Consider the following 71,538-nt stretch of genomic DNA (forward strand, 5'->3'; position numbering starts at 1 on the left):
GGGAAAAAAACCAAACCTACACATATTATTCTTCTTAAATACTTGTAAAACAAATTGGATCTCTAAGCCTCAGTTTCCTTTACCTGATAAAGAAGCTGGGGGTGGGGGTGTACTTCCCTGGTGGCCCAGTGGTTGAAAAGCCACCTGTCAGTGCAGGGGACGTGGGCTTAATCCCTGGTCCAGGAAGCTCCCACATGCTGTGGGGCAACTAAACTTGGGGGCCACAGCTACTGAGCCTGTGCTCTAGGGCCTGTGCTCCACAGCAGGAAAAGCCACTGCAATAAGTCCACTTGCTACCAAAATTTGTTTAAAAAAGGCATTAAAATAAAAGGGAGGATTATAAGCCTGCCTATCTCCTTGGGTCATTGTGAGGGTGAAGCAAGCCAATGGCAGAAAAGTTTGAGCAGAATACCTGGTATGTAGTATACGCTCAGTAAAGTCTGGCTTTGATTTTTATTATGTATTTGTGAATTATGTAATCTGATTTGTTTGTTCAGGCTTCAACCTGCTGGAGAGCCATTTCATTTCCGACAACCTGGTTCATACGGGATGCATTGGAAAGTGTCCCACAGGGGGACTTAGTTAGTAGATTTAAGTTCCATCCCACACCTTGCAGATTTACATGCCAGGTTCAGAAAATCAGAGAACATAGAACTACAAGGTTTTTATGAAAGGTAGATGTTGTCCAGAGAAGCCAGGACTCCAGAATTGGCCTATGGTTCCTTTCCCTTGGACTCTTTCTTTAAATTGAAATAAACAAAAACTACCACCACCACCAGCAACTGCAATTAGCCTCTTGAACCTTAGTCTCCCAACCTGCAATTAAGATAATCACATTTGCCCTAACTCATATAATTACTATGAGGATCAGATTGGATAATATAAGTGAAATCATGAAATGACAGTTTTCATCGAAGCTTGCTAAGTACCTTGAGCCTTCCATGCATTGTGTCATGTAATTCACCCAGTACATAGTTGTGGAACAGACTGTTGGTGGCCCCAATGCCTGTTCTCCCTCTTTCTCCTTAAAGACCCCTGATTCTTATCTGGGCTAAAGTATATAGAGTATACTTCCCAGCCTTCTTTTCTAAGTGGGACCAGAGGTCTATGTTTTGGCAAATGAGATAGAAGCAGAATTTTAGTGAGTTACTTCCAGGTGGTCTTAAGAGGAGGACATGCAGTTATTCCTCCCATCATCTGCCCTACTGGGTGCCAGCAATGCTTATTTGATGGCTGGAATTTGAAAAGCTATATTATTAATATAATACATCCTGTGGTAGCATAAGGATTGCAGGGCATCAAAGTAGAAGAAAATAATCCATTCCTTGAAAGTTTTCTGATAACATGGAAGAGTCATAGTAACATTATGAATGAAAAATGCAAGCCTCAGGAAGATTATAGATACAAATTAGTATAAAGTTACAAAACAAGGGAAACTAAAATAATATACTTTAAAGGGATATATGTGCATGTACATGAGTGCACCCATGTACACATATATTAAGGAATTTTTAAAAATCCACTTTTATATATATTTTCCCCAAACTTCATGACAGGGACTTTAAAATTCCTTAAAAAAATTTTTTTAAGTTCTCTAAACAAGGGATAGCTAAACATCAGATTCAGGATAGTAGCTATCTATGAGGGTAGGCAATGGATAAGGGAGGAACATTTAGGTAGATATAAAATACTGGTAACTATTTCTTGGACTGAGTGATAGGTTCATGGGTATGTACTGTTTTGATAAGTAAATTCCATGAGTGGACCACTAATGATTATGTCTCAGGAACTGAGGATTATGATAAATCCAATTCTAAAGTTCAAAGAGAAAATATACTAGTTAACAGCAACGCATGCTTACTGTGTGCCAGGCACTCTTCTAAGCTCTTTATACAGTCAGATGAGCCACGGTTGGCTGAATCCAAGGACACAAAACCTGTGGATACTGAGGGTCAAACTGTATGTTTTAACCCATTTAATCCTCCTGGTAAAGAGGTTTTACGATTATTCTCATCTTATAGATGAGAAAATAAAGGCCCAGAGACATTGATAGTAATTCTTTTGAGACCTACAGCAGAGCTGGCATTTAATCCAGGCTGGCTGTTTCCAAAGTTCATGCTCTTAGCCACTGCCCTATAAAATGTCTAAATAAATGAAAGAGATAATTATATTAGGGCTTAGTCATGTAGAAAAAATTATAGCAGTCTTTCTGTAACACTGTTAAAGGGTGAACCACATGCATAGCTTAAGTATACTAAAACCCACTGAATTGTATGTTTTAAATGGGTGAACTTTATGGTATGTAAATTATATCTTAATAAAGCTATTTTTAAAAAACCATACAAACCACAAACAAGTGACTTTATAGTGCAAACTGTGTCCTAAATGATTGTTTGCTATTTTAGGGATTTCATATATGTCTATGGGTAAAACACACACTTTTTCTGGAGAGCAAACAAAACAAATCTGTCAAGGCCACTCATTTTATGAAAGAAAATGAAACAGAAAAATTTAATTCAAGACTGTGAGTGGGAAATTTAAAAAAAATTTTCCAGCTTCAGGCCTCTTTGCATCTGCCAGGAAATCAAAGGGCTCTCAGCTCCCAAGGTAAATTTCATATTGCAGTCATAATTGTCTCTGTGTGTATTGAGGATACACAAACAATAAAACCTAGGAAGGAAGAGGGTAGAAAGAACACATTTGACAGGAAACATACTGATATCTTTTCATTGCACAGCTTTCTTCCTTGAATGTAACTTTCATTTTTGCTTTTCCTTTTTAATCTAAAACTGATTCTAAAGGAGATGGAGAAAGCACTTTATTTAGACAGCTAGGGGCTTTGAGTTGTACAGCTCCAAGGGGTCAACATTGAAGCCACAATGGGCAATGGCAGCTTTTCCTCAACACTATTTTTTGGTCTTTGACAAGGCACTAAAAGGAGAGATCATCTTGCTGCTATGATGTTCAGGGAATCTGTTGGTAGCTTAACTCTGTTTTCATGACCGCTGAAAGATCCTCTTCACCCAGGTCAGTTATCCTCACAAATCTGGCCATAGACCACAAGGAGAGCAGATGAAAGCCTGGACTGGACCTCAACAACTCCATCACCAGCAGTAGAAAAAGTGTTCAAAGTCTTGCCCCTCTAAACCGTGGGTCACTTTTATCCTCTCTCAGCCCTCTCAAAAGCACATGTGTGAATACAGGCTGATATAACCTCACTAAGCCACTTCATACTTTAAAGAACACAAAGGAAATGAAAACAAAATAAATCACTTAACTACAGCTTGGATCAACGTCATGTCATTCATTATTCAGTTCTGTCTCACACACACACACACACACACACACACACACAGGCGCGCGCGCGCACACACACACAACATTTTGGCTCTGTTACTGATAATAGAATCCAGGCCTTTTCATACCTATCCATTAAACTTACCAGTCCTCTTGATATCAGATAGGCTATTACCTCCCCTCTGGCGCCCCCTACCCCCACCCCAGATAAGCATTCCTACCATAGCCACTTGCAGGCAATATCTTCCATCAAGTTCCTTGATGTTTCAAATAGCAAGCCACTAAGCCTCCCACAGAGGGAGGAGCCTGGTAGGCTGCAGTCCATGGGGTCGCTAGGAGTCGGACAGGACTGAGTAGCTTCACTTTCACTTTTCACTTTCATCCATTGGAGAAGGAAATGGAAACCCACTCCAGTATTCTTGCCTGGAGAATCCCAGGGACGGGGGAGCCTGGTGGGCTGTCGTCTGTAGGGTTGCACAGAGTTGGACACGACTGAAGCGACTCAGCAACAGCAACAGCAAAGCCTCGCAGAGCCTCAGGCATGGCAGTATCATCCTCTGAATTCTCTCCCTCAATTCTTGTGCTCCTTCAGTCCCTACGAGACTTGGGATACTATACTTATTTGGTCATTATTTTTACTTAAAAAAAAAAAAATCAGTGAGTCACCTAAGCAGGTCAATTTAGGCCAAAAACAGTCGCCCTGGACACTGATTTATTTAGGTTAGCTATTGCTGTTGTTGTTCAGTCGGTTGCTCAGTCGTGTCCCACATGTGAACCCATGGACTGCAGCACACCAGGCTTCGCTGTCCTTCACCAACTCCCAGAGTTTACTCAAACTCATGTCCATTGAGTCGATGATGCCCTTCAACTATCTCATCCTGTGGACCCCTTCCCCTCCTGCCTTTAATCTTTCCTAGGTTAGCTATAAAAGATAATGGTTAACCAGATAATGGCTTAGCTTCAATTCTGTGTTGTGTTCTATTAATATAACCTTGAAACAGATGAAAATCCCCTATGTAAAGTCTTTTTTCTTTTGAATAATTTTTTTTAATTGGCCTAAATTAAAAAAAAAATTCTATCTTTAAGTATCATTTCCCACTAAAAGAACCAGAATTACTTGGAGAAATGGTTTATTTCATTTCCGAGGCCAATAAGCTTGGAACAAAATAATGAAGAGGGGGAAGAATAAGAGGACAACGCAGATGAAATAAGATTGACATGATCTGAAAATGGCTGAAATGTTGGGTACAAGGCAGCATTGTACTTTTGTACATTTTTTAGTTTTTCCATAAAAAGTTTTTTAAGGAAAGCTAAAAATAATTGCTATTTTGAAAAACATGAGTAGCAATATCATGCACATAGTAAAACAAGTATTAATAACGCATAAAGCTATATAATGAAAATTTGAGTCCTTCTCCCACCCAGACCCTCAACTCCCCTCTCAGCATGATCTCAGTAATTTCCTAAGTAGTCTCAATTGTTTCTATGAATATATATATATAAAATGTACAAACACATGAACAGGCATATCATTTTTTAAGACTACAAATGGTACCATAATATACACACCATACCACGCCTTATGAAGTTATTTTAACAGTTTTAATACAATGACTATGTCTGCACATTATAATATCATATAAATGCTTTTGCATATTTGGTTTCTTTTAAGCTTTTATGGTCTACTCCAGATAAAAGGCTCACATCTTCACTTTCTCCAAATTTCTTAAAAATGCAAGGCTAAACAGTTTTCTGACCTGCCTCTTGAGAAATTTGTATGCAGGTCAGGAAGCAACAGTTAGAACTGGACATGGAACAACAGACTGGTTCCAAATAGGAAAAGGAGTACGTCAATGCTGAATATTGTCACCCTGCTTATTTAACTTCTATGCAGAATACGTCGTGAGAAATGCTGGGCTGGAAGAAGCACAAGCTGGAATCAAGATTTCCTGGAGAAATATCAATAACTTCAGATACGCAGATGACACCACCCTTATGGCAGAAAGTGGAGAGGAACTAAAAAGCCTCTTGATGAAAGAGAAAGTAGAGAGTGAAAAAGTTGGCTTAAAGCTCAACATTCAGAAAACGAAGATCATGGCATCTGGTCCCATCACTTCATGGCAAATAGATGGGGAAACAGTGTCAGATTTTATTTTGGGGGGCTCCAAAATCACTGCAGATGGTGACTGCAGCCATGATATTAAAAGACGCTTACTCCTTGGAAGAAAAGTCATGATCAACCTAGATAGCATATTGAAAAGCAGAGACATTTCTTTGCCAACAAAGATCCGTCTAATCAAGGCTATGGTTTTTCCAGTGGTCATGTATGGCTGTGAGAGTTGGACTGTGAAGAAAGCTGAGCGCCGAAGAATTGATGCTTTTGAACTGTGGTGTTGGAGAAGACTCTTGAGAGTCCCTTGGACTGCAAGGAGATCCAACCAGTCCATTCTGAAGGAGATCAGCCCTGGGATTTCTTTGGAAGGAATGATGCTAAAGCTGAAACTCCAGTACTTTGGCCACCTCATGCGAAGAGTTGACTCAATGGAAAAGACTGATGCTGGGAGAGATTGGGGGCAGAAGGGGATGACAGAGGATGAGATGGCTGGATGGCATCACTGACTTGATGGACATGAGTTTGGGTAAATTCAGGGAGTTGGTGATGGACAGGGAGGCCCGGCATGCTGCGATTTATGGGGTCGCAAAGAGTCGGACATGACTGAGCGACTGAACTGAACTGAGTTTTCAGTCTCTAAAAGTTTCAAAGTTTAGGTTTCAGTTTGGGGGACCTAGTTACCTCAAAAGATGTCATGTTTAAAAACATGTCACACTGTCTCCTACAGATAGAATCTTGAGAGATGCAGTTGAAGAAAGGATCTATACAAGAATCCCCTTTCCTCTGCCCAGAGGACTTGAGGAGGAATGCATAAAAGCTTAGCCCTGTGATGAACTCAGCACTACCTCCCTTCATCGGATAGAAACTGTACCTTTTCTCAACTCGGTATCACCAGCACCCCACACAAGAGCTTTACTGTCTGACACAATGAAGGTCTATGGAAAGAAATTTGGGTTAAAACGGCGAATGATTTTCAGAGTCAAAAGAGATGGACTTAGATAGCAAGGTGGCTGTTCTACCCTGTTCTGAAGGTGAGGGCACGTACAAGAAACCACAGGAAAAAACGCGACACATCTGCAGGCAGCAAAGTACATTCATTTCATTCGATTATTTACCAGGGAAGGTTGTTAACATATAAAAATCTAACGCAGCTATATTATCGGACAAAACCCGAAATCTACGTGAATTTGCAACATAAATCAGGAAGCCCAGACTCGTCCGTCGTGGCCCGAGTCCCCACCCTGCCTATAGGAGTCGAAACTGGAAGCTTCAGTCTCTCTTTTTCCTAGGTTACCCCAGGACACTCGGGCGGGAACGAATCGCACCGAGCAGTGCCGACTTCCAGCCTGGGCTAAGCACCAGCTCCAGAGCTGCGGGACCCCAAAGGCCTGAGCTCAGCTTACGACCCGCCCCGCCCCCGGGCGTTAGTGTGACCCGGCCCTTCCTGAACTGTGAACCTGGCCCTACCGGCGCCGCGGGCCCCAGTGCGCTTTCTTGCGTACGGTGGGTGGGGCTTTTAAAGGCCGTTCACGCAAAGGCCAACGGCGCTAAGATGGTGTCCGCTGGGCGCCCCGGGACGGTTTCCTGAAGGATTCGCGGGCCCAGCGGTGGGAGGGAAGAGGCAGAAGCCCAGCGCCTGGTCCCACACAGGTAGGAGGTAGGAAGCCTAGAAGTTCTGAGATCCGAGGGCCAAACCCCAACCAAGTACGCCGTGGGAGCGAACAAATGTTGGAAAGGAAAACGCCGAACGCAGAAAGGCGGAACGGTCTCATGGTCACCATTTCGCGACGTCTAAGTGACGTCGCACAGCAAGCGCGTATTCTACTCTTTCACCTTCAGACAGCCTCCTCATTGTAAGAGCCTACGCCTTTAAGCGAGTGATGGACAGTTATTTCGGCCTATCAACTTCATCGTCAACATCCAATCAGATTTAAACTTCTTTCAGCCGCCGGAGGAGTTGGAAGAAAGGCATCGAAAGAGGGAGCTTTCTCTCTCTCGCGAGATCGCTGTGAGCCGGCCTCTCAGACAAAAAAAAAATGCTAGAACATATGGCCTGACTTCCCAAATAGTAGGTTAAAGGACGGGGTCATAAACCAATGAAAGTTATGAGGAGGCGGGATCACTGCTTTCGCCCCGCAAGAAGTACCGTTAGAGGGCGGACTTTTTGTCCAATCAACGCCTCCAGACTTTGGGTCAGGTGACCATCGAGTGCAAGGGGCGGAGCTACAGTCTGGCGCGAGGAACCGTTAAGATGGACAACGAATATAACCAATGAGGTACTCTGACTAGGGCGTTGAGAACCCAATAACAGTGGTTGGGCGGGCGCCTTCCCGGAGCGCGGGGAGATGTAAAGACAGACAAATAGTTTTCCCAATGAGACTGTAGAAGAGCGGAGCTAATTGACCAATGAAGACTGCGGGGCGGGACCCTCTGCCGCGGCACAGTCCAAGATGGCGGCGTGCGGTTCCGCTGTGTGAAACCAGCGCGGGGCGGCGGGTTAGTCAGTTCCGCGGAGAAGATCTCCGACGCCCCGCTACCATGAAGGGAAAAGAGCGCTCTCCGGTCAAGCCGAAACGCTCCCGTGGTGGTGAGGATTCGACTTCCCGCGGGGAGCGGAGCAAGAAGTTAGGGGGCTCTGGTGGCAGCAATGGGAGCAGCAGCGGAAAGACCGACGGCGGCGGCGGGTCGCGGCGCAGCCTTCATCTGGACAAGTCTAGCAGCCGAGGTGGTAGCCGCGAGTACGACACCGGAGGGGGCAGCTCCAGTAGCCGCTTGCATAGTTACAGCTCCCCAAGCACCAAAAATTCCTCGGGCGGGGGCGAGTCGCGCAGCAGCTCCCGGGGTGGAGGCGGGGAGTCACGTTCCTCTGGGGCCGCCTCTTCGGCTCCTGGCGGCGGCGATGGCGGGGAATACAAGACACTGAAGATAAGCGAGTTGGGGTCCCAGCTGAGTGACGAAGCAGTGGAGGACGGATTGTTTCACGAGTTTAAACGCTTCGGTGATGTAAGTGTCAAAATCAGTCATCTCTCGGGTTCTGGCAGCGGGGATGAGCGAGTAGCCTTTGTGAACTTCCGGCGGCCAGAGGACGCGCGGGCGGCCAAGCATGCCAGAGGCCGCCTAGTGCTCTATGACCGGCCTCTGAAGATAGAAGCTGTGTATGTGAGCCGGCGCCGTAGCCGCTCCCCTTTAGACAAAGATTCCTATCCTCCTTCAGCCAGTGTGGTCGGGTCCTCTGTAGGTGGTCACCGGCACCCCCCTGGAGGAGGTGGTGGAGGCCAGAGATCACTTTCCCCTGGTGGTGCAGCCTTGGGATACAGAGACTACCGGTTGCAGCAGTTGGCCCTTGGCCGCCTGCCCCCTCCACCTCCGCCACCACTGCCCCGAGATCTGGAGAGAGAGCGAGACTACTCGTTCTATGAGAGAGTGCGCCCAGCCTACAGTCTTGAGCCAAGGGTGGGAACTGGAGCAGGTGCCGCTCCTTTCAGAGAAGTAGATGAGATCTCACCCGAGGATGACCAGCGAGCTAACCGGACGCTTTTCTTGGGCAACCTAGACATCACTGTGACAGAGAGTGATCTAAGAAGGGCTTTTGACCGTTTCGGAGTCATCACAGAGGTAGACATCAAGAGGCCTTCTCGGGGCCAGACCAGTACCTATGGCTTTCTCAAATTTGAAAATCTAGATATGTCTCACCGGGCCAAACTAGCGATGTCTGGCAAAATTATCATTCGGAATCCTATCAAAATTGGCTATGGCAAAGCTACACCGACCACCCGCCTTTGGGTAGGTGGCCTGGGTCCTTGGGTGCCTCTTGCTGCCCTGGCACGGGAGTTTGACCGGTTTGGCACCATACGCACCATTGACTACCGCAAAGGTGATAGTTGGGCATATATCCAGTACGAAAGCCTGGATGCAGCTCATGCTGCCTGGACCCATATGAGGGGCTTCCCACTTGGTGGCCCAGATCGTCGCCTTAGAGTAGACTTTGCAGACACAGAACATCGTTACCAGCAGCAATATCTGCAGCCTCTGCCGTTAACTCATTATGAACTGGTGACAGATGCTTTTGGACACCGGGCACCAGACCCTTTGAGGGGTGCTCGGGATAGGACACCACCCTTACTGTACAGAGATCGTGATAGGGACCTTTATCCTGACTCTGATTGGGTTCCACCCCCACCCCCAGTCCGTGAACGCAGCACTCGGACTGCAGCTACGGCTGTGCCTGCTTATGAGCCACTGGATAGCCTGGATCGCAGGCGGGATGGCTGGTCGTTGGACCGGGACAGAGGTGACCGAGATCTGCCCAGCAGCAGAGACCAACCTAGGAAGCGAAGGCTGCCTGAGGAGAGTGGGGGTCGGCATCTGGATAGGTCCCCAGAGAGTGACCGTCCACGAAAACGTCATTGCGCGCCTTCTCCTGACCGCAGTCCAGAATTGGGCAGTACCCGGGATCGCTACAATAGCGACAACGATCGATCTTCCCGTCTTCTCTTGGAAAGGCCCTCTCCAATCAGAGACCGACGAGGTAGTTTGGAGAAGAGCCAGGGTGACAAGCGAGACCGTAAAAACTCCGCATCAGCTGAACGGGATAAGAAGCACCGGACAACTGCTTCCACGGAGGGTAAAAGCCCTCTGAAAAAAGAAGATCGGCCTGATGGGAGTGCATCCAGCACCAGCACTGCTTCATCGAAGCTGAAGTCCCCTTCCCAGAAACAGGATGGGGGGACCGCCCCTGCAGCAGCAGCATCTCCCAAACTCTGTTTGGCCTGGCAGGGCATGCTCCTGTTGAAGAACAGCAACTTTCCTTCCAACATGCATCTGTTGCAGGGTGACCTCCAGGTGGCTAGTAGTCTTCTTGTGGAGGGCTCAACTGGAGGCAAAGTGGCCCAGCTCAAGATCACTCAGCGTCTTCGTTTGGACCAGCCCAAGTTGGATGAAGTAACGCGACGCATCAAAGTGGCAGGGCCCAATGGTTATGCTATTCTTCTGGCTGTGCCTGGAAGTTCTGATAGCAGGTCTTCTTCTTCCTCAGCCACATCAGACACTGCCACCTCTACTCAGAGGCCACTTAGGAACCTCGTGTCCTACTTAAAGCAAAAGCAGGCCGCTGGGGTGATCAGCCTCCCTGTGGGGGGCAACAAAGACAAGGAAAACACCGGAGTCCTTCATGCCTTTCCACCCTGTGAGTTCTCCCAGCAGTTCCTGGATTCCCCTGCCAAGGCACTGGCCAAATCTGAAGAAGATTACCTGGTCATGATCATTGTCCGTGGTGCGTCTTAAAGTCCATGTGTAACTTGTATTTAGTACTTTGACATGGTTCCTGTTTTGTGATGTGTAATGGGATACAGCATCGGATGAAATTTTCTTTTTAATTAGTTGTTTAGTTTTAGGTTTTTTCTTTTTTATATTTTTATAAACCTCTTTAAAAAACAGAAGTCAGGAGAGTTTAGCTATTATTTTAAGTGAAAGGACTCCCCTAAAGGTAGCAGGCAAGTGGTTTACTTTAATTAGGAGTTTCCACTCTTATGTGTAACTGTTTTCCTCTTTTTCTGCGAATTTTTTTTCTTTTTTAATCTTGAACTTAAAAAAATCCTCAAAGTTACAAAACCAGAAATTTGAAAAGTTAGAATTTGAAAAACAAAGAGCCCACTAGCTGTAAAAAGATAATACACACCTAAAAATGACTTTGATTGGTAGGTCGGTAAATAATTCCTGTACCAGAAATATTATTTGTGCGGCTGAAATTTGAGCAGGGATCTCAAGGAGTATAAGCTGGTAAAGCATACATAAAATGTTGCAATTACTTTAATCAAGTATTTGAGTATTTTTCTTAAATGGTGTGTTCCCAAGAGCTTGCTTTAACATATATGTTTTTACCATTAGTTTTTGAGTTCTGTATCCCATATATGCACTTTTGGTTTGTAGCTGTTCAGTAAAAATAGAGGAGTGTGTTACAAACCACGTTGTCTTTTGCTTACACTAGTATGCAGGAAGTGAGTAGGTGCTTTTAAAATCACAATTCTTTGGTCAGTTATTGGTGTGTGGTGGTGTTTTCACTGACTTTCAGAGGGGTATAGCAGGTACAGTTCTAATTGTTGCAAATTTCAAAACTTGTGTTTTTCATCAGAGGTGAGTTTTTATTTTTGTATTCACCCAAATTTCTGACTTCAGTAATAGAAAGAAGAGTTGTCTGCAGGCTCATAAGTCATCCTTTTATTTCAGTGGGCATTAATCACCCATATCTGGATTGCAGAATTTTTTTTAAGTCATTGTGAAATACTTTTGACATACTCTAAAAATTTTGCTTGGATTTTTATTTTCATATTTAAACAGCGATGACTTCACATTATTGAAAGTATTTTGAGTATCTTTGAAATTTTGTGTTTATATTTTCGCTGGTGTCCAGCCACAGAGAATTGAAATAATCAGTTTAGGAAAACCGTTTTTTAGTGGTTTATTTTCTCAGAGACCTGAAATTAGTATAAAATAATTTAGCCCACTTCCACATTTTTTTCCAAAACTGAAGATTATCAATTTCTGATTCTTAACAAGAGCTTTTGCTGCTTAACATTAATTCATGGTTTCCTTGTCTTTTTAATTTTCCTCCTCCACCCCCAACCCCTAGTTTCTCACGTCATTTGTAAGTGTATTTTCCCCTGTGGTTTAAATGTTGAGGACTTTAGCTAAAGCCCTTGATATTTATGATTAGAAACTTGAGGACCTTTGGATCATGGTCATGTTTCTATGCTATGTAAGTGACTTACTGAAAGCCTGGCAGAACTCAACTGTTTTCTTTCTGTTATCAAAGCGGATAGTTTTAAAATAGCACCAATAATAACCCAAGAAAACGTCATGTAATTTTTAATTGTCCGTTATGACAGGTGTCTAATGCATGTTAGCATGAAAGCCTCATCACTGCTGTGTCATCCTTTTTAGTTTTCACTATGCATTTATAAGTTTTCTTTGTAAGTTTGGAGACTTTTGTGTTTTTTGGTTTTAAACTGGAAAAACTAGCCATTTTGAGAGAAGGAAGATAATAGGCTATGAGCACAGAGGTCCTTGGTGTGCCTGTAGGGAAAATACCTGAAGTCCTACAATGAACACTTTTGGTCCTTTTGCTTTTAAAAAACTGCTTGACACGCTAATATGGAATAGACACCTGTTCAGAAACTTATGTCAGTGTGCAGTCTATGCATAAATAAATGGGGTCAAAGTACAATTTGTGGCTAGATACATTTTTTCCAGTTTAAATAGTCTCACTAACCATTAACTTTTGAATACCTTTTGATAAGATGGCTGGACAAATGATTTTACTTTTTTAGAGGTATCCTTGATACCTAATTTTAACTCTAATCCAAAGTGTATGTGGCTTTCTTTTTTTTTTTTTTTTTTAAGTTGATATGCCAGCTTATCGAAGAGTAGAGTACTGTGGGTTTTGCTCCGTGTTTGTTTGATTCTTTATCTGACATCGTGGCTTTTGTTAGATCTGGGCAATTTGTGCTTCAGTGTTTTTGAAACAATGGCTTGATACCATTTCTAAATGTATGTATTATAACAAAATTATGTTTAGTTTGGTGCTTAGCTACAGAGTGCCATCATTTGGATGAATCTTATTTGTGTTGCTCATTCTATTGTTCAGGTTTATAACATTGGTAAACTATCTACCTAAACTTAAGAGTGGAATGAAAGCATTTGTCTAAAACAATCTGGTTCTAATTCTCACTAGCCAGAATTTGTAATCTCAACATTGGATGTTCTTTGTGACAGCCAGTTGTTTCTTTTGCTTTTTTTTTTTTTTTAAATGTATTTGTTTAATTGATTTTTCTGGAACTCAAGTTCAAATGAATGGAATTTCTTAAGTATATCATTAAATGACTCGTTAAGTATTACTGGTAAAAAAAGAACCATCAAGCTAATTTAGATTTTTAATCACAATTTCAAAGTTTATGAAAAATTAATCATTCAGCTCCTAGCCAATTTATTTTTAGTGTTATTTTGTTGGTTGTTACTGGAATTCCTATAAAGAGTTTTCCACGAAAAAATTTAAATTCCTGGTTTGAGATGTCTGTTTTGACTGACCCGAGAGTAAGCAGAGTTTTCCCTTTAAGGATTACATCTTAAAACGTCCATCCTTTGGCTGATACAAGCTTTTGTCACATTTTGAAGGTAATATGTTCTGGCCCTTAGGTCAGTTAGACCAGTTGAGATACAATAGCAAAAGTAAGGGGTGTGTTGCTTTCAGAGTCTAACACTTGTTTAGTTTATTTAAAAACTGTTTTATGAGCAGATGTTCACTGACAGTTTTGTTGTTGTTGTTTTGTCTTTTTAATTTTTTTTAATAGTTTCTTTAGACAGTGAAATTGCTCATTTCGCAGGTACAGCTTAAACCGCAGTTTGGGTCCATATAGGAACCATTCACCAAAAACTCTGTGGTAACAGAACTAGGAAATCCTCTTGAGAAGAGGGCCTTAATGACCTTTTTGTGAAAAAGTTTTTGGAGAGAATTTCGGGACATTTTTTTTCTATCTCTGCCACAGTATTTGGTTTGGAGATAGGAGTTAGGTATGAGAACAGGAAGAGAAATGGAGCTGACCCTGTTAACATTCTGGTTATAGTGATGTGCCTAAAGGGAGAAAATGATTTCAGGTGACCACAGTAAACTGTCTAGCTTAATGAAGTTTTATATGTATGATTTAAACAGTTGGAAAGTTAAAGTTCCACAGTGTTCTTTGGCTGTTTAGCGATTGTATGAGTGTTTTAAAGAAAATAACAGCTGCTGTCTTTGGTAACATAAATGAAGGTGGATTTTTAAAAGGTTTTGTGTCTTGACCCCTTTCTACAATAATGGAGTAGGTCTGTATTACTCCATATAAATTACAGAATGAAAATAGAGGGGGTATAAGTTTGACTAAACTCCACCTTTTTATAATTTCATTTTTTTTAACTTATATAGAATACATTGATTGTAAATTGATTATAAATTTGATTTTCTCTGAAATTTTTTTGACATGTTTTACTCAGTTACATGAGTACAGGGGATATTTTCAGTCCTATAATCCTTAATTGCAGTCTTTAAAAAAAGAATTCACCCTATTGTTCTACTTGTTGTCTGTTCACAGTAAGTTCATTTCAAGGCTTGTGCCAGTGGGTATTATTGGTGCTTTTTGAAGTCAAGGTGGATTGTCCAGGAAGGTCTTGTTAATGTTATGTTCATCTATAATGGCATAGGGGAAATATATATATTTTTAATATTGTAAACATTTGTACTGAATAACCTTTTTTTCCCCCCCCCCGCAAGCAAAACTGGTGAACAACGGATGAAGACATGGAATTCAAAGCTCTAATGGACCTTTTTGAAGAGAAGTTGTGGCTTATGTGAAGTTTACATGGGCCTCTTGATGGAAGAAAGCTAATCTGTTTAGTATTTGTGCATTTTACTAAAATGGCAGCTTAAAGTTGTGTATCTGCTATTGTGATGCCAATGCCGGTGTTTTAAGTGGAAAAAAAAATGACCTTGCTTTGTGCTGTGTACACAAGATTTCTGGAAAAGAAAAACCCTTTTTATGGCTCACACAGCTTAAAAGTAGCTGTCACTCAAACGTGCGCTCACAGTTGAGCTGCTTTTGTTTTATTCTAAATAAATTGTTTCTTTTGAGGAAAATGTTTTTCTGCCTGGAAGTGAATTGACGGCAAACCTTTGACCCCTTTGTTTGCAGCTGAGGGGGTACTTGCTGCTGCTCAGATCTTGTATGTCTTGAGCAAGAAGCAGGGAGACCATCATTTTGACTATCACAGTGTGTCAATTCTGAAGGATCACTAGTGTTACTGTGACCCCCTTTGTTTGCAGTGAAGGGGATCATTTGCTTCTCAGTCCTCAACTTGATGAGGAAATGGTGCTGTTTGCTGGCACGCAAGAAGCCGGGGCAAGCACCGTAAGCCTCACCACAGTGCACAAGTCGGGGGCTTTGCTGGTTTGAAGAGCCGGAGTTGCTGAATTTTAAGTTTTGATTTATTTTGTCCACCCATCACGTTTGGCCTTAGTTTCATTTTTAATTTGAAGAAAAGTTTGAAATTGCTTTATCTTGCACTTAACATTTGCACCAAATTGCCAAAAGAAGGAGAAATGCTCCGCTTGCTTTTTAAATGTTAATGATGATGTTAATAAAGCCTTTCCTGACACACTTGAGGAGCTCCTCCATCTTCAGGGGCTTCTTACCAGAGTTATGCAGTGATGGGTTTAGTTCTGAATGGATGAAGAGTTCCTGAGAGCTAGCGTTTGTAATTAGAACCATTACTTGGTATCTGTGCCTTATTTCACCTGTGGTTCCACATGCCTTGGATGTGCATGCACCGTGACGGTTTCATAGGTACGAACGCACACTCAGGCCCAGTCACTTCGGTTGGTAGTACAGATTGTGAGGAAAAAATGGAGGCATCCTTAAGGAGGAAAAAGTGTTTGCCTTTAGTTCCTGCATTATCCTGTACAGGGGCTCCTGATGTTTGGAAGCTGTTTCCAGTACAGGAGAACAACTCCCCTGTTTGCCGCAGGAGACTTCGGTGCACAGTGACAACGCTGGAATTCAAGAGGAAGCCAGCAGTGCTGCACCATTGGCTTCAGACACCACTGTTGTTTGCCAGTTTTAAACTTAATAGTTGCAGACGAAGACCACCTTGAAATGCAGGCTTGTTGGGCTTGTTTTGAATTTTAACCTCGGATGGAAGAGCCCTAGTGCTGTCTGTCTCCATGCGGGATGATGATTACTTAGGCAACAGGTGATTATCAACAAAGGATGCCACGCTTATACTCTGCAAGGTGGTGTTCCAGTGGCAAACAGCTGTATAAACTCTTATGAACAGGTAAGAGGGTTTTTAGAGGTCAAAAGCATTATGATTTAACAGGGTGAGGGCTTTTAATGTTTGGGGATATATTTCTCTGATTTAGGCACTCTGCTGCTGTTACTAGCTTCCTCCCCTCACCAAAGTGTTACATTAACAAAGTTGTAGACCAGAACTTTTGTTCTTGGTGTTTTGATATTTTTAAGTTTTAAAGTTTATCTTAACATTTGAAAAAATTCTTTTAAATGTGGGAGCCAAAGTGTTAAAATTCTGGTGATGAATTTGGACCTGTAAAAATATGACGTTTTCTCTTAACTGTAGCCTTCACTGTTAATGGTGATTCAGTGGTGCTGGAAGAACTCAACTGGTGTAAAAATGTTGCTTATTACAAACACTGATCTCTAAACCTCCAAGTTAAGAATATTTTAGTATATGTAGCAAGAAAGCGTATTATTGGACTGTGAGTGATAGATAATTTAGCCAAAATGGTTAATTTTTTTCTTTTTCCACAGGGAGATTTAATTATAACATTAGGTAGCTGCAATAAACTTAGGAAAGTGAATGGGCAGTGTTGAGTAAAATCTCTTAACCATTTTCATTGTCCATTTAGTGCTACTAACCTGAGCCCTTCCAGCCCCTTCCTCTGTTATTAATCAAATGTGAGGCTTTGGCAGCTGAACACAAGCAAAGCTTTTTAAATGTATAATATAATTTAGGTTTTCTTTGCTGTATTTTAAATGGGATCAAAAATTTTGAAGAGGATTTTTCTGTTTCATTAGATTCTTGTTTTTCATCTCTTTCCAAATGGGGAAAGTGAAGTACAGCAGTTTTCAGGTTCTCAGTATGTTGTTTTCAAGAATTTGTAAAACATCTGCTTATGAATTGACTGCCATTTAAAGCTTTGCTAAATGATCTGTCATGTACATTTCTTTAAGCTGTTTATTCCTGTTGGAAATGTTAATTTCCGGTGTATTTTCTTTCTCTGACTAGTCCATACTGAAAGCTCATTAAGTAGTTTTTCTAATTAGTTTAAAAAAAAAAGAAAATCACTGTGGCAATTTGAGGAAAATTTTATTATACTCGAAACATATTTCTACATGTGTGGTATCTCTTAAGATCTCAGGCTTTATCTCAAGAAGAAAAAATATTGCAGACAGGGCATTTGTTTGGCATTTGTTTATTCTATATGTGATGCAAAATGGAAAGGTACACTTTTAAAATATAAATTTATTTATTTTAATTGGAGGTTAATTACAGTATTGTTTTGTTTTTGCCATGCATCAACATGAATCCACCACAGGGTACACTGTTTTTTGAAACCACTCAATGAAATCATATTATTTCTACTTACAGCATGAAGAAAAAAATATTAATTGGGTTGAGTGTTAGATCTAGAGTCCTTGTTTTATAAATTGGAAACTGCCCTCTTGGATTATATCTGTGGTTTCCCAGTGTCTTTTGTAGGATCTTGATTTAGGGTTCTGCTATAAAAGAAATAGTTCCAAGAACATCTCTGAGTTCATTTTGAAGGATCTAGTTGTATTAAAATTGAAAATGGGGATTACCCTGACTAGTAAAACAGCCTAGATTTTATAACTTGCCACTTCAGTAGCTTAAGTCACATTGTTGTTTATAAGTTGTTTATCTGAGGCAATAAATTTAATACTTATGGTTTGTACAGCGTTTATTATTCTTTTTGCAGTAGGATATATGATTATGGCTTATCTGACCATCACCTCTATCTCCCATTCCACTTTGCTATTTTTAAGTTTTCCTGGTTAAGAGCCTTTTACTTAAAAACTTGAATTATAACCTAGTTACAAGTTTTAAACAGAGTTGACTAATTTTATAAATTTAAGCAGAGTAAACAAAATTTCTTCAAACCTCAGACAAGCTTGTTGCTGAGAAGCAACCAAGATTTTAATCTTGAGGTAAAATTATTTAACATACTTCTGTTCCCAAATGCTATGTTAATAAGCATTCAGGCAGGATTCCTGTATAAATTAAATTCTGGCTGTATGTTAAGTAAGATTGACCATAGAGAAGAATGTTTCAAATAGTCTCTACTCCTATGATTGGAGAAACTAGATAGAAACAGGGAAATAGTTAAATATTGGGGCAAGTTCATTGTTCAAGACAACCATGGGAGAAATGTCACAGGCCAATATTTGATTAATTGACTTCTTACTGGCAATATGGGTATATGATTGAGTATGTGAACTTTTAAGCTGGGCTGATCATGAAAGAGTTTAAAAAATAATTTGTTAGAACCTAGAATGGTGGAGGAAGGTTGGAATTGAGATGTCAGTCTATCAAGCATGATTAATAATAATAGAGCAGCTTGTTGATATATGGGAAAGATTCAGGCTAAGTCTAGAAAACTAGTAATATGGTTGGGTCAGCAACAATAGGGAGTCCTGAAAGGCTGGTTTTAGGCAGGTGGGAAGTGAGGATGGATAGTTAGTTGAGGGATATGGATATAAAGCAGCAGTACTAATAGCAGTCATTTTTATTAGATACTTGAGACCAAGCATTCTGCCAAGTCCTTGACAAACATTGTCTCATACTCTCACAGTGATACAGCAGGGTTCTAGCCAGGCTTTTGTTCTAGCTAGGGCTTTTGGTCACTGTACTGTCATAATTCACTATTTTCAGGAGACTGGGATGGGATTAAAGCTGCAAACCTGAGAAAATGTTTGGGTGGTGGATTTTATGAAGTTCTTGGGAAACATACAGGCCCTTTCTCCAACCCCAGAAATTGTGGGATTTGTTAGGACCAGCATGCATGGCCCAGGAGTCTTTGTTCTTTACAAGCTCTCCAGGTAATTCTGATGTAGTAGTCTGTTCAGTGGTCGTGGGTTGAGCAGCATTGGTTAGACAGTAAGAGTGTTGAAGTGTAAACTTGGGGTAGTGTCATATTAAGGCATGGGAAAAGATGATGATGCCAGAAAAGAGTCTCAGGTAGGAGAACCAGAATAGTATTCAGATTGTGAAGCTGAGAGGAGCTTCCAGAAGATAAATTCAGAACTATTGAAAGGACAAGCAGAAGGGAGCAGCAGATGCCATGGAATTGAGCACTTAACATTGTCACAAGTAGTAGTTTTATTGTCATGTAATTATTTCCCCCAGATATTCAGTCTAAGTGTTTAATTTTACCTTATAACTGTCTGTGAAGAAGGGCTGCTGTTTAGTTTATGAAATGCTAAAGAGATACCAGAAAAGTTTTGTGGCTTAGCTAAGGGGTATATTGTCAGGAATTGATTGAGATATCCTTAAGTTTTCCGTTAATCTAAAAAATAATGTGATTGTAGTCTGTCTTAAAATTGAAAGTGATTTTAAGATTGAGTGTGTATGTACACATGTAAGTAATTTCTGTGAATGAACCATTACTTTTGTCTACTAACTTCTAACTAGGTTACTGATAGGCTTGAGTGAGGTACAGTGGACTTATAGGTAAAATTGAGTGTATGTTTGGCTTGTAAATTGTTGAAAGATTTCCCATTTTGAATTATTGTTACTGGGTTTATCTTCAGTTGGTGTAGCTAATTATTTAATACTTCAAATATTCAGGTACTTATTATGCATCAAGCAGTATTCCAGGTCTTGGGATTATATTGGTGAGGTCTTTATTTCTCATGGAGCTTATAACCAAAAAAGTGAAGTGAAAGTCGCTCAGTCCTGTTAGACTCTTTGTGATCCCATGGACTGTACAGTTCATGGAATTCTCTAGGCCAGAATACTGGAGTGGGTAGCCTTACCCTTCTCCAAGGGATCTTCCCAACCCAGGGATCCAACCCAGGTCTGCCGCATTACAGGCAGATGCTTTACCAGCTGAGCCACAAGGGAAGCCCAAGAATATAGAATATCCCTTCTCCAGCTGATCTTCCTGACCCAGGAATCCAACCGGGGTCTCCTGCGTTGCAGGTGGATTCTTTACCAAGTGAGCTATCAGGGAAGGGAGGTCATAAACTAAGTTGGAGCCTTATTGCCAAGGACCAAGGGTTTCGATTGTGTTCTAAAGCTGAATGCAGAGGTTTTAAGCAAGGGGGTCAAGTGATTTGGTCAAGATTTGGCTACATATCTCAGGAAAGGAACAAATGTCTTTCAGGTTTCTTTCAGTTATTCCCAAGATCTAGAACAGTGCCTGGTATATAGTAGATACTAAACTATTGGAAGAATTAGCTAATTAGCTATACAAATTGAAGACAAAGGCAGTATAAGTAGTTCAAAATGGGAAATCTTTCAACCATTATCACATCAAAGATAATATTTCCTTCAAAGATAGATTAGCATTTCAAATTCTCTGCAAGACTGTGAATATATTCTTGCTTAGAGATAAGCATTGTTCTTTTATTTAAATATTATAATAGAGATTTTATTTCTTCAGTCTCACAATTGTTGGCCATCCTGAGGTCTTCCTCATATAACCTCATTTTCTCAGCATGTCAGTTTTCTTTCTGCTTTCAGCAAGTTGTCATGACAGTTTACACTGTAATCACATATAATTTCTGCTGTAACTCCAAAAAAGAGGCTAAATGAAAAACCCATACATAACCTTTTATTGCATTAACGTTCAGAGTAGAACTATTATTACAGGTAAAATGAACACTTCGAGGCACATATACATATATATTTTATTTCATGTTTTTAAGGAATTTTGGGAAAATTGTTTCATAAAATTTTTATTTTAGCATATAGAAACTGACTCTCAGTTTTGCCTTGCTCCCAAGATAATTGTATAGTTTATGTATATTCTTTTATAGAGAAACACTTCAATAAACTGCATTCTTTAGAATTCTTTTGTAGCAGAGGTCTCACACCTGGCTATGCATTAAAATCATGTGAGGAATTTTAATACCAGTAGCCAGGAGACTCATCTAGGTCCAGTGGGGTTCTGCCAAGGTGCTAGTGTTAAGTGCTCACCTGATTCTAGTGTGTAGCCAAGGTTGAGAATCACTGCTTGAGAGTCAAATCGTAAACATACTGACCAACACATGCACAATTAGCCTCTTAAAAATTGTTCAGACATCAAAACCAAAAACTTTCAGAGTGAATTTGGATTCAGTGCAGTGTGTATATTGTTTAGCCTTGTAGAATTTCTGCTGTTGAAAGTGCGATCCTCAGACCAGCAGTAATAGCATCACACAGAAGCTTGTTAAGAAATGTAGAACTGGAAGCCCTCACACAAACCTATTGAATGAACTCAGATTCCCCAAGTGATTCCTCTACTGGAAAGTTTGATAGGTACTTACTAATATGTAGATATATAAATGTTTAGGGTAGTAAAAGTTGGTGATTAGCATCTTATCCCTCATGCATAAGATTGTCAGATTTATGCTAAAGTAAAGGACATTTACTTTAAGGGTTAAAAAAATACATATTTTCATTAAGAAAAGTAGGTACAAGTGATCATAGATAGTGAACTCTAGTGACCAGAAAATTACCAGAGGTCTCTGTCACCAAGACATGGAAGGGTTATCTGTTGTCTATCCTAGTTGGTTTGCTTGCTGAGTCACTTCAGTTGTGTCTGACTCGGTGCGACCCTTTGGACTGCCGCCTGACTCTGTCCCTGGGATTCTCCAGGCAAGAATACTGGAGTGGGTTGCCCTGCCCTCCTCCAGGGGATCTTCCTGACCCAGGGATTGAACCCATGTCTCTTGCATTGGCACGTGGGGTTCTTTACCAGTAGTACCACCTGGGAAGCCCATCCTACTTAGTTGGGTCTTGCTTATTTTGTTACATTTAAATATGTTTTTTCTTGCCCTCCCATTCTGTTCTAGTCCACTCTTTTCATTGTAAGATAGAGCATGTTCTTTTTTGATAGATACAGGTGAGAATATTTGAGACTGTACTGATAGGTGCCCCATAATTTAGGAGATTTGGTAGAGATGGATTCAGAGCTTTCTATGGAGAGCATAGATATGGACAGGATTGAGGAGTGGTTCCTGATTGCTTTTGTTGTTTAGTCATAGTACAAAAGTAACTTCATTAAGAAACTGATTTTCCACACATAGCAATAAGAATCTAATTATGTTAAAGCTCACAGCGACAAGTAATAAAGATATATATTGAAGAGAATGGACCAATGTGAATGTTCAGAAAATACTGTGAATTGCATGGTATCAATTTATTACAGAAATGCTTTTTTAATGCCTAAGTTTTTAAGGTAAAAGATTCTAAAGTACATTAACCAAGCAGCCATGTTGATACCGAATGAGATATTGCAGCCAGATTATTCTCATGTCTCACAGTTTTTCAATTGGCATGTATGTTTTAGAGGGATTTTTCATCAAGCACAGCAATGTCAGCATCTTTAGAAAACTTCTTTAGGGTTCATTTATGATTTATAGATTCCTCCTGAGACATGAGAATTGTTTATTTTACAATGGAAATTTACCTGTATCCTTTATTTCTCCCAACAAATTTTACTTATGAAGTTTACCCTCTGCAGTGTTAAAAATCTTACTGAAAATTCATTCCACAAAAAGGATGAAATTCATCTGAACTTTAAGGTTTGGTGGTTGAAAATACTTTATGTGTGATACATGAGTGTTCTTTAATACATTAGCTTAAAGGTATTGTGAACCTTCAAAGACACCTTTTCTTTTATTTGCTGCTTTTTAAGTGTAGAAGTGTCTGAAGCCCTAATTTAAAAAAAAATTTAACACATGGTGTTAGATCTACCCTCCTCTATTTTCTTTTAATAGCCAAGTTTAAAGGAGGGAGTATTTCAAGTATAGTAATTGGTTAAATGTCTTTTTTTCCTCCTGGGTTTCTTTTTAGGAACTACTGACAATCAAAAACCTATAGCCGACTTTGGGATATGGCTTTATTATTCAGCAACTAAAAGATGAGTTCTAATTGGCAGACTTCTGGCATTGGCACTTGTCCTTCTGTTTCTATAGAAACTGGGTTGGAAGTCAGAGCTGCACAAAGGGAAAGGGTAAGTTTCTTTTAAACTCCATATTTATAAACCCGTATCTTATTAACTGTGGCATGGTATCAGTTTTCACATAAGGATATATACATTCATGAACTAGAACTCAAATATGAATTACTGATTTTTACTTGAGTGGAAACTGACATCAAGTCATTAAATGTAATAGGAGGGTTTAAATATGGATTTAATATTCTCATGACTCTGACTTCACATATCTTGAAGCAATGAACTCAGTATGATAATTCTCACATTTCAGCTATATCTAATTTCGGGGTGATAAAGTTGGTTTTTATCCTCTTAGATCACTCTGTTGTACTTTTCTGGTAAGTGAAAATTGGGGTATAATGCATACAGAGGACATTTTAAAAGTCTGCATGAATTACAAGTCTCTGGGACAAAGTCTGATTCTTTCCATTATAAAGCAGGTACTGTACTACTGACCAGTTTTTTTAGCCTGTCTCTTCTCTTAGCCAAACAGGATGAGATCGTCTGTTGGGCACATACATATGTTCTCATCCAGGCAGACACCCATTAATCGTAGAACCTAAGACACCTGCCACTTGGTGAGTCATCTTATTACTATGGCTTCAGAGGACTGTGCTGCATAGCTGGGGCATTTAGGCTTGAAATGGCTTAATCAAGTGTAGTAAAGTTCTCTGTTCTAGAGGTTGGTATATGTAAATAATTTATACTGAACTCTGACTAGCTTTGAGATATTGAAGGAAGGTTATGTTAGCTCTAACTCTTTAAAACTTATCTGTCATTTCCTTGGTCCTGAAATACTACTCTTAAAGGATAGATTTCTCTTTTCCTTGCTAAAAGAATGTTTATGTGTTGACACCAACCAAAGAAAGGGACATCTTGGCTTTATTTTGGCCCAGTTAGTCAGTTTTGTAAAAATAGTGTAAAAGTGAAAATTGGAATTTTTGGGGGTGTGTGTGTTTGTTTATGTCGTGTCTGACTGTTGCGACCCATGGGCTATAGCCTGCCAGCCTTCTCTGTCCATGGGATTCTCCAAGCAAGAATACTGGGGTGGCTTGCCATTCACTTCTCCAGGAGATCTTCCCAACCTAGGGACTGAACCCAGGTCTCCTGCATTGCAGGCAGACGCTTTACCATCTGAGCCACCAGGAAAGTTAATTCAGTTTTTGAAATTTCACTTCACAAGTCATTGATCAGTTAATGCCTGAAAGTGGATTTTCATTAAAAAGTGTATGCCTCTGTTCCTTAAGTGTTGCTGTGTATCCTATTTGTTTCTCTTTGCTTACTAGCCCTTGAATGATATAAAAGAAATTGAATTTGTGATTCTTGGTAAATGTGGCTTGAAGTATCCAGACATCCACGTGTGTTATTACTCCTTGGTAAGAGTGGCCAACTTGTCCTAGTTTTAAAACTGATAGTCCTACGTCCCAGGAACTCCCTGATTTCCAGGCAAGCCAGACAGTTGGCTCTGTCTGGAGGCCCCGTCTTATCCTCTGCATCTCTGAAACAGCCTCACTAGGTTGTTACTGATGATTGTTTTGGATAAAAGTAGATTTTTATGATGTGTTAGTCAGAATGTACAAGACAGTAAGTTCTTTTTAGGAAATGATTGTTTTTATTTGTCTCAGTGATCCTAGGTAAACAATGCCAGCTTCCCTCTCATAGAAATAAAACATGAATTTTAATCTGATTTATTTAAAAGATGATTCCAAGGCCTTTTTTTGTTTTTCATTTGTTTGTACATATGAAGACTATGGGTAATAAACATGAGACATTTAGGTAGATGCTTGTGGTGCATGAGTAGCCAAATGAGGCAAATATATGGACATAAAGCCTCATACAAGCTTTTTCTGTCTTAAGCGAATCACTCAAGGTTTTTAAAAAGTATTGGGCTTTGGTTTTAAATTTAGGTCCTCAGGTTTGGAGTCTGTTTCTTTTAAAAATTACATCTAAATTCAAATATTAATACACTGCTTTTTTTTTCCTCCTCATGGAAAAAGCTACTTTTACAATTAGGCAAGTTTATGTACTAAGGAGCTGAGTTTTTGCAGATAAACAGATAGCATCACATATGTTAATGTCCCTAGATTATTTGAAAAATACCACAGATTATTTCAGTCCATTTAAATATAATTGTTTCTTTTATTAAGTTTTAAACTCATCATCAAAGAAGAAAAGCCAGGGGCTATGATCTAATCAACATTGTTAATTAGTATTCACAATTGGCTCCCTTAGGATTAGCTTTGTAACTTTAGACAAATAACTTGGTCTTAATTTGCTTTCGTTCCTTAGGTATAAGATAGGAATATTAATAATTATCCATCTTCCTCACAGGATTGACATGATGCTGATGAAGTAATAGGTGGGAAAGAACGTTTAAAACTTAAAAGTACTATAAGGTAGAGTTTTAGTACCAGAAACAGTATTTCATGAACAGCGTATATAGACAATTCCTTTTACATTAATGGTATGGCATTTCTTAGAGTTAGAACCGCTGGAAACGGTTATCTTAATAGTTTTAAATAATTCAGTAAGTGTAAAGAAAGTATTGAAATTTTGTGTTGAAAAGTTCCAACTGAACTTTTACATTCAGATTATCATGGCTCTACTAATAAATATATATGTATTTATAGGTAATTCTTAAACTTTATAAACATTTCAACTAAAATTTTGTATTAAGGAATTATAAGTGGCCCATACTTAAGCATTACCTTCTTTGGTCAGGGTTGGTGAATATTGGAAGATTTTAATAACTACATTATTAATTTAAAATTAATAATTATATTATTTTTTAATAACTACATTTTTCCTGTATTATAACAGGTGTTTTGTGGCTTTGTTTTGATTCTTAGATATTTTCCTCTTTTTCATTTCAACCTAGATATTAAAATGATGCCAATTTGAGTTAGAACAAATTTATTACAAGATAACTGCTTGCAATTAAATTAACTCCATAATCTTGTATACTGCCAAGAAGCCAAGATTGTCTAAAGGAAAGTGTAGGGTTTTCTGTTAGTTTGTGTTTGAGTTAGGACTCTACATACTGGGTGTTTAATTTCTTTGACCTTAGTTTTATTTATTTGTAAAATGGTCATCATAGTATTTTCTTCTAAGGGTTCTGAAGATTAAATATAAAATATATCTGCCTCAGTGACTGGTATGTATTAGATGTTGATATAAGGTTATTCACCAGCCTACTTCTGCAAACACATGCGAAGTCTATTGTTTGTTTCCTCTTTGTCCCATGGGATATCTTTTTTTTTTCTTTTGGCTGCACCCCATAGCATGTGGGATCTTAGTTCCCAGATCAGAGATCAAATCTGTGCCTCCTGCATTGGAAGGCAGAGTTGTAACCACTGGACCACCAGGGACCCTACACCCAACCCCCCTCCCACTTGGGATATCTTGAGAAAGGTGTACTCTTTTGCTTTTCTTGAAACCCTATGTGTGTCTGAGATAATATTTCTAGATTATGGTTACTTAAAAATGTATTGACATCTTATAATATTGTTGTGTTCAAGGGCAGAAGTAAATAGGAACATTTTAAGTTAATTGTTAGTACAATGAGTACATTAGTTATGAAGTCTTTAGCTTTCTGTGGTCTGGGGATTCACCCTTTCTTGATCCACACCACCCAGATTTAGAGGGGCCTATTACCACTGAGTAGGATGAAGAACTACTCAGTTGTGTTTGAGTCATGAAGCCTGGGTAAATCAGAATTCAACTTGGAGTTCGTTAGTTGGTTCTACTTTTACTGTTTTGTTATGTTTTTTGTTTTTGGCTGCACAGTGTACAGGATCTCAGTTAGCCCAGAATCCTAACCACTAGTTCACCAGGGAAGTCTGTTTAGTTGGTTCTACTTACAATGTATAGTTTGCTTTCATTGGAGAAAAGAATCTAGTTGTCCTAGGTAGTCAGTCTTTTAGAGAACTATTTTTGCTCAAAAGGGAATCTGGGGCAGATTAGAGTGGTTCCTAGTAAGTCACTGATTTTTTAAATCTTGTGTTTTGATGTAGAAAGAAGAAAGGAAATTGGTGGCTACTCTTTCTGAAGAGTTTTTTGCTTGGTACAAATATATTTTCATTTAATCCTCATAGTGAGGTAGGTTGGTGGTATCCTCATATTACAGAGGAGGAAATTGGGACTCAAGAGCAGTTGAGTCCCAGTTTTCATGAAGAGCAGTTGAGTCCCTAATTTTCATGAAGTTGCATAGTAACAAGTAGCAGAGCTTGGATTTATTATTATTCCTGTTTGTGTGAGGGGGTACTGTTTCTGACTATTTATATTGTCTTACATCTAAAATGTAAAAAGAATATTAGACATTAACATCTATGTGTAAAACCTGTACATTTCAAACATGACCAACTACAGTTTTTAAGATAACCTAGACTTGAACTCAGATAAATTTGGTTCCAAAATTGGTGCTGGGCCTGTTAATCTTGCAGACTGATGCCGAAGATTGACATATCGGCTCATACAGTGCTCTGTTAAAAGTCAGATGAGATTCCAGAGGAGAGAATGATTTCATGCTGCGAGAGGTTTTCCAGAAGCCTTTGGTGAGTCAGATTGTGAAGGATAAGCGAGACTGTCTGGTGGACAATGGCAAGCCATTGGGGTTGCAACTGGTGGCACAAAGGTACATATAGAGAGTGGGAGAGTGCCACATTTTGGAGCTAAAACCAGGCTTTCATTTTGGATTTTTCTCTGTAGGGAATTAATATACTGTCAAGCAGAGAGGAACGGAAAGATGGAATAATGATAGTAATAACAGAAGCTGAAGGAGATTCTAGAGAGACTGGTATTGCAGAGAACACTAGGATGGTTTTTAAGAAAACATCTTAGTTTGTCTACCATTAAGAGCCACCTATTCAACTTTCATATAAAACTTGTTCTAAAGTTGTGTCTACATAGTGAGCTTGATCATTTCAGATAATTAAATATAGTGAAAAAGTAACATTGGATGGATAGAAATAGTATTCAGAGACAATCTTGAAATAAAGTTTTCTTGTTTGGGTTTTTAGCAGTTCTTATTTATGTCTTATTGCACAGCAAAACATGTTTATTATAGAAAATTTAAGAAACAAAATAATGAAAAGAAAACAAAGATTATCTCTAGTTAAGAAGCAAACTGTTAAGTTGCTATTACTCTTTTCTTACCACCAGTTAGACGTTTTTCAGAATGCTAAAGCAAAAAAGGAATCTTAAAAAACTACGTGATTCACCTTCTCATTCTATAAATGAGGGTACTTCTCTTCTGTTCTTTTTCTTCCAGTGACTTTTAGTTTAGATTTTCTTTTAGGCTCTCACTTGACTGCAGTCTTCTCTCTTTGTCGTCACACTGTTTTTCCATCTTTCAGCCAATGGTACGAAGAAAAGGGAAACTGAAGAGAGGAGATAGCATGCTCCCGAGAAGTAGTAGGAGCCGGTGTATGTCTGGGTGTAATCATATAACCAGCCTATAAGGAAGGAAGGATTTCTATTAATGATGTGAATCGTGCCATTAGTAGTTCTCAGCCGTGAACCATTGAAGGAAGGAGCCTACTGTAATTAGTCTGTATTGTGACCCGTTAGAAAGTTAGTCAAGCTGCTTACCTGTCTTATTTTCTGTTGAAGCTGAATCAGTTCCATCTGAGTTAGTGGTTTAAACCTTGGCGAAAAAGTAATTGTGGACCCAGAGCCCATCTCCAGTGTTATAATGAAAGTTGGAGAAATTGGGAACACACACCATTTCATTTTACAATTATTCTTACAAAGAAAAAAAAAACAAATATTTTCCAAGGGAAAAAGTGACAACTGATTATTATCTTTTTTTCTTCACTGAACAAACATTTGAGTTCTATGTTCCCAGCAATGTGCTAGGTGTTGATACCATAATAAGCCAAACTAGACATGGCCCCTGCACTCATAGTTTAGTGGGGCTTTAGGTATTACACCTGTAATAAGGGCTATGCAGGGATGGTTCAGGTGAGAACAAGTGAAAAGGAACTGACTTGGCCAAATGGGTTAAACAATGACAGTATTTCTCCCTGAAATCAAAGTGTTCTTTTAAAACAAGAATTGAAGGGTTCTCAGAATCATTTGGTTGATGGCACATACTCGAATCACCCTGGTAGCTCAGATGATAAAGAATCCACCTGCAATGCAGGAGACCCAGGTTTGATCCTTGGGTTAGGAAGATCTGGAGAAGGGCATGGCAACCCGCTCCAGTATTCTTGCCAGGAGAATTCCCTGGACAGAGAGGCCTGGCAGGCTACAGTCCATTGGATCACAAAGAGTCAGAAACAACTGAGCGAAAAAGACTTTCACACACTAGAACTTTAAATGAAATGCCTTTTTTTTTTTTTTTAAAGTGAATTTGGGGGCAAGGAATGTTAGTACAAGGCACCAATATTTATACATTATTGCAAAAGTCATTCCTATGAAAAAGGCATAAGTCTCAAAATTATTATGAAAGGGCTTCCCAGGTGGTGCTAGTGGTAAAGTACCTGCCTGCCAATGCTAGAGACACAAGAGATGCAGGTTCAATCCCTGAGGATCAGGAAGATCCCCTGGAGAAGAAAATGGCAACACATTCCAGTATTCTTGCCTGGAGAATCCCATGGACAGAGGATCATGGTGGGCTACAGTCCATAGGGCCGCAAAGAGTCGGACATGACTGAAGTGACTTAACACATTGTTAGGAAAATAATTTTGACCTCAGATTCCCTAAAAAGAGCTTAGGACCTCTAGGGTTTCACAATCTTTTCTAGATTATTGTATGCATATTATGTTTGTAGATGCAAACTTATAATAATATGAGTTTTATAAGTATTTATATTTAAAATCCTAAAAAAACCTTAAGGCTATTCTGATCATTTATTCAAAAAATTTTGGTACCGTATGCAAGCACAGTTCTGGGTACTAAGACTATATCTGGATAAAAATGGATGAAAATATCTGCCTGCATGGAGCTGACGTCATGTCTTTTGATTTTCACTTATATCTTGGAACGTGATTTCTCACTGGCTGGGTCTGATTAAAATAAAATTTTTATCTGATTGTGTATTTCTTTATCTCCTATCCTGTCCTCTGTTCTCTTAGTTGGCTCTGATAAATACTTTTAATTTTTGTTTCTTTGCATTATTAGCTTTTTGTTTCCTTTTCTAATTGTAATGAATAAATGGGATGTTTTATGTAAATTCAGCTAACTTTAAGTTGCTTCTACTTACTAACTCCTTGCTTGATCAGTGACCTCAATTAAATGTTTCTTGGAGATAAGCATGATAGTGAAACCTACTCACATGTTTTTGTATTATGTTGATTGACCTTTAGATATCTAAGAAACAGGTGACCATTCTAATTAACTTTTCTAGAAATGCCTATAAAGGAGAAGCTAGATATCAGCAGCACCCCCTTTTATCCTTTGTCACCCCTCCCTTAGTCCTTTAGAGTGTATATACATAGCAGGGGTATTAGAAGTTATACTCTGGGAAAAGACTAGAAGTTCTTGGACAAGGAGGTAGCTAGTGCTGCTGAAGGGTCAGGAGGATAAAGCTAAAAATAGTGAAAATGAGTTGTTTTATAAATCCTAGAGGGACTTAAACAGTTTGAGAGAAAACTGCTTATAAAGCCATTCATTTCACACACATTTAAAGTCAGAATCTTGTTTCTGAAACATTAAAGATTAAGATATATTTAGTATATTTTCTTAGCAGGGCAGGGAATTATTTAGCATCCTATAGAACTCCTTCCATGCAAAAGTTTTATTTCCATGCAAAGATTGTTTTTTTTTTTTTTAATTACTACTTTTTTGCTGTATTATGTGGCTTACAGGATCTTAGCTCCCCAACGAAGGATTGAACCCAGGTCCCTGGCAGTGAGAGCATCAAGTCCTAACCACTGGACTGCCTGGGAATTTCCAGTGCAAAGTTTAATGAAACAGTTTGTTTTAAATCTATTTCTCCTGTTCATGCTTGAGAATTGAGAGATTTGCATATTTTGAAATTATTTCTCTAAGATCTAATTGCCATTCAGTAGGATATTAATGTACAGTTGAGTAGTTTTATGATGCTGTTTATAATAGCAAATAGGTGAAAAGTGAGATAGACGACTAAATTGTATTATTATTAATTTGTTGTCCTGTGAAAGTATTAGCTTCATAATCAAGGTAAATGTGGGGCTTCCCTGGTGACTCAGGTTAAAAGTCTGCCTGCCAACACGGGAGACGTGGGTTTGATCCCCTGGAAAAGGAAATGGCAACCCACTTCAGTATTCTTGCCTGGGTGATTCCATGGACAGGAGGACCTGAGGGGCTATCATCCATGGGTTTGCAGAGTCAGACGCGAGTTAGGGACTAAACAACAACTAGCTAAGTTAAATTTATAGCTTCATTGTTCTAACCAAACGTCTCTCTTGTTGGAATAATTAGCTTTTCCCCACCACTGAAAGTAAAAAAAGACTCTATAGGGAATTCCCTGGTGGTTCAGTTGGATTCCATGCTTCCCCTATAGAGTGCAAGGGAAATAAGATCTTGCATGCTGCCAGGCACAGTCAAAAACGAACAAACAAAAAGATGGTATATTTGGTTTGATTTTATTAGATCTTTGTACTTTTTTAATAATAGCATGAAGTAGCTGTATACAAATGTACTTTCAGCCCTAATGAGTTTCAGGGTTACTGTTGGTCGTTTGGAAACCACTGCATTCTAATCATTTTTAAAAGGAAATACACACATAAATTGACATTTAAGACTGGGTTTCTCTTTGGTCATAGCAAAAGCATTGTGAATGGCAGAGAATACCAGCTACAGTCTAGGAAAGCATGCATGGATCTGAGCCTCCACTCCACACTAGGGAATACTGTATGTAGTCAACATTCTGAGGAGTACTGGCTGCTGGTGCAGATTTCCTAAGCTGAAGTGCCCTCTAAGCATTTCCTTAATGTCTCCAGACTACCTGTGCCAGATACACTTAAGATGCATGTTAATTGTGCAAATTCGTTGGCTCCTAAGCATCTTCCTCCTAGGCGGCACCCATTTGATTCTTACGTACAATGAAGTTGGGGTCCAAATCCTTATAACTGTGTAACCTTTGTTCTGGACAGAAATGTCAAATAATGTTTCCTGTGATAATTTAAAACAACTGGGGAGATAGGACTCAGCTTCCTTAAACAGTTTTGAAAACCAGTTTTCTTATAGGCAAAAAGGATTAGAATCTTTCAAGATTGGTGTTTAATATAGTATTCTAAATTCATTTTTTAAAATGTCATCATTTTAAAACTACTCTATCATTTTATGGGTTAAACCATACATGTTTAAAAATGACTGACATCTTGCCTAAAAAGTATTCATGTCTGTGATAGCTCAGAAGGTGATTTTTAGCTGGGTTTATAAATCCTTTACAGTAGGATTACTACTGTAAGTTTATTATTGGTCATTTAGTTAAGATTTAAAATACTCCTAAAAGGCCCTTAATTCCAAAGTTCCTTGATAGTAGTTCAAACTAGTTGAGAATTCTGTAAGTGATTTGCTGTTGTTGAACTAGAGCTCCTAGCTAGCTATTGGGCTGTAGCATAGTGCTAGACTTCTGAGGTACAGAGGTAATGATCTTTTCACATTCCTGGGGTCCTGGCTATTAGCAGCCTTGTCTTTTTACTTTGGGTGTGCTGTACAAATATTTCCTATATGTGCCATGAGGGGAGAAAGTCTTGGGAAACATGGTTTAGCAGATATAAACCTCAGTGTCTTTTAAGATAGGAACTCCCTAAAGATCCTGTGATGGAAGTTTGCTGGAAGATTTACTGGTAGTGCTTTAATTATTGGTTCTGTGTTATAAATTTTATTAAGAGGATTTTGGTCTGTGTTAGGATGTTGAAACTTGATTTCTTGGCCTTGCAAGGGAAGGACTACCTCCTCTTTTTTTTAAACCACAGTAGAGAGCTGTTTGGAATTTGTTTTTGATGTTTTTATAGGGATTCATTAATCTTAGGGATACTGAATTAAAATTCTGTGAGGTTTGTTGTTTATGGGGAAAATAACCACTGGATAAATAAATGATTTAAATCATAAATCAAAATAAATGATTTGTTTTCTTTTGCCTCTTCAGAGTATAATATATTCTTCAGGATTTAAGGGATAAGGAGCTTTGTTCTGCCTTCTTACTTGTCCCCCATACCCTTAATATCCAAAAGGGATTTATAGCAGACCAAAAGGTTGTTTGTGTATTTGTTTTCCAAATAAAATTTTAGGCCATAGAGAAATTTTCAACTGATAGGCTAAGATGACTGGTAAAACTGTAGAGCGCATGGTTGATAAAAGTTTGAGTGAGGACTGGGTGGAATATTTGTTTAACATTGTATCTGAAATAAGGATGGAATAGAGGTAGGAAATGATCTCATTTCATGAAGAGATGCACTTTTTTGCATTAATAGAGAGACAGGCTTAGATGGATGAATTTCCATTTTAGTCATTGTCTTCTCTTGTAAAACACAGATAAAATGTTGATGCAAAATTAACCAGTTTTGCTCCATGGTATTTCTGATGAATTGTGAGGTTGAAAAATGATAGCAAGAGGGAAAGAAACATTCTAGACGAAGTCCTAGTGTTAAGTCCTGGCTATGATTTATGAAACAAACAAAAATAAATGAACAAACAAACATGTAAATGCAGAGTAGTGGTTATCATAGGCAAAGGGGCAGAGGGGAGGGCTAAATGGATAAGAGAGATCTCGACTGTATGGATGGAAAATAAAGTTTTGGTGGTGAAAACAAAAAAGTTATCTATGACATTTTAAGTGAGTTTTCAGACATTATTGATTCAAATATAAAAATATATTTTAGCTTAATATATGCATTTATCATTTGGGAAATGGAGGGGTAGGTGGAAGAAGGGAACTATACTCAATTTGTCTTATAGGCAGCTAATATGGGCCATTGGTGTTTTTATTTTTAAATGAAACTGAACAGTCCAAAGCATTTTGAGCTCATATGTCAAATCCCTAGGGTACAAGATTAGGAATTTCACATAAGTAATGTATATCTGTCTTGTATTGATATATTGCCCAAAGCACTATTTTTGTACTTATATTGCTAACAGAGGTCTATTGGAAATGTATATTCTGTTTTAAAAATATTAATATTTTTTATTTTTTCACAATCTTTCAAGCTTCCATCTTGGTGTTAGTGTATAGTTCTGGATGGCATCTACCAGCAAAAAAACAGAATTTGGGTTTGGATGAACAGTGACGTTTGACCTACACTTGGGTCAGCTGACCCATTCTGAAGCAGGTCATGTTGTTAACTAAAATTGAATTTGTTGCTCAGTGGTGACAAGAATAAGGAGGGCTGTGAGGTGGAGTGGGCAGAGTGATCCCTTGTGGGGAGTGTGTGTGTGTGTGTGTGAGGGGATTAATTTTAGAACTACTAATTTATTTCAATCCCTGTCAGTTTTAGTCAAGATCTGATAAAGAATTTTGTTGCTACTGTAGTTCTTAACAATTATGTGTTACAAAAAGTGTATATATAATTTTCTTACTTCTTTAAACATTCTTTTTTCTTAAAACATTTTTTTTAAGAAAATAGGTTCCTTGGGTGTCCTATGCTTTCCCCCCCTTCCCCCTTTCCTTGAGTTATTAAAATATGCTGTATAGGACTAACTTGTTTTTCTTTTTCATTTCCATACAGGAAGGAGAAAATTATTGTTCATGTACCATTTTTAACTAGTCTTTTGACTGAGGATTATTGTGAAACATTTTACTCTTTGCTCGATTGCTCACTTGTAATACCTGTAATTTTTATAGGAATTTCAACTTTTCTAATTTGATAGTAACAAATCTAGGTAAGTATAAAATGAGGATCTTATACAGTTCAGAAGATCTGAGTTTGGTTTAGAAAAATATTTTGTAGCCAGTAAGCCTTTCAATTTAGTTAAAGCTAAAGACAATAATATAACTGTCCATACCAGTTGAGAGATAAATGGATCTGCAAATCACTATTTCTGATGTTCTTAAGTAGTTGCTGCTGGAAGTTAGGGACAAATATAACAGCCTTTGTAAAATCCTCTTTGTCATTTCACAGAACAGTGACTTACAGGAGCAAGGACTATCCTGAAATCTCCCTTCAACAGGATGCCTAGCACAACTTTGTAGTCAATGAGAGATCATGATACAGAGAAGGAAACTTAACTGAATTATATATCAATTATCATAATCTTGTTTAAGATACTCTGAGCAACTCCCAGACTAAAAATCGATACTTAAGCTTTTAGCAACAGCCTTATCACTTCCTTTAACTTTTTTTGTAGAACTTATAAAATTTATGATTGCCTACATAGTATTCTGAAAGTTAGCAGGTAAAAATTCTACCATGAGCTCTGTCTTTATCCTTAGATATGGTGCTAGGATATTGTGGATATTGGGTAACAAAAGGCTTGTAACTTTTCTTTTGACTCACAATAAGAAATGTATTTATATCACATATATATATTTTCTATTACATAGGTGTGTGTGCTTGTGAAATAAATTTCACAATAAAGTGATGCACTCTGTTTTCTGATCTGCTCTGTGGTCCTTTTTTATTTAAAAAAAATTTTTTTTTAAAGACCAACAAATTAGTTTTGAAACCTACACGTACATCTATAGCTTTTTCCTTGTAAGTAATACTCCTCACAAAGCTTGTGTTGTCTTCCCATACATTGAACTGTTAAACATTTTAAATGTATACAAAAATGTGTATCTCTAAACATGTAGTTTTATTACTTGCCATTATCATTTGAATAATATATTCTGTGCCCTGGTATTTGTTACCTCCGATGTTTTTGGCTTAACAGAACTTAGAAAGTTCCAAAGTGTCTTTGGCACAGTGAGCGAAGAAGGGTTAAGATTGAAAAAATTCATCAGCAAACTGTATTTGAACTCTGTTTTCCTCTATTTCACTGACCTGGATACAAGACATAGAGTAACTCTTCTTGGAGCCTCTAGTGTTTCGTCTTTTTTTTTTTTTTTACCACTCCCTGTTATATAATAATTCTGTGCTATAAAATTCTCGCCTATTGGCCAAGTTTGACCTCATGGAAAGAGGTGTGTTCATAAATTCAAATCAGGACTTAGTTGTATATTTGTGTACATTTTTTCTTTAGATAGATATACTGAAATTTAACCTCAGATTAGTGGTACATTTTTTTTTACCTTCAGTAATAATTTCTTAAGTTTTTATATTTTTTCTTTTGATATTTGCTTTTCTCGGTCTCAAGTTTATAGAAGTGCAAATCTTATGTCATTATAAAACATTAAAAAAATGTGGAGCAAGATCCCACTCCTTTTCTGTCTTACTTCAGGACTGAGGGAAGCAAAAGTAATTTTTAGATTGGATTCCTTATTGTGGATGATTAGAAATGCTGTAGTAATTTGTAATTCTGCATACTATAATTCTTTTACTAATGTCTTATATAGTATATTCTATATACTGTAATTCTTATAGGCTCTCAATAGTTGAGAACCTATAGCATAAGATATTAAGGCTTAAGTCTGTTTCCTAAAAATATTTGTGTGTGAGTGGTTAGTCTTTTAATAGTCTTATGTTCCAGTAGGTAAAAAGTGAATGTAAAACAATACTTCGGTCTTAAAGTTTATTTAAAAACAGAACTCCCCTAAGTTTTACTGTGCTTACACTTAATGTGTCTCTAGTGGCCGCACATGTCCTCTGCACAGGTTCTGGCATTTAGTCTTAAGGCACGTCTGAAAAGCAAAGGGATCAAGCTTGCAGTTTTCAAGCTATGTAATGACTGATGTTTAGATAAAAGGTGCTAGTAGTTTTTGTTTTTTGTTTGTAAGCATCATATGCCTTTGGGCATCTCATAAAACTCTGGATTGTCTCTCCAGAGAAGTAGATACATACACAGTCCCTGCTACAAGACTGAAATCTGCTTAGTGCACATCTGGTGAATTAACCCTCAGATTCTCCTGGTTTCATAATGGAGTTGTGCGAGTTGGTACATGAACAGCAGAGATGATCATCAGTTTCTTTTAACTATCTAATATTGTCATTCCATGTTACCATTAATCATGGATCAACATTTTGGTTCATTGTGATTGAAGTTTACTAAGGCTGAGCCGTTACCTGCTAAAGGTGGTCCAGAAAGGACAGCCATCCCAGCAAAGAAACTTGCAAGTCCCAAAAAGCTGTGTACTGTAGAATTCCCAGACAGATCAACCTGTAGGGATTAGAATCCAGTGTTAACCATATTGAGGGTGGTATTCTACAGAGACTTTTACCTACAGAGGGATAAAATACTGTGTATGTTGTCTCAAGCTATGAACAGTTGGCTTCTGAGATGGTTTGGATGGCATTCTACCCTGATATGAACCATTGGTTTTTATTTCTTTCTAGAAATCTTTTAGTTAGTTAGTTCAGGGATATTTTTCCCCCTGAGTCTCACTGCTCTTTTCTGTTAGGAAATGATATTTACAGTTGGAGCTGATAGTAGTATTCTTCAGTCCACCTATGGCTGAGTACCAACCACTGGTTTATAAGAAATCAGATATCACAGGAAGTTGATTTAAGTGTTAGAAACTTTTAATTTTTGCTTAAGCCTCGTAATACTCTTCACCACTTATGCTAATCTTGATACCAGGCCCAGAGATTCCTGGGGATTATGTTCCAGCGCACTGGGAACCTAGTTCTAAGGACCCATGGGGTTCCAAGAAAAACTGAGTATTTCTACAACTCCATTCCATTCAGCTCTAGAATTTTATGTCCATTTGGGATAAAGATGGAGAGGAGTTAAAAGCACAATATCCCTGTTAAAATAATACAGAACTTCTCTCAACAAGAGGTCATCACTTGTCAGGGAGCCCCTTTTTCTTTTAAGGAACTCTTCCCAGATGTATCCTAGAACCAAAGAAATTTGTGGAGCTGAAGTAAAGAATAGAAGCCTAACCTGGGAGACTGATAAAGTAGAATCCTTCTGTTCCCTATTTTGCTTTTGCTTCTTTCCTGTTCCACATGGCTAGTCCTCTCATCATCCCTTTTTACAAGATAAGATGAATAGCTGGATAGGATGTAGCTACAAGGTTTCTGAGGCCTTGGGTATATTGTTTTTGTTTTTAGTTATGAAAGTAATATAGAGTATGTTTTCTCTTTGGGGGAGATGATTCTTCATACTTTTACTAAATGGTGTAAGAACATTAACAAGTGTGTCTACTCACCAGTACAGGAAGTATCAATGCCAGGTAACCACCGGAAAAGACAGCAAAGGAGATGGTATAGGTCATAAGTAATGGAAATGTGGTGGCTAAAGGAGCAAGCAGGTTAGTGACGCCACAGAGGATGAGGTAAGACTTGTGGTAATGATACTTCTTGATCCAGTTTTGATCAGCAACCCATCCAGAGATAATCTGACTGACTGTTTCAATGATACCTGAAACAGTATTGAAAAGGTCTTATGAAATCCCAATTGCATTTTTCTAGCCCTTTTGAAAAATGTAAATGCATAAGGCATCTTTTCCTATGTTGTAAGACTTCATTCACCCTGTGGCTAGGACATATGAGAAAAAAAAATGGTTTGATTTGTATCGGTTCAGTTGCTCAGCTCAGTCGTGTCTGACTCTGCGACCCCATGGACTGCAGTAGGCCAGGCCTCTCTGTCCATCACCAACTCCTAGAGTGTACTCAAACTCATGTCCGTTGAGTCGGTGATGCCATCCAACCATCTCCCCCTCTGTTGTCCCCTTCTCCTCCTGTCTTCAGTCTTTCCCAGCATCACGGTCTTTTCCAATGAGTCAGTTCTTCACATCAGGTAGCCAAAGTATTGGAGTTTCAGCCTCAGTCCTTCCAGTGAATATTCAGGGCTGATTTCCTTTGTATCAGTAGATTCTATCATTTTTGTACCTAAACATTTAATAAAATACTGAAAAAACCCCTCCAGATTTGGGTGGAAGAGTCATCAATTGTTTATTCTGATTGTGTTTGGAAACCTTATACCACCAAACTGGGAATACCAGATTATAGAAGACCCTGGGCTCAGTAGGCCTCCCTTGAAGAGGTCCTACAGGTGAGGAAGTGAAATTTCTTGAGGATTAGTAGACCCACAGGTTAGTGTCTTAGGGAAGTCAAATGGTGGATGACTGGAGTATAAATAATAAAGTCTTACATTGGAAAAAATAATAGATGTTGAGACACTTTCTTAAAATTGCATATGAGGTTTTGGTAGTTAAGTCCTCCAAAGGTTATTATGGTTAACTTGAAAATATGTAGGAAGTCTGGAAATGGGAAATCATGTTTTGAATGTTGGCGCTGTGGTGTAATTTGAATAAAATTTAAGAATAACATTTTTTACTGAGTTTCATGGTAATAGAACCTTCTTATCCTTCATTCTATTATATGTAATGTACCAGTTAAATACTGAAAGAGATTTTCACCGAGAGAAGCTTGAGCTGCAGTTGTTTTTTACTTAAAATTCTTCTATGGTTCAAATGGAAATTGCTCCACAAAAAGGTATTTAAAATGCCTTATCTGTTTTTACAGGTTTTTCCTAGAATGTATATTGAAACTATTATATTCTGGCCTTGTTGTAAAGCCGTGTGTGTGTGTGTAAGTTGCTTCAGTCATGTCCAACTCTTTGTGACCCTGTGCACCATAGCCTGCCACACTCAGCTGTCCATGGGTTTCTCCGGGCAAGAATATTGGACTGGGTTGCTTTGCCTTCCTCCAGGGGATCTTCCAAACCCAAGTCTATAGTGTCTCTTGCATTCACAGACAGGTTCTTCACTACCCTTAGCACCACCTGGGAAGCCCTGTAAAGCCCTACTCTGATCTAAATTGATACTACCAGACATTTCAGTGGAAAACATCAGTTTAGCTATGTATCTTTTTCTTGCGCACACAAGTTTTATTTGACCAAAGCAGTTGGAAATGGGGTGCTGTCAGTTTTGCAAGGACTTGGTAAAAGTCTTTTCCAGAAATTAGCAAGAGAGAAGTTAATGTGCTACTGAGAATTTCCAGGTAGTGCAAAGCAGTTCTGTTTCCTTCATTTTCACTTTTTTAGATTCCCTGTTTTGTCAGCTGAAAGAATCCATATTTTCTGGATCAAGCATTCTGTTTCCATTTATTTTTATAAATACTCAACTAAAATGATTGGTTTTATTTTTCATTCTAGTTCAATTTAAATGTTAGCCAATCCATTAATGACTAGCCTAAATACACATACTTGTCTTATCCCTTTACTATGAGTTAAAGGGGGAAAATTGTCAGCTACAAATATTGCTAAAGCATTATTGAATGCTAATGATAGTTCAGGTACTATTTTAAACTCTACATGCATTACTTGTTTAATCCTAGTAACCTTACGAGAGTAGATACTATTATTCATATATTGCAGATAAGGAAATCAAGAGACAGAGGCGGCAAGTAACTTGCCCAAGGTCATAACTGTCATACACTGCAAAAGCTTGAACCTGGAAAATCTAGGTCTAGAACCAGTTCTTTCAACCACTGCACTGTGCTGTCTATGTCAGATTTTTTTACTTCCTAAAATGACTGTTTCCACTTAGCTACTGACCTATGAAAATAAAACTTGGTTTGGGATCCACTGTCTTGTAGGGAGAGCCTATGTGCAAGATGCAGTGACAGATCTGTGGACGGGAAGGCTTGCTGCTCCCATCAGCTTCAAAAGACTTGCTTTCCTGGCCCTCCCAAAACTCCTTTTTAAAAATATTATTTTTCTTCAACTTTTTAATAAAATGTAACCAATTTTTGTAGAATATATTTTTCCTTTTGAGGGTAAGGTAGAAGTAGGCTTTCTTACCAGCTACAGAAACAAGGTAGGAGGCATCCATGATGTTTATCCCCAGTGTTTTGGCTCTGGCTACCAGGTGAAAGGTAGGGATGAAATATGCCAGCTGACTGAGAAGAAAAGACCACGTAAATATGTAGAAAAAAGGATTCTTAAAGAGAGAAAAGTCAAAGAGTTTTTGTTTACAGCTCCACGAAGTATCCTTTTTCCGATAAGTTTCTTCATTAGTTTTTTGGGAAAGTCCATTTCTGTTTTGTTCATTGTTGGACTCTTTGCTTTGATTTTGTGAGACAGTTAAACTTATACCTGGTCGTCGTTCCTTGTGCATAATACTGTCCCTGATGGCCAGCTCTTGTATCTCATTGCAGCATGATGTTTCTGTTCCACATGCTGCCTCTGGACCACTTGGAGACAAACTACTTTCATCTTTAATATCAGAATTGCTCTTGCTTTTGATATGAATGGGTCGCAAGAGCATACTAGAAGGAACCAGATGCAGTGTGATAGCTCCAAGTAATATAAGGGCACCTAAACAGGTGAGAAAAATTGAGAAGCTAAAATTACCTCTTTGATTTCACAATACTCTGTATCCTTAGACTCAGAAGAGGCCCCACAACTAAATATTCATAGTACAATAATTCCTGAAAGCACTGCTTTGTGTTTGAGTTTAGCTGAAAGTATTTAAATCCATTGACTTAACTGTTAGCCATACACACTGCTGTATCTTTGTGAAAACAGGGAGACCTTTGGAGATAGCCAGAAAGCCATACCAAAAGTGGCATGGGAGGAGTTATTTGTACTAAAGGAAAAAAATGTTTTGGTGTGTTGGTTGGGGTGGAGAGGGGGAGTCATATTTCAAATGTTAGAAAATTACAATGTGTTTTAAATCCTGATTTGAGGCATTAGATTTAGGTACAGAAAATACCAAATTGGGCAATGGGAATTATTTGGAAACTGCTTTAGAAGAGGAGATAGCCGTTTGATCTCATGATGTTTTAGATTCCTTGAAAGAAGACAGATACCAGTGTTGCCTTTGAAACTGAGTAGTTGCTTGAACTTCAGCATGTCCTGACCAAAGCTGTGACTTGTGTGTGTTGCTTCTAGAGATAGAATTGGCTGTAGGTTCTACCATCTTGCTATCTTGTCTTAGGGATTTGTCAGCTGGTGCTGTTCACTATATTAGTGATTTTTAAAATCAGAAATAGAAAAGGGAAAGTTCAACAAAATTGCTCTGTAGGTAGGAATAGTCAAATATGTATATTTACATATACATAGATTTTTTTCACCAATAACGAGGTTATTTTAAACCAATTGTTTTATCTCAGGTATGAGAAAAATTATAGAGTGAATGATTTTTATTCATTCATGAAAATTTATAGTTGATAGTATATAAATATTATTAAGGAACATAATCCTCTTTATGCCCAATTCTATCCTTTTTAGTGAATCTGATGGAGGAATCTTTTATTTTTTTAATGCAGATGTTTTTCTTAAAAAATGTGAAAAGAGAAGCTTTGTTTGAGGCAGGGATTCTTGCTTCCCAGGAGTACTGCTATCCCTGCAAAGGTGTGCTCCCCCAGCCACACAAATTGCCTTCCATCCCCTTAGACTTGAACTCTGAGTTGCCTGTGTAGGCAGGGAAGACCTTGAAGTAATTCAGAGTCTCTTTTGCCATCTGTTCTCCAGGGAAGAATCATGCTCACCTCCTCTCTAGTCATCAAAGGGGGAGGGCTCAACATTAAATCTTGCAGAATTGATTCTGCAGGTTCAGGACTCACCTGTCCAGTCATACAGATCTATCAGGACTTTCGTAAAGGGTGCTAACAGAAATGTCAGTCCCATCCCTGAACGGGCAATAGCTGTAGAAAGAGCTAATCGTTTTTTGAAGTATTTGGTAGTGACCACAGCAGCAACTTGGTACAAGAAAGCAGAGCCCAAACCTAAAAGAAAAACATAATGTTAATAGGAGTCACTTTCACATTAAGTGGCTTGGTACTGGATGAGATATTCGCCTGAACCTGAGGTAATATAAGTTGGCCTTTTGAACTCACAGTAAAAGGAGAGTTTCCTGGTTCCCTTTTTTTTTTTTTTTTTAAGTCTTATTCTCACAGTGGACTCACCAGGTAAAAATCCCATAGTCACACAAAGAAAGGGAATGCTTGTAGCCCAGCTGCTGATCAGATATCCACCAGCAACAAGGAAAGCCCCAAGACTGGAGGCAGTTTTCTCTCCAGTTATATCACAAATAACAGCAACTAGGGGACCTTGGGAAAAGAAACAAATACAAGTTAAATTTGCCCCGGCATCCCTTCTCTTCTGGTGTACAGTTTAAATGGGCAACTGAGGGAAAATGAAAGGACTTTACTTTTGTGTATCCTTCAAAAGGGTGTCTCTTGGGTTTCTTAATATTCCTAGTTCCATACTATTTTGCTTTTTTAGAAGAAGAGTTTTTGTTGTTTTTTGTTTGTTTTGAAGAAAAAATGTAAATAAGCAGGTTTGGAATGGAAGCTTGCTGAAAAGGTATAAAACCTCTGCAAGAAAAGATTGTGTCCAGTGACCTAAAACTAGAACAAAGTTCAGTTATTTACCTACACTGTGATGAGTATGCTTAGATAATCAGGTCAGAGCTTTATGGTCTGACTTCCCAGTTGAGAGACTGACTCACTGAACCTATGATGATAAATAGATTCTTCAACTTCGTTTGTTTGAACCCCACTTTTTCCAGTTTTGCCAAGTTAAGTGGAGGTGAACACTGTAAGTCCTTACTTCTCTCAGCTTTACGTATTGATAAATGAACCTGAGTTTTAGTAAGGCTTCTGTCTTGAGTGACTGACCGATGAATCTTCTTGAAATTGCCCTTTGTGTTCCTTCTCCTTGGAAAACAAGCTTATCGTCGACTTTATACCTGCAAAAAAACGAAGTGATGACATGATGGATCCAATCCAACCAGTTTGCTCTGAGGTGCCTTCAAACTCTTCTTGAAAAACCACAAAGAAAATTGCAAAAGTCTTGGTCATCCCCATCACAAATACATTTACCTAAATCAAAGCAGAGCAGAGTCCAAGTCAGGTGGTGAGTAAGCCATTACAGGGGAGGTTAGGACTGCTGGCAGCTGTGATTCTGGCTCACCTGTATTTTACAAGTTTGTTTGCCAGTTCCTTTTTGTAACGTATTTTATGGGATGGTTGTCCCATTAGAGTGTCTAATCACTTTACATGAAAGCATCTGATTTAATCCTCATTACGGTGCATGGAATAGGGTTAATATTGTATTAGAAATTCAGGGAACTTCCTTCCATGCTCCTAATGCAGGGAGGTCCAGATTTGATCCCTGGTCAGAAAACTAGATTCCACATGCCACAATTAAGAGTTAGCATGCCGCAACTAAAGATCCTCTGTGCTGCAATGAAGATCCTGTGTGTTGCAAGAAAGATCCAGCACAGCCAGACAGATAGGAAGAAATACAGGAAGTTAAGGTTTAGAGAGCTTATTGACCAACCACTGTACCATTCTGTTAACAATAGCATCTGTTTAAAACAGCTAATTCTAGTTACCTCTGTGAGAGAGATGTGTTGGTCCAAATAACCTAAGAGTTTGCTTTAACTCTGCTTTTGAGCTGAATATGCCGGGACAGCAAGGGTTAATGAGGATGTATGGTCACCTTATGTTTGGGTCATGTGCCCCACTCTTCAGTCCCACCTTACCTTCCTTGCCCGCACCATCCTTCTCCTCTCCACTAGGGGGAGCACCCTCTTTGAGGTCAGGTTTTCTTTCAATGCAGTACTCACATTTGTTTCTTGGAATTCTGATTAGAAGGGGGGCAGTGAGGAGCAAGGTTCTGAGGGGAACTGGAAGGGAGGCTCAGCCAGTCTCTAGTCAAAAAGCCCAGAAACCACGCCTACTCACTCTGTCTACAGGGGCTTCCTAGTGTCCCCTTTCTTTTCCTTTGTTCAGTGGCCTTGTTTGAAGGCTACTTTCTCTGCTTTGAAGTTGGCCGTGCTTTGTGGAGAGCTTCCCTGGTGGCTCAGATGGTAAAGCGTCTGCCTACAATGTGGGAGACCTGGGTTCAGTCCCTGGGTCAGGAAGATCTGGAGCAGGAAATGGTAACCCACTCCAGTATTCTTGCCTGGAAAATCACATGGATGAAGGAACCTGGTAGGCTACAGTCCATGGGGTCGCAAAGGGTCAGACACGACTGAGCGACTTCACTTTCTATGCTTTGTGGAAGGACCACAGGTCCTGGGTTCCTTATCACTGATTCTTTCTCTCTGGTTCTGCACGCATCTCTATAGTGAGATAGACACAGACAGTCATTCACTATGATTGACTGTCCATGGGATTTTCCAGGCAAGAATATTGTAGTGGGTTGCTATTTCCTTCTCCAGGGGATCTTCGGACCCAGGAATCAAAGCCTGGTGTCCTGCATTACAGGCAGATTCCTGCACTGTAGGCGGATCCTTTACTGACTGAGCTATGAGGGAAGTCGTGTTGGAGTTGTGAATACTGTGTTCTGCCTGCAGTCAGCCTGCCTCTGCTGGAATCTTGGCTCTGCTTTGTACTAGGGGTGTGACCTTGGGTGAACTACAAAAGTTACACTTCCTTTCTTGGAAAGTGGAGATAAAGGACTAGTTCATAGTTCATAGTTCCATCTAGTTCATAGGACTGTGAAGACAGAAAATTCTGGTAAATAATAACCTATTAACTATGTTTTTATCATTTTGTGTAAACATTCTACTTTCCCAAGAGCTTGAGACTCATATTACTGTCTGTGATATCTTTCTAACTCAGGTTAACTTACCCAGAAGTAAATTCATCTTTCTCTTACCCCATGCCTGTTTTCCTTTTCATTTCTCTTGATTGGTACCATCTACTGACTCATCCAATCAGAGACCTGCCTCCATTTAGAAACTTCCTTTCCTCAGCTTCTACCTGCTAAATAAAGTAACCAAGACGTTCTGCTCCATCCTCACCAACAGACTCTTCAGAGTAATATTATTTCTTGTCTGGAGTGAGGGACTAGGAATCAGTGGTGGCTCAAAGGCTTCAAAAGAAGAGATGGTGAGGAGGAAGTCCTTTAATGTATTCTTCCCATTCTGACATGATAGAAACTATAAGACTTTACTTATTTAGAGTGAACAATGCTATGGACACCAGGGCTATATATTAAAAAATGAAAAGGCATTTTATCAAGCACTTTGTAATCATAATGTTCCTCAAAGGTACCTCTGTCAGGAAATGAGGTTAGAGAATATGCATGAACTTTAAATGACACAGACTTGTTTCTTCTGGTTCAAAATACAGAGTGGTGATTGCATCCTCTAATGAGCAAGGAGCAATACAGTGGGTCCTCATTCTATAAAATTACCCTTCCTCTTCTGTGGTCATGGACTCCGTGCTGGCATCTGCAGGATGCTGGCTTCTAGGTTCTTAGCCACCTGAATTTGGCGAACTACTGGTCCCCAAAAAAGAACCTTTTGTCTCTGGTCTTACCTTGATGTCTCAGCATAGCAGCAGTAAGTAGATGTGACTTGTCTCTACTCCCTGGGACTGTACCTTCCACTGTGTATATCAAGAAGACCAAGAAACAGCCTTTGTATCTACTGTGCCTCCCTCCCTTAACTTGTAACCTTCCAACTTTGTTCCTATTTGACTTAGATAGTACAAATCTATCTAGATTTTCAGGCTAGATCCCAAGGTTTAGATATTCCATTAGTTAACTGAAGTCTGTAGTCTACTATTTCATCTTATGTTTTGGACTAAGGTTGATGGGTTTCAGTCCTGTTCCAGAGTCCACATCAGACATTATAAATGGTCTTCCCCCAAAATAAAAGCTCCTAGAAATTCTGCAGCCCTCTTATTTCCTTTTTATCATTAAAAGCATGCCTTCCCCCCACCCCCACTCGCATAGTAAGAACTCCCTCACCAGACCATTCTAAGAATATTGTCTTGGGAAAGGAGGGCTGGATCACAGTGGCTCCTTTTTAATGCAGAACACAGGCTTTGTCAGAGATTATTGTTTAATAACAATAGAGTTTTGCCCAGAGAACGCACTGGTCATAGCAAACACCCTCTTCCAGCAACACAAGAGAAGATTCTACGCATGGACATCACCAGATGGTCAATACTGAAATCATTTTGATATATTCTTGGCAGCCAAAGATGGAGAAGCTCTATACAGTCAGCAAAAACAAGACTGGGAGCTGACTGTGGCTCAGATCACGAACTCCTTATTGCCAAATTTGGACTTAAATTGAAGAAAGTAGGGAAAACCACTAGACCATTCAGGTATGACCTAAATCAAATCCCTTATACAGTGGAAGTGAGAAATAGATTCAAGGGATTAGATCTGATAGAGTGCCTGAAGAACTATGGACAGAAGTTTGTGACATTGTACAAGAGGGAGGGATAGAGACCATCCCCAAGAAGAAGAAACAAAAAGGCAAAATGGGTGTCTGAGGAGGCCTTAAAAATAGCTGAGAAGAGAAGCTGAAGGCAAAGGAGGAAAAGAAAGATATACCCATTTGAATGCAGAGTTCCAAAGACTAGCAAGGAGAGATAAGAAAGCCTTCCTCACCGATCAGTGCAAAGAAATAGAGGAAAACAAAAGAATGGGAAAGACCAGAGATCACTTCAAGAAAATTAGAGATACCAAGGGAACATTTCATGCAAATAAATGTTTCATGAGCACAATAAAGGACAGAAATGGTATGGACCAAACATAAATAGAAGAGGTGGCAAGAATACACAGAACTGTACAAAAAGGATCTTCATGACTGAGATAAACACAATGGTGTGATCACTCACCTAGAGCCAGACATCCTGGAATACAAAGCCAAGTGGACTTTAGGAAGCATCACTACAAACAAAGGTATTGGAGGTGATGGAATTCCAGGTGAGCTATTTCAAATCCTAAAAGATGATGCTGTGAAAGTGTTGCACTCAATATGCCAGCAAATCTGGAAAACTCAGCACTGGCCACAGGACTGGAAAAGGTCAGTTTCATTCCAATCCAAAGGAAAGGCAATGCCAAAGAATGTTCAAACTACCACACAATTGCATTCATCTCACAGGCTAGCAAAGTAATACTCAAAATTCTCCAAGTCAGGCTTTAAAAGTACATAAACCATGAACTTCAAGATGTTCAAGCTGGATTTAGAAAAGGAACCAGAGATCAAATTGCCAACATCTGCTGGATCATCAAAAAAGCAAGAGTTTCAGAAAACCATCTACTCCTGCTTTATTGACTACACCAAAGCCTTTGTGTGGATCACAACAATCTGGAAAATTCCTCATGAGATGGGAATACCAGACCACCTGACCTGCCTCCTGAGAAATCTGTATGCAGGTCAAGAAGCAACAGTTAGAATGGCACATGGCACAACAGACTGGTTACAAATTGGGAAAGGAGTACTTCAAGGCTGTATATTGTCACCAGGCTTATTTAACTTCTATGCAGAGTACATCATGAGACACGCTGGACTGGATGAAGCACAAGCTGCAATCAGAATTGCCAGGAGAAATATCATTAACCTCAGATATGCCAATGACACCACCCATTTATGGCAGAAAGCGAAGAAAAACTAAAGAGCCTCTTGATGAAAGTAAAAGAGAGCGAAAAATCTGGCTTAAAACTCAACATTCAGAAAACCAAGATCTGGTCCCATCACTTCATGACAAACAACAGATGGGGAAATAATGGAAACAGTGAGAGACTTTATTTTGGGGGGCTCAAAAATAACTGCAGATGGTAACTGCAGCCATGAAGTTAAAAGGCGTTTGCTCCTTGGAAGAAAAACTATGACCAACCTAGACAGCATATTAACAAGCCAGAGATGTTACTTTGCCAACAAAGGTCTGACTAGTCAAAGCTATGGTTTTTCCAGTAGTCATATATGGATGTGAGAGTTGGACTATAAAGAAAGCTGAGCACCAAAGAATTGATATGCTTTTGAACTGTAGTGTTGGAAAAGACTCTTTAGAGTTCCTTGGACTGCAAGGAGATCGAACCAGTCAATCCTAAAGGAAATCAGTCCTGATGTTGAAGCTGAAGCTCCAGTACTTTGGCCACCTGATGCGAAGAACTGACTCATTTGAAAAGACCCTGATGCTGGGAAAGATTTGAGGGCGGGAGGAGAAGGAGATGACAGAGGATGACATGATGATTGATGGCATCACCGACTCGATGGACATGAGTTTGAGTAAGCTCTGGGAGTTGGTGATGGACAGGAACGTCTCGCATGGTGCCGTCCATGAGTTGAACACAACTGAACAAAACTACGTTATACTACTCCAGGTTCCTCTCTAGTATCACCTTAGCTCTTGACCTTCACAAACTTCTTTCATCAAAGATTAGTCTGTTAGGTTATCTCTGCTTCCTCTCATCTCACTCCAGTGCATGCCTCTTATCAATGTTATTAGAGACTTCATTGTTGCGAAACCAATAGGTCATATCATTTCTATCATATCTGGCCTCTCTGCACCATCTGCTTCTGCACATTTCTGCCTTAGTTTTTGGGATGCTAACTGCTAACTGCTTCTCAGTTTCCTCTGAGCCATCCTCCACCCATCCCCTAGGCCTCACTTTCTCCAGGGTTCTTGCCCAGCTGCGCAGGAGCTACTCCATATTCAAAGTCAGGAGGGGCGGCCTTGAGGAGATACCCCTCATCCAAGGTAAGGAGCAGTGGCTGCTCTCTGCTGGAGCAGCCATGAAGAGATACCCCACGCCCAAGGTAAGAGAAACCCAAGGAAGATGGTAGGTGTTGTGAGAGAGCATCAGAGGGCAGACACTGAAACCATAATCACAGAAAACTAGTCAATCTAATCACACAGATGACAGCTTTGACTAACTCAGTAAAACAGCCATGCCGTGTGGGGCCACCCTGACGGACGGGTCATGGTGGAGAGGCCTGACAGAATGTGGTCCACTGGAGAAGGGAATGGCAAACCACTTCAGTATTCTTGCCTTGAGAACCCCATGAACAGTATGAAAAGTCAAAATGACAGGATACTGAAAGAGGGACTCCCCAAGTCGGTAAGTGCCCAGTATACTACTGGAGATCAGTGGAGAAATAACTCCAGAAAGAATGAAGGGATGGAGCCAAAGCAAAACTAATACCCAGTTGTGGATGTAACTGGTGATAGAAGCAAGGTGCGATGCTGTAAAGAGCAATATTGCATAGGAAACTGGAATGTTAGGTCCATGAATCCAGGCAAATTGGAAGTGGTCAAACAGAAGATGGCAAGAGTGAACGTCGACATTCTAGGAATTAGCGAACTAAAATGGGCTGGAATGGGTGAATTTAACTCAGATGACCATTATATCTACCACTATGGGCAGGAATCCCTTAGAAGAAATGGAGTAGCCATCATGGTCAACAAAAGAGTCTGAAATGCAGTACTTGGATGAGATCTGAAAAATGAGAGAATGATCTCTGTTCATTTCCAAGGCAAACCATTCAATATGGTAATCCAAGCCTATGCCCCAACCAGTGATGCTGAAGGAGCTGAAGTTGAATGGTTCTATGAAGACCTACAAGACCTTTTAGAACTTACACCCAAAAAGTCCTTTTCATTATAGGGGACTGGAATGCAAAAGTAGGAAGTCAAGAAACACCTGGAGTAACAGGCAAATTTGGCCTTGGAGTATGGAATGCAGCAGGGCAAAGGCTAGTAGAGTTTTGCCAAGAGAATGCACTGGCCATGTCAAACACCCTCTTCCAACAACACAAGAGAAGACTCTACACATGGACATCACCAGATGGTCAACACTGAAATCAGATTGATTATATTCTCTGCAGCCAAAGATGGAGAAGCTCTATACAGTCAGCAAAAACAAGACTGGGAGCTGACTGTGGCTCAGATCATGAACTCCTTATTGCCAAATTCAGACTTAAATTGAAGAAAGTGGAGAAAACCACTAGACCATTCAGGTATGACCTAAATCAAATCTCTTGTGAATATACAGTGGAAGTGAGAAATAGATTTAAGGGACTAGATCTGATAGAGTGCCTGATGAACTATGGATGGAAGTTCATGACATTGTACAGGAGACTGGGACCAAGACCATCCCCATGGAAAGCAAATGCAAAAAAGCAAAATGGCTGTCTGAGGAGGCCTTACAAATATCTGTGAAAAGAAAAGAAGCGAAAAGCAAAGGAGAAGAGGAAAGATATAAGCATCTGAATGCAGGGTTCCAAAGAATAGCAAGGAGAGATAAGAAAGACTTCCTCAGGAATCAATGCAAGGAAATAGAGGAATACAACAGAACGGGAAAGACTAGAGATCTCTTCAAGGAAATTAGAGATACCAAGGGAACATTTCATACAAAGATGGGCTCGATAAAGGCAGAAATGGTATGGACCTAACAGAAGCAGAAGATATTAAGAAGTGGCAAGAATACACAGAAGAACTGTACGAAAAAGATCTTCACGACCCGAATAATCACAATGGTGTGATCACTCACCTAGAGCCAGACATCCTGGAATGTGAAGTCAAGTGGGCCTTAGAAAGCATCACAAGAACAAAGCTAGTGGAGGTGATGGAATTCCAGTTGAGCTATTTCAAAGCCTGAAAGATGATGCTGTGAAAGTGCTGCACTCAATATGCCAGCAAATTTGGAAAACTCAGCAGTGGCCACAGGACTAGAAAAGGTCAGTTTTCATTCCAGTCCCTAAGAAAGGCAATGCCAAAGAATGCTCAAACTACCACACAATTGCACTCATCTCACATGCTAGTAAAGTAATGCTCAATATTCTCCAAGCCAGGCTTCAGCAGTACGTGAACCGTGAACTCCCTGATGTTCAAGCTGGTTTTAGAAGAGGCAGAGGAACCAGAGATCAAATTGCCAACATCCGCTGGATCATGGAAAAAGTAAGAGAGTTCCAGAAAAACATCTATTTCTGCTTTATTGACTATGCCAAAGCCTTTGACTGTGTGGATCACAATAAACTGTGGAAAATTCTGAAAGGGATGGGAATACCAGACCACCTAACCTGCCTCTTGAGAAATCTGTATGCCGGTCAGGAAGCAACAGTTAGAACTGGACATGAAACAACAGACTGGTTCCAAATAGGAAAAGGAGTACGTCAAGGCTGTATATTGTCACCCTGCTTATTTAACTTCTATGCAGAGTACCTCATGAGAAACGCTGGACTGGAAGAAACACAAGCTGAAATCAAGATTGCCAGGAGAAATATCAATAACCTCAGATATGCAGATGACACCACCCTTATGGCAGAAAGTGAAGAACTAAAAAGCCTCTTGATGAAAGTGAATGAGGAGAGTGAAAAAGTTGGCTTAACGCTCAACATTCAGAAAACGAAGATCATGGCATCTGGTCCCATCACTTCATGGGAAATAGATGGGGAAACAGTGGAAACAGTGTCAGATTTTATTTTGGGGGGCTCCAAAATCACTGCAGATGGTGACTGCAGCCATGAAATTTAAAGATGCTTACTCCTTGGAAGGAAAGTTATGACCAACCTAGATAGCATATTCAAAAGCAGAGATATTTCTTTGCCAACAGAGGTCCATCTAATCAAGGCCATGGTTTTTCCAGTGGTCATGTGTGGCTGTGAGAGTTGGACTGTGAAGAAAACTGAGTGCCGAAAAATTGATGCTTTTGAACTGTGGTGTTGAAGAAGACTCTTGAGAGTCCCTTAGAGTGCAAGGAGATCCAACCAGTCCATTCTGAAGGAGATCAGCCCTGGGATTTCTTTGGAAGGAATGATGCTAACGCTGAAACTCCTGTACTTTGGCCACCTCATGTGAAGAGTTGACTCAATGGAAAAGACTCTGATGCTGGGAGGGATTAGGGGCAGGAGGAGAAGGGGATGACAGAGGATGAGATGGCTGGATGACATCACCAACTCGATGGACATGAGTTTGAGTGAACTCCGGGAGTTGGTGATGGACAGGGAGTCCTGGCGTGCTGCGATTCATGGGGTCACAGAGTCAGACACGACTGAGCGACTGAACTGATCTGAACTGAACTGTACTCTCTGGTGACTTGAATACTCTGACTTATAGTTGAAATCCCTGTGTGTGCTGCTAACTCACAAGTCTCAGTATGCAGATCCTTGGCTGCAGATACACGTGTACTATACTGAACACATACGTGACTGGTTATGTCACAAGTCTCCCAGACTCAGTGCCCAGTGTTAAGCCCTTCAAGCCTTCTTTAGGTTTTGTCCCCTTCACATGTCCAACTCAGTGAAGGGCATACATTATCCTCCGTGCTGTCCAAGCCAGCATCCTAGGACTCCATGATTCCCTGTCTCCCTGATATTCAGTTAGTCTACAGTCTTAACAATATCTCTTCAATATTGCTCAGATCTGTATTTTTTCTTAAAAGTCCTCCAAAGTCCCTGCCCATCTCTCCAACTTCATATTTATCACCTTGTTTATTCATGAATGTGTCCATCAGTCCATCCATCCGCCCATCTTCCAGCAGGTATTTATTGAGTGCGTTCTGTGTTTTGGCTGCTGATCAGGGAACTTGGCTTATAGTGGTGAATAAACAGACCCAGCAAATGGCCCTGTGCTCATAGAACATTCAGTCCAGAGAGACAGGCTGAATACAGAAAACAGTCATGCAGATTATACAGTTATAAAGTATGGTAAGTCAGAATGAGACCTTTAAAATAAAAAAAAGGAGGGAGCTCCTGAAGGATATGTTATTTCCTGGGTTTTTCACTCACCTTTTCAGGAGTTCATCTATTCTAGAAAAGCAGACTTATACAGGCACGAAAGTATCATCATCCAAGTACCCACCTTACTACTGTGGCTGATTGGCCTGAGTTAATTATTAACATTTTGCGGACCCAAAATGTTTTATGTGTGTGCTTAAGAGTAGCACCACACCCCAAAAAGTGTGCGTGCCCAGTCACTTCAATTATGTCCAACTCTTTGTGACCCTATGGACTGTAGCCCGCCACGCCATGCTCTGTCTCTGGGATTCTCCAGGCAAGAACACTGGAATGGATTGCCATGCCCTGCTCCAGGGGATCATCCCAACCCAGCGATCAAACCCACGTCTCCTGTGTCTCCTGCATTGCAGGCAGATTCTTTATCCACTGAGCCACCAGAGAAGCCCATAAAAAGTGAGAGATTGTTTACTAATCTCATTATTAGACAACTGTTCTTAGCAGCCACTAAATTTGATAACTTCCTATCCTCAGAGCATAATGCAGGAAAAAGTGGGAGAACTCAAGGTCCTCACCAATAACGCCTGTTCTGCAAAGCTTGGGATGTGAGGAGGTGGCCCAGCCACAGGAAGGCTCTCAGACTTAGTGTGTCCTTGTTTTCCTTTTTAGTGACACTTCTGGGAGGAAGGAAAAAAGATTCTGTGTTCTTTAGTAATGAAACTAATGTTTAACAAATAGTCCTTAGGTTATGAGTTTTGTATTATGTAAATCCTGGCTGAGGACCTCTGCCTTCCTCCTTTCCCACTCTCTGTCATGATGGAGGAGGTGTGGTCCTTCTATACTGTGGGCTGCAGGTTAGTTAGAAGTCACCAGGACCTGCACTCCCCTCCTTGGACGCTTCTTACTGTAGGACTGGGCCGAGGAGGAAGATCAGGAGGGAAGGATATCTTTGTTGAGGACATGGCATCCTGGAACTGGTGCCACACTCAGGGTTTAAGGTATGGCAGTGAAGGTATTCATCAATCCCATCAGGATGACCATGCCGATTCATATCACCACAGTCTCACATAACAACCCCCAGAGCTTCTGGGAGGATGAGGGAAAGAAGTTAATTAAAAAAGAGTTGGATCTGCTTATGAATGAAGGGAAAAAATCAGGCTCCAGCTTCAGGATTCACAACCCTGTCTTCCTTTCCAGACATGTCAGAAATATACATTGGGCCTAACTCTGGCATAAGTTTTGGATGGTGGGGATGGGTTGGGAAGTGGACACCAGGCAGAACACTAGGAGAGAAGGAAGTTGCTCGCAGCAGTTACATGTTTACTTGACTGAGCTCGGAATCCCCTCCCTGCCCACCCTGGCAGAAGCAAATTTTAGCAGTTTCTAGTGCTATTTCCAGAGAAGGCAATGGCACCCCACTCCAGTACTCTTGCCTGGAAAATCCCATGGATGGAGGAGCCTGGTGGGCTGCAGTCCATGGGGTCGCTAAGAGTTGGACACGACTGAGCAACTTCACTTTCACTTTTCACTTTTATGCATTGGAGAAAGAAATGGCAACCCACTCCAGTGTTCTTGCCTGGAGAATCCCAGGGATGGGGGAGCCTGGTGGGCTGCCGTCTATGGGGTTGCACAGAGTCGGACACGACTGAAGCGACGCAGCAGCTGCAGCAGCTGCAGCAGCAGTGCTATTTCTCGGATGGCTAAATGTGATTGTCCCCAAATCCTAACCGCCATGCAGCCAGGGCAAAGCTGCTAATGGTGGCTGGAGCGTTCTGTAGGTTTAAGGAATGCTGAGGAGGAGTAGGAGACAGGATGGCAGTGTTTCTGGTTTCACTCAAGGAGAACATTTTCAACTTGAAGGTTCATTGGCAGTTCCTGGCCTCACTTGGATCCCCTTTCCATTCAAATGTCAAGGGTCTCATGCGTGATCTTCTTGTTAGGCTGCTCTGAGCCTTTCCCCAGAAAACTTTCTTTCAGGCAGTGGGGAAGGAGAAAGTAAATTACCAGGAAGAAATGAAATACGACCATCCATCCCCAACCTCCATCCAGGGTTTTCTTGTAAGGTTGAAACTTCCTCTTCAGCATGATGCTTCGTTTGTTTTAAATGCAGAAGATCCCTGTGACAAATCCAAGACAGACGTTGGCTTAGTTGACAAACTGATCTGAACTTTATTATATTTTTCTGTGGTATAAAACTACTTATGCCAGGCTTCCCTCATGGCTCAGTGGTGAAGAATCTGCCTGCCAATGCAGGAGACATGGGTTTGATTCCTGGTTCGGGAGGATCCCACATGCCATGGAGCAACCAAGTCTGTGCACCACAACTACTGAGCGGGTACTCTAGAACTCGAACCTGCAACCACTGAAGCCTGTCCACCCTAGAGCCCATGCCCCACAACAAGAGAAGCCACTGCAAGGAGAAGCTTATGTGCTGCAACTAGAGTGTAACCCCCCACTTGGAGCAATTAGAGAAAGTCCACATGCAGCAATGAAGACCCAGCACACCAAAAATAAATTTTAAAAATTCAAAAACCACTTGTAATTTTTTTCAGCCCACCTCTTTAAGAATAGATGATTTCTTGTCAGCAAATTGGCACTTGCCTGTCAACTAGAAATTGGCATTTTCCAAGAGCCTTTGCCAGCGACTGAACAGCAACAAGGGCATTTGCCATCTGCCTCTGGAGCTTGAACCCTGTGCTACTGTAGCTGTTAGCCTTCAACACCCCCTGAAGGAATGCAAGGTGGAATGAGGCCTCTGTGCTCCAGGGAATCTGGTGGAGCAGGTCTTTAGATAGATATTTTTAGGAACTGATTTTATGATCCCAATCCTTAACATCTCTTCAGATCTAGAAAATCACTAAATCCCATCTTGATGACTTCAGGTTCTTGTGACTAGCAGAAAACTTTTTGTAAAGTAAGCACTTGATTGCATTGAACTCCCCTCTTCACCAAAATCATATATGGACCTTCACTGACCGCCTCTTTGGAGCAGTCTCAGAGCTAGCTGAGGTGCCATCTCCCAGGCTGCTGTCCTCATTTTGCCCCAGATAAAACTTGCAACTCTCAAGTTGTACATCTTTTTAGTCAACACTTCTGATGTCTAAAGTTGTTTTTAGGCTCTCTGATCTCAACCTCACAAATACAAGCAAGGTTTTGCACCATTTGGGGAATATTTGTGGAGGTCTGCTGCCTGACTTCCCCTGGAATTCCAGAGTGCTGACAGCTCTCTTGCAGTATGTCCTTACTTAACATAAGACTGCCCAACTAGACTCCCCTTAATCCTTGTTTATTCCGTAGTCACAAACCAGGCAGAACCATGGGAAAAAATAGAAAAAGGTAACAAAAGGCTGCGATATGAAGGACATCAAAACCACCACAGAAATCTCTCTTACACCAGTGTGCTGCTGCTGCTGCTGCTGCTAAGTCGCTTCAGTCGTGTCCAACTCTGCAACCCCATAGATGCAGCCCACCAGGCTCTGCCGTCCCTGGGATTCTCCAGGCAAGAACACTGGAGTGGGTTGCCATTTCCTTCTCCAGTGCATGAAAGTGGAAAGTGAGAATGGCCTCTAAAATATGACCAGTTCACTTCAGGCAGGAACTGCAAAGGAGTTGATTGCCAAGTCTGACCTCATTGATTGCTGGGTGGTCACTCCTCACACTGTCCTCCCCCCAGGTCTGAAGTCAAATCCTAGGGCAAAATTGTGTATCACCCTCTGGTCCTCTGGGTAATAAGCTCTTAAAATTAGAGAAATTTTCAAAGGAATGGGGAACTTCAGGTTTGGATATTCCCTTTCACAGCAGTTGCTGAAATGAAAATATTCTTAGGGACTAAATAGACATGACAACCGGAGAAGGCAGTGGCATCGCACTCCAGTACTCTTGCCTGGAAAATCCCATGGGCGGAGGAGCCTGGTGGGCTGCTGTCCATGGGGTCACTAAGAGTCAGACACGACTGAGCGACTTCACTTTCACTTTTCACTTTCATGCACTGGAGAAGGAAATGGCAACCCACTCCACTGTTCTTACCTGGAGAATCCCAGGGACGGAGGAGCCTGGTGGGCTGCCATCTATGGGGTCACACAGAGTCGGACCCGACTGAAGTGACTTATCAGCTTAGCAGCAGACATGACAACAAAGGGCAATGACTTCCCTGAGTGGATTCCAGGCCTGTAAAAAGTTGGAAAGGACTTTGGGAACTGAGTTGGGGAAATTTGAATAAGGACTGTATAGTAGACCAGGTTAGACCTCTTGGTGATTGTAGTCTCGTGGTTCTGTCAGAGAATGTGCTTGTTCTTAGGAGATGTGTGCTAAAATGCTCAGGAGTGAAATGTCATGTCTTCTACCTTCACACAAGTGGTTCAATGAAATAAATACATAAAAAGAGAAATAGCAAAAGGAAAATGTAAATATTCTGAGAGAGGGAGTAGCAGTCTTTATTTGCCACTGGCAGATAGGCAGGCAGTCTGTTTCTTCCTGGAAAAGAGAATCTGCCAGCAGAGTGTGGGGCACAACTGTCTGGTGAGCAGGCTGTGCGGGAAGAGATGCTGGTCATTCAAAACATTATAAAGAACAAACTCCAACACACAACCCCATTTTCATCCTACCTTTGATGTGGCGTTCAGCAAGGGAATCCTCCACAGACTTGAAGCAATCTGGGAAGAAAAGTTATACGGTTTTCCAGAATGTCGCTCTTTTTCTAAAGCATTTCATTCTGCTGCCCTGTGAAAACAAGCAAGCAGTGTAAGAGCTCAGGGCTAGAGCCAACTTAGACACTCCTGCTGATGGACTTTACTTCCTGAGGGGAGGAGGGGAGACTGGGATTTGACATTATACTAGGCCCTTCCCTCCACCCACCCTGACCCAGAAGATAGACTTGTTCACCATGATCTCAAAAACAAGCACCAGAGTAAACCAAGTAGAAAATCCTTTGGATAACTATTGTTAAACTAGGAGGCCAACACACTGAGGTGGCTCTAATGCCAAGTCAGCCTATGAAAGCAAACCAGGAATTGAAACAGGGCTACAAAATAGAAACCTAAAGATGACCAGTCACAATCAGCCAGGAATTAAGCTTTGACCCATCAATAACTTCCTTACTTTGCTTCTGCCTTCTCTCTGTAAAAACCTCTCCCTGGGCTCCAGTCAGTGGAGCACTCCCAATATCTAGTTACTGCGCAGTTTGAGCTGATTTTTGTTCAAATAAATAGTTCTGGTATCAGAAGAGGGAGCAAAGGAAGGAGACCCTGAGGAGCCCAAGGTCGATACCCAGTGAGCCCACTGGGCTCACTGCTGTCTCATTGCCTCTGGAAGTGGGGGTTGGCCCTTCCCCCATCCCAGCTCTGCAGCTTTTGCTTCATGAACCATCAGGCCTTATTTGAGCATTACTTTTTCCAGACTGCATTCAGAAACTGGCTGGAGTTGCCCTGGGTCCAGGGTTGGGTTGGACTGAAACTGGGATGGTCCTGTGTGAGGCCTCAGGTGAATAAAATTTTAAGGGTGACAAATAGGCTAAACTTACCAAAGATAATCTTGTATTACAGTGGCCACAGTGGAAAGCTTTTAACCTAGATAAGTTTATCCACTTATGAGGTGCTCTAGACTAAAAGGGGCTCAGCCAAGCACTTTAAGAGTAGAAGGAAAATTATTTTTTCTCCCCTACAATTTTGTTGCTAGAAGCGTACCCCTTCCAGGGCCCAAGAGTGGACTCTTGTCTAACACTTAGAAATTAATAGTCTAAGGAGACACATATGCTGACAAAGTAAGAGACTATTGGGAAGGGGCACTTGGGCAGAGAGCTGCAGGATAAGGAAACAAGGAGAGCTCCTTTGCCACATGGCTTACAGTCTCAGGTTTTATGGTGATGGGGTTAGTTCCTGGATTGTCTCTGGCTAACACCTTTGACTCAAGATCCTTCCTGGTGGCACTCTCATTGTTCAGCCAAGATGGATTCCAGCCAGGATTCTGGGAGGTTGGTAGGACATATGGACTGGGGTCTTCTCTCACCTTTTGATGTTTCTCAAATATTTCTGGTTGTTGGTAGCTTGTTCTGCATTCCTTACCCGGATTTCTTATTTAAGCTAACTCATGCAAGTGATTACTGTGGTGCCAGGACAGGGCAGGCGGTTTCAGTCAGTGGTTCCCCAAGTTTCTAGTGGCCAGGATGAGACCTGCTGGGACACCCCACTTGCTTGAGAGCCTGCTGATGAGATCCTGGGAAAACTGGCAGAAGCCCCAAAAGGGTGAGAATTCTTACCAAAGTCAGTTCTGGACCACCACCTATGGTGCAGTTTTACAGAGTTCCTTCCATTCTAGATTCAGAGTGGCAGGAGAAAAAAAATTAGATCTTTGAATGGTGGCTTGTGAATTTTCATTTACATCCGCATTGATGATTGGATTCTTCCCCTCCCCAGTGTGAGGAACACACCAACCCAAACTCAGACTTGGAGACAGAAGGTGAGTGGGAAGCAAAGCTTTAATGATGGTCTTGCAAGATTACAATGAGCAATTTGTCCCTAGCACGTAAGTCCCTCCCCCAGTTCCTCATTAGATAGGTACTATGGAGTAAGCAGTCTTCCCAGACATCATGTAGCTTTATCTCCTTCCACTTTATGGGCTGGCCCCTTGATATCTTGTTTCTTCCTTTCTCGAGCACCTATTCCTTCTCACATGTATGGATGTGAGAGCTGGACCATAAGGAAAGCCGAGCACCAAAGAATTGACACTTTTGAACTGTGATGTTGGAGAAGACTCTTCAGAGTCCCTTGGACTCCAAGGAAAACAAACCAGTCAATCCTAAAGGAAATTAGTCCTGAATATTTATTGGAAGGACTGATGCTGAAGCTGGAGCTCCAATAGTTTGGCCACCTGATGCAAAGAGCTGACTCATTGGAAAAGACTGTGCTGCTGGGAAAGATTGAGGGCAGGAGGAGAAGGGGCAACAGAGGATGAGATGGTTGGATGGCATCACCGACTCGGTGGACATGAGTTTGAGCAAGCTGCAGGAGTTGGTGATAGACAGGGAAGCCTGGGGTGCTGCAGTCCATGGGGTGGCATGATGTTTTGAATTCACCAATAGGATAAACAAGTGCAAAAATACTAGGCATCCTGCCCTCCCTTTGCCTGCACTTTTCAGTTTTGTAACCCAGCTCTTGGCTATTACATCAGCAAGCTGTCACTCAAAGCTAGCTATTCTTGAAAATGGTCCATTTTTAAGTTTTTATTTCTTACACCCAGGGACTGCTATTTCTTTCTCATTTATCTTGTTTTGCGTTGAGACCTTGACTTGGCTTTCTGCCCATCAGAGCTTGCAGGTTGGCAGCTCTGTATCTGTGCAGGCAGCTCAGCTGTCATGTTGGAGGCCCCCAAAATATGGCTGGACGGGAATGTGGGTGGCACCCTGTTTATAGCTAGTATCCACTGTCACCCTCTCTCGGGGTATTGTCTAAGTCTGTCTTTGGCCATCTTTGGGAGTGGCTCTGGATCTTGCGGATGAGGGAGTAATATCTTTTTCATCTTCTTTGGGAATGCCTCTTGCATCCGTGATTAAGCCATGGTTTTGGTTTTGATTCATTTGATATGGATACCTTTGGTTTAAAAGTAAAAGAAAGTTTTGTTTGGTATTACCAGGAATATTTACTGTTTGCCCCAACTAAAATGTGTTAGTAAGATATTTCAAAGGATTTTTTAGTGAGCTCCATGGTTAGAAGTTGGCCACATTGGAAGCTGATATTCAGAGTATGATAGGAACATTTTTTAGGCCTTCTTCCCTAAGCTGAAGGGAAACTGTGTACCCAGAGAAAAAGAAAAACATTCTGAAGCCACTCTGGAAGGATTTACTAAACCATTCAAAAGAGGCACAGCCCTAAATCTGGAACAGAGGAATCTTTTAATTTTCATTTTAGTTGAGAATCTCCCTGACATGAAGAAGCAAACTGAAGATAATATAGTTGGATGGGTGGGTCCTTTGGGCCTCTTCATATCATTTAGCTTGCAACCCAGTTCTTTGAGGAATTAAGAACAACTAAAAATCGTTCTTAAAAATCAAGTCTTGACAAGAACAGAAATGTAGCTCTAGAAATAATGAAAAGCCCACCTATCCTTTTTACCAATCTCGAAACCTCCCCATTCAGTTCAAAAGGCTTGCAGATGTTATAAAACATCTGGATTTAAGGAATCAGGGTCCTTCTTAGTGGAACTTAACATCTTTCTTCTGTGCCTTAGAGCTTGGAGATGTAAGTATTCTAGATCTCAAGAGACATTTCTTTGAAATGTAGATCTCAGGAAGGTGATTTTTATTAGAAGGACAAAAACTGTGTGTAGGGCAATTTGGAAACTAGGAAAAAGTTATACTAAGTTAAATTTTGGATATTTGTTGACTATCTAGATCATTTCCAAATAAGATAAAATATTGAAACCTTAATTATCGAACACAGATTTACCTACTTTTGATTTTGTATTTACTTTGGCTTCTTATCACAGAGGAACTAAAGATCACTGATGTCTCCTGCACTGGTAGGTGGATTCTTTACCACTGAGCCCCAGACCCTTATTTCAAAGATATTTGGGTTTATTGGCAAACATGTTTTATGCCACGTTGAAAATTTTACTATGAGGAAAAATATATTTCTTGAAATTATGAAATATATTTATAAATGTGCCAATCCACAGAATGCTAGTGTAACAGTCTACAATTGCTTACTTCTTTTTAGTTTCTACTAGAAAGTAAGGATTCTAAGGTTTATAAATGCTAATCATTATATGTAATTAAAAACCACTTAGAAATACAAGGGTGAAAGGAAACAACTGTGTGTGTAAAGTAAGAAGGAAGGTAAAATGTGTCTGGAGGGTAAGGAAAGGTATGGAAGGACTTTATTAAAAAGTCTTTTTGTCATTTACAGAGACTTATTTACTGATGCTTTCACAGAAGTCCCTCTTTGTCTTGAGAGATTCATGGAAAGATCTAGAATACAGGTTTCTGATAAGTTTAAGATCATAAAAGTGAACTGGGTAAGAATTTTCAAAGCTAAGGAAAAAGACAGGATTCAATATCAATAAGAATTAATAACATGATTAAATGAACTGATGATAATTTTTTAACAACTTTTTCTTTGAAATACTGCTAATTCATTAATGTTTTGTTTTCCAGATTTAACAAAACCTTGTTCTCTCTTAAACTACTTATGACTTCAGGCAATTTGGTAAAGTGTACCTTGGTAAACAAAAGTGAAACATTCACTTTTTTTCCATACCTGATCCCTCCAAAATTTGGAAATTTGTTACATATTCTTATTTTCATGGCAATACTGTGATTTACATAAGCCCAATAAGAATATGTCCTTATAACAGGACACAGTTGAAAGCATTGTATATTACCAAGGCTTTGATTAGAATGTCATGTTTGAGAATATACATAAAATCAGATATGACCAGACAGTTTTAAGGAACTAAGGTTGAATTTATGGATGCAATAAAGCTCCTAAAGAAAAACTGACCTGGCATCTTGTTTACAGGGTTCCTAGAAACTTTACCAGTTAAGTAAGAATGGTCACTTCCTGGCAGGCCCAGGAACCTCAGGATATCTTGGGAACCTCAAGAAGAGAGGATTTCACCCAAATCTGTAGGTATTCTAGATACAGTCTGAAATGACAAATTCTTGATTTGGCTTCTTAAGCTGGAGAGCCTTAAAAGTTCAATCTAAGATTCCTTATTAAAAGTTCTAGCAAAAAAAAAAAAAGTTCTAGAATAAGAGCTTTTTAAAAGAAACTGTATGGTCAATTACTATTCTTACTGCACCTCTGAAAATAATCAGGCCAAGTTTAATGAGACTAGACTTATTCTGCAAACAAGTTAGTCTTACTATGATGGGAGTGATTGCAAAAAAATTAAATTTCAATTGAAAAGTATAATAGAAAAAAAAAGAAAAGTATAATAGAATCTTGTGGGTATCACATTCTAGTCCTATTCATTGTTTTTGAGCTTTTGTTAAATACCTGTAAACTAAGCTGAATCCTGAATTGTTCTAGTTTTCTAGTTTTGTTCTAGTTTTCTCAAATATCTAGTTATTCTCCAAACTAAGATTTCCAATTTTCTCCCACCCTTCTGATTTGAAATCACTAAGAACAAAGGTTGCCCTTGAACCTCCTTAGAAGGTACCACACCAAGTCAGTAATAAAACTTCAGAGCCTTAAACCTTGGGTCCCTATCTCCCAATTAAAAAGGGCTCCTCCAGACTCCGAGAACTGTGCACTAACTGGAGACCTAAAATTAAAATTGGCTTATGGAAGTTCCTCCCCAGAAGCAGATAGCATCTTGAGGTGGACAGCTCTCCCAAGATCATGGATCAAGATCTTCATCTCCTATTTGAAACCATTATTCATTTTGCCTTTTCACTACTTTCTTTCTCTCTGTTAATGCCTGGGAAGACAATGCTCCTCTGGCAACTCACTGAATCTTGCTAAAGCCATACCTACACAACAAAAGTCCCTAGGCTTTTGGTAAGATGATTTGAGACAGTAGAATTGCTTTAAATTACTTGTTGGCTAAACCAGGAAGAGTCTGTGCCATGGCAAACCTCCCGCTATACCTGGATCAACACCTCTGGTACTGTAGCGAATACAAGAAGTTGATAAGTCACTTGGCTAAAGCAGAAGGAGGCCACTAGAAACTTAAGGTGGCTCTAGTGCTATGTGGCCTACACAAACAAACCCAAACCTAAGCCTGTAAATGCTTAAAGATTCTGAAACTAAAACCTAGAGACAGGCAATCACACACAGCTGAAACTCCAATACTTTGGCCACCTGATGCAAAGAACTGACTCATTAGAAAAGACTCTGATGCTGGGAAAGATTGAAGGCAGGAGAAGGGAACAACAGAGGAAGAGATGGTTGGATGGCATCACCGATTCGATGGACATGAGTTTGAGCAAACTCTGGGAATTGGTAATGGACAGGAAAGCCTGGTATGCTGCAGTCCATGTGGTCACAAACAGTTGAACATGACTGAGTGTCTGAACTGAACTGAACTAGGCTTTAAGCTGTAGCCAATCAATAATTGCCTTGCTTTGCTTCTGCTCCTACTTAAGTGACAAAGCAAAACAAGATATAGCAAGCATACATTTGTTCCCAAGCATGTAAGCTGTTGTTTTTTGAAATACAAGCCTCTCCCTAAACTCCTGATGATAGACTGCTCCTGACCTCTTCAGGTTTGTTTGTGCCCGCTTCAAATATTTTTTTACTCAAAAAAACTCTTTATCACTTTAAATATGCTTCGATTTATCTTTTAACTCTATGCTCAAGGCAGGGGGTGGGGCCCCAGAGTTGGGAAATAGTTTCTTCTGTTTTTTTGCAAAGATAATTATCAGAGTTATTTGGCAAGAACTTAAGAGCAACACATAGAGAATAACAGTTTGTTATTGTTCAGTCGCTCAGTTGTGCCGGACTCTTTGTGACCCCATGGACTGCAGCACGCCAGGCTTCCCTGTCGATCACCATCTCCTGGAGTTTGCTCAAACTCATGTCCATTGTGTCGGTGATGCCATCAAACCATCTCATCCTCTGTTGTCCCCTTCTCCTCCTTCCTTCAACCTTTCACAGCATCAGGATCTTTTCCAGTGAGTCAGTTCTTCACATCAGGTGGCCAAAGTATTGGAGCTTCAGCTTCAGCATCAGTCCTTCTAATGAATATTCAGGGTTGATTTCCTGTAATTGACTGATTTGATCTTGCAGTCCAAGGGACTCTCAAGAGTATGACCATGCTTCCTGAGAATTGTTAACGACAAGAAAAATGCTCCTACTTAAGTGACAAAGCAAAACAAGATATAGCAAGCATACATTTGTTCCCAAGCATGTAAGCTGTTGTTTTTTGAAATACAAGTAATACAGTAAAATAATATAAACTATCACTTGCTGGTGGGATGAATGACTACCTTTCTTGTATGTTCGCATTGTCTAAAGAATACCTGAAAAAATCCCTAAAGAATGTCTAAAGAAAATACTGCCTGTACAAGTAATACATTTAAACTTGGAAATTAAGTCAACATGGTATTTTTGAAGAAAATCAAGCAGAAGAATGAACAAGGCCCATGAATTCTTTAAGAGAAACAGATTTGGAAGACTGCCAGGATGCAGGGAATGAGAAAGAAGTCTAGGCTAATTCCAAGGTCCCAAGCTGGGACAGATACAAAACAAAGAAACAAGGGGAGAGTTGAGTTCTGTTTTGGACCTAAGGAGTTTGAGAAACCTGTAAAGTCCAGTAGAGGTGTATGCTCAGTTGTGTCTGACTCTTGTGACACTATCGACTGTAGCCCACTAGGTCCTCTGTCCATGGAATTTACCAGGCAAGAATACTGGAGTGAGCTGACATTTCCTTCTCCAGAGAGATATAATTTCTGGGCTACCAATGGCAACCTGCAACCTCTCTGTGTGTGCTTCTCTGAAATGACTGAAGATTCTGGTTAGTACTTTGAAGTTCGAAGCCCTGTTTTAATTACTTTTCTATACTTGATTACCTTAACTCCAAACACCTCCTATGAAAGGTATATACTTATAATTTTAATGCAACTTGTTTTTTTCCCATTGCATTTTGGAAATGGTAAAGGCTGAGTCTCCTAGAAAATAACTGGGATAATTCAGTTTTCTTATCCCATTTCCTTCCTCTGCTCCACCCTCCACATCAAAAAGAAAAAAAAAGTAAATAGGAAATTGCCTTTCATCTCCCCAGCACCAACATTCCAGGTTTTAAACCAGAGCGTGTTTTAGGCCAATGTGTGTTTTTCTTGTTTTATCTGGAAAATCTGCACATATTTATGCATGTTCCTTTTTAAAAAGTAAGGGGCTTCTCAGGCTTTTAAAAAGCAGAGCTTTTGTGGTTTGAGAAGATGCCCTCTAAGTGGGCAGTTATGTGTGGTTGGTAGCATGGATCATACTCTAAAAATAACTTTTTAGTAAACATCTGTAAGATTTTTTTGTGGGGGAGGGTTAGGAACTTGTTACTCTTTAAAGCAGGGCTGTCTATGATTCTGATAATAGGATGACAAGAGGCTTTTGTATTGATAGACAGCTCTGATACTGAGGGCGGTGTCCGATTTAAAATGCAGCAGAACAGTGAGTCATTTACTGAAGCTAGGAAAGCTGCAGATATGCTGTAAGAGATGAACCCCTTGAAACACATCTTTCATACAGAAAACTCTGAGGTACAGTGGGAAATGCAAACTTGGTTAGAATCTCAACCTTACCGTTATTTAAGTCTGCAGACTCTGGGCAAGTTACCCTTTCTGACTCTTTCCAGCCGTGTAAAATGTGGCTAATATTTGAAAGTTTGTTGTGAGGACTCTATATAAAGTAACTGCACTTAAATGACCTGCTATTGGTATACTTAGTTCATTAAAAATGGTTCTTATTAATCATGTGGGGCTTAATATCAAGAGCAGAATTCTTAAGCCACCGTTGGAATATTGGTTAAATTCTGACATCTGTACCCAATTGATTTAATAAAGCTTTTAGGATCTTGAACTAAGCATAAATAATTCCCTCAACCTCTGACTTTCTAATTCTTGGCCTTAAAGTTACTCAGCAAGAATGCAGCATGATTTTCCTGTCACCACTGTCAATCCACTGACAAACATATCCCATGAATACTTTTTGGCACTTGGGGACCTAGAGTGTTAATACAGAACTACCAAGATATTATTTTTAGCTGAATTTTTCTGTCCTCACTCTTTGTGCAGAAGAGTTAAGATTTGGGGAGAGTTCCCACCATTTCTTAAATTATAAGAGTAGGCCACTGGGCTTAATTTAAACTAGCACTGTTTATTTATAGGTGCTTGGTATTTTTGAATATTATTCTGGAGATTTCTTTTTATACTATCAGATATTAAACTGCTAGAGTGCAACAGAAGCTGCATTCAAATTCAACAAAATGAAGACTTTTTAATCTGCTTGTGCACTGTTCTGTTGCTAAGAATGATAAAGGCTGAAAAAGAAGATAGCACGTATTTCGAACAGTAGATTTTCTTCTGGCCAATCATACCTATTTCTGCAGTGATTGGGCTGTTAAGAACAAGGCTCTGTTTAGGTCTTCTGCCCATTTCAACATGTACATGCTATTAGGTGTTAAGATGGATAGCTGGTGAGTAGTTGCTGTATAGCACAAGGAGCCCCGTCTGGCTCTCTGGAGGGATGGGGTGAGGAAAGGGAAGGGAGGCTCTGGAGGGAAGGAATTTATTTATAATTATGAATGATTTGCCTTGTTGTATGGGAGAAACCAAGACAAGTAAGACTCGGAGTTAAAATCTTAGGTACAAATGGTGACTGCTAATCCCTTAACTATACAAATGCAAAATGGGACAAATGAGTACTTACCATATGGGCTTTTTTGACAACTATTTATGAAACTTTTATTCTTCCATGAAATATCAGAAAAGTGTATCAAGTTAACAAAAAAATTTTCTACTGCCATCTTTATTAGGACTATATTGAAAAATTAGGAAAACTATATTCAGGAAAAATTCTTTGCAGATTTGATATTTTGTTACATTATATTTTATAATTACTTAGTGCTGCTCATTTTTTAATCCTTGAGTAAAAATTTTTTCCCTATATAGGTTTTATCCTTTGTTAAATTCCTAACTGTATTATTTTGTTATTGCAAATGTTTTATTTTCTGAGATACAGAAAAATCCTTTTCACTTTTGTAAGTTGTCCTCTTGGAATTGTGCTGAATTATTCATGTGGTATTTTTATTCATTTTTAATTAAAACTTTTATTGTGGTAAAATACATAAAACATAAAATTTACTATTATAATCATTTTTTAAATCATAATCATCCTTAAGCGTACAGTTCAGTGGTATTAAATAATTTATATTGTTGCTGCCATCACCCCATCCATCTCTAGAACTCTTTTCATCTTGTGAAACAAAAATTGTGTACCCATTAAACTCTAACTCCCCATTTTTCCCCTCTCACCCTAGCAACCACCATTCTACTTCCTGTCTGAATTCTTCTGCTCTTGGTAGCACCCCATATAGATGGAATCATACAGTATTTGTCTTTTTGTGACTGGCATATTTCACTTATCATAATGTCCTCCAGAGTCCTCCATGCTATAGCATGTGTCAAAACTTCCTTCGTTTTTAAAGGCTGAATAATATTCCATGGTATGTATATACCATGTTTTGCTTATCCATTCACCCATCAATAAGACATTTGAGTTGCTTCACCTTTTTGCTAGGAAAACCCATATATGGTTTTTAATGAGAATTCAATGTGTTCCTGGCATATAGTAAATACTTATGATATCTGCTATTATGTTTTTATTATGGGGTAACAGTAAGCTTGACTTGGTTTACATATCCATAGATGCTTCTGTGAGAATCTATGTATTTCAGGAGCTTCTGAAAGAGAACAATTTGGAGTAGTTACCTTTTTTAAGAAAAATTACAATTTGATAATTAAAAAAATGAACATTTGTTAAGAGTTTAAAGAATTCAGAAAAGATCCAAGCTTTCCTCCAACCAGGTTTATTAAACTTAACAAAATTCTATATACAAGGTGACCTAAACCTGCTGCTTCAAAACATGATCCTTTCCTAACTAAATCCACAGTGTCAAAAAGCAACCTACTCTGAAATTAACAGAAAAGTGCCCAATGCATATTACACGAATGGTTTAATAGTTCTATGAGCTAATTCACATAAGGTGCGACCGAGTCCCTGTGACAGGCTGCAAGAGAGCTGATATGCAGGAGCACCGACACGAGGTGTCAAGAAGCCATTTTGTGCACTGCCACTGTGACGCCATCATGTTTCTGGATCATGATGTTCCTGAAAGGCAATGTGGAAGATACTCAGTAAAGTGCTACAAGTGGGTGGCAATGTATGATTAAAGAGGCTGTTTGGTTTAGGATACAACTAAAAAAGTAATACTTATTTTTCTATATATGAAAGCAGTATCTAAACACAATAAAACATTTGGGAAATATAGGAAAGTATAAAATATAAATGAAATTAATCTTATAATCCTATCCTTCAAAGTGAAAGTAAAGACGCTCAGTCGTATCCGACTCTTAGCGACCCTATGGACTGCAGCCTACCAGGCTCCTCTGTCCATGGGACTCTCCAGGCAAGAGTACTGGAGTGGGTTGCCATTGCCATCCCTCAAGTTCAGCTCAGTTCAGCCGCTCAGTCGTGTCCGACTCTTTGCGACCCCATGAATCACAGCACGCCAGGCCTCCCTGTCCATCACCAACTCCCAGAGTTCACTCAGACTCTCGTCCATCGAGTCAGTGATGCCATCCAGCCATCTCATCCTCTGTCGTCCCCTTCTTCTCCTGCCCCCAATCCCTCCCAGCATCAGTCTTTCCTAATGAGTCAGCTCTTTGCATGAGGTGGCCAAAGTACTAGAGCTTCAGCTTTAGCACCATTCCTTCCAAAGAAATCCCAGGGTTGATCTCCTTCAGAATGGACTGGTTGGATCTCCTTGCAGTCCAAGGGACTCTCAAGAGTCTTCTCCAACACCACAGTTCAAAAGCATCAATTCTTCGGCGCTCAGCCTTCTTCACAGTCTAACTCTCACATCCATACACGACCACTGGAAAAACCATAGCCTTGACTAGATGGACCTTATCCCTCAAAGACAACCACTATTAATATTTTCCTTTTTTAAATCTGCATGTATACTATATATACATTTTCTCTCATTTTATTGATATAAAACTGTGATCATAATGTTCATAGTTTTGTATTCTGCTTTTTTCACTAATACTCGGAGGACCCTCACTTGGAATGTCTTTGCTGCTGCTGCTGCTAAGTCGCTTCAGTCGTGTCCGACTCTGTGCGACCCCATAGACGGCAGCCCACCAGGCTCTGGTGTCCCTGGGATTCTCCAGGCAAACACTGGAGTGAGTTGTCATTTCCTTCTCCAATGCATAAAAGTGAAAAGTGAAAGTGAAGTCGCTCAGTTGTGTCCGACACTTAGCGACCCCACGGACTGCAGCCTACCAGGCTCCTCCATCCATGGGATTTTCCAGGCAAGAGTACTGGAGTGGGGTGCCACTGCCTTCTCCATGGAATGTCTTTAGTACTTCTGTTATTACAGACATTGTTGCTGTTGTTGAGTCTTCCTCTGTGTTATTTATTGCTTTCTTTTACTGATAGTTCATGACAGCTCTTACTCTCCATTTAAATGTCATTGTGGTCTGAAAGCACATTAGCTTCAGAGACCAACCCATCTGGTCCTGTTGTCCAAAGGGTGGAACCTCCTTCCAAGTACTTGGAATGAGGAATCACTGATGAACACAGGGCAAGCCCCGGTCGTGTTTCTGAGGCATTTTCCTGAATAAATAGGAAAGGAAGGGATCTGTTGCCATCTACTCACCCATTATCTGATTCTAAACACACCACAGGAATATCAGTGGGGTCCGAGGTTAGCTTAGCTGCTTGCTGGGCTAGAACAGATATCACTCCAGCATGCTCATCTGACAGGGTTCCGCGGCCTGGAAGACAGAGATGATATCATATTGCCTGACTGTCCAAAAATGAGTACAGAGGTACCATAGAACTGAACTGAATTATTCACAAAAAGAGGGTTCTCATGGTCTCTTAGATTATGTGGTGACAAAATCATTCTGCCCTGATATTCAGCTGGTTACATTAGCGAGAAAGCCAACAACAGCTTTTAACTCAGTAAGGTCATAAACTACTCAATTTTCGAGGTCATTCCCATCACCGTCTCTAAACACCTTCTCAAGCATATGAGTAAGCTATAATTCAAGTCAATCTGAAAGCAAACTGAAACCAAGAAGAAATTCAGAGGTGAGACTGACAAAAAGCAGCCGGTAAGGGCCAGAGACTTGTTGACACTAATTAATTCCTCATGGGAAATCTGATTTCCTTTTACTGAGCTCAACCTCAAACGATATAAAGATTTTTACTCAGGAGTTCAGCTGTAGATCACCCTGACAGCAT

General features: G+C 40.0%; 3 protein-coding genes across 12 annotated transcripts in view; 1 reads left to right on the forward strand and 2 right to left on the reverse strand.

Annotated features, from left to right (window-relative positions):
* The first annotated feature begins 6,764 nt into the window (after nucleotides 1–6,764).
* On the forward strand, nucleotides 6,765–15,074 carry RBM15 (RNA binding motif protein 15). The gene is made up of 2 exons (XM_069573720.1): nucleotides 6,765–10,682; nucleotides 14,712–15,074. The coding sequence occupies exons 1-2, from the start codon at nucleotides 7,817–7,819 to the stop codon at nucleotides 14,732–14,734; spliced, it is 2,889 nt and encodes a 962-aa protein (XP_069429821.1). The 5' UTR covers nucleotides 6,765–7,816; the 3' UTR covers nucleotides 14,735–15,074.
* A 10,960-nt stretch (nucleotides 15,075–26,034) lies between these two features.
* SLC16A4 (solute carrier family 16 member 4) lies at nucleotides 26,035–58,468 on the reverse strand. Of its 10 annotated transcripts, none has more exons than XM_069573739.1 (10): nucleotides 58,183–58,468; nucleotides 57,605–57,745; nucleotides 55,583–55,695; nucleotides 43,770–43,840; nucleotides 43,056–43,199; nucleotides 42,714–42,875; nucleotides 40,948–41,463; nucleotides 38,351–38,562; nucleotides 37,263–37,356; nucleotides 26,035–28,627 (listed from the first exon to the last, which is right to left on the reverse strand). In XM_069573739.1, the coding sequence occupies exons 3-10, from the start codon at nucleotides 55,621–55,623 to the stop codon at nucleotides 28,467–28,469; spliced, it is 1,401 nt and encodes a 466-aa protein (XP_069429840.1). In that variant the 5' UTR covers nucleotides 55,624–55,695; nucleotides 57,605–57,745; nucleotides 58,183–58,468; the 3' UTR covers nucleotides 26,035–28,466. The 10 variants fall into 10 exon arrangements, with proteins under 10 accessions (XP_069429840.1, XP_069429831.1, XP_069429862.1 ...); XM_069573730.1 differs by lacking the exon at nucleotides 43,770–43,840 and adding an exon at nucleotides 43,841–43,973; XM_069573761.1 differs by having other exon boundaries at nucleotides 43,770–43,973; nucleotides 58,183–58,375.
* A 10,610-nt stretch (nucleotides 58,469–69,078) lies between these two features.
* Nucleotides 69,079–71,538, reverse strand: part of LAMTOR5 (late endosomal/lysosomal adaptor, MAPK and MTOR activator 5) — a 12,041-nt gene continuing 9,581 nt past the window's right edge. Inside the window, exons 4-5 of the mRNA XM_069573762.1 lie at nucleotides 70,949–71,066; nucleotides 69,079–69,396 (exon numbers count right to left, since the gene is read on the reverse strand). Coding sequence (XP_069429863.1) covers nucleotides 69,336–69,396; nucleotides 70,949–71,066 — 179 coding nt within the window. The 3' untranslated portion in view covers nucleotides 69,079–69,335. The remainder of the gene's footprint in view (nucleotides 69,397–70,948; nucleotides 71,067–71,538) is intronic.

The sequence above is a fragment of the Ovis canadensis genome, chromosome 1 (assembly GCF_042477335.2).
Source record: "Ovis canadensis isolate MfBH-ARS-UI-01 breed Bighorn chromosome 1, ARS-UI_OviCan_v2, whole genome shotgun sequence".
Taxonomy (NCBI): Eukaryota; Metazoa; Chordata; class Mammalia; order Artiodactyla; family Bovidae; genus Ovis; species Ovis canadensis.

Bases quoted from the DNA above. Each gene is read 5' to 3' on its own strand.
- RBM15 (XM_069573720.1), top strand. From the start codon at position 7,817: ATGAAGACTGCGGGGCGGGACCCTCTGCCGCGGCACAGTCCAAGATGG. The intron at 10,683-14,711 runs GTGCGTCTTAAA...CCCCCCCGCAAG, and splicing joins GGTCATGATCATTGTCCGTG to CAAAACTGGTGAACAACGGA.
- SLC16A4 (XM_069573725.1), bottom strand. From the start codon at position 55,663: ATGCTGAAGAGGAAGTTTCAACCTTACAAGAAAACCCTGGATGGAGGT. The intron at 43,974-55,582 runs GTAATTTACTTT...GCTTTGATTTAG, and splicing joins TCGTATTTCATTTCTTCCTG to GTAAATGTATTTGTGATGGG. The intron at 37,357-38,350 runs GTGAGTAGACAC...TAATCCCTACAG, and splicing joins CATTGATACTTCCTGTACTG to GTTGATCTGTCTGGGAATTC.